The following is a 72,089-nucleotide window of genomic DNA, read 5'->3' as shown; positions in this document are numbered from 1 at the left end:
CCTTTAAGAGACACACTGAAGAACTGTCTCTGTCAGGGAATGACTCAGTTGATTCTACGTAGTTCTCTCCAAAGGGACAAACTGAAGAACCTTTTACGGTTCTAGATTTAGCACGTAGGACTACATTGTACTCCTTTTTTATGATTGTTTTTGTCTTGCAGCTTAGTTCAGATTTAATATTAATTTCAGCTGAAATGTGCTCCATGTTAGAGAGTCACAGTGAACAGATTTGGGTTTTGAGTTGCACGTTTTTGAGCAAACCTTTGACGGAGACGCTAAAGCTAAGGTTTGATGAAGGAATTCTTAGAGTCTCGTTCACACAGTGCACATCACTACACATAAACCTGCACCGTGTGGGAAGTGAAGCTAATATGAGCCGATATTAATCTGGAGCTGCCGTGCCTTTATCTGCACAGAAAGATAAGTAGATAAGTCGCTCTCTTCCTGTGTGTGCAGTGTGAGAGCTTTATCCTGCCGTGCTTTTCAGCCTCACTGTATGAGCACTGCACCACTCGCCCCGTAACCCCCAACACCTCCACCTCCTCCTCCTCCTCCTCACCCGTTACTGATATTGAACCTATAAGACCAGGGGAATAACCTTCTTTTCTTCCCAGCCGGTGTGTTTGCATTCAGCTCTCCTCTCTTAAGTGGCTGGGCGGATGCCTGGACATCCTTGATCCTTTTCACACTGAATTGCAAACGGAGGATTTTCCCGCACTAAGTATCATTAAAGTGCTCCTAGTGGCCGTCGTGCAGGGGGTGTCGGCCCGGATAATGACATTCCTGAAACCCAGAGATGGCTCCTAAAGTCCTATTGAAGGCGAGGCGACAGGAGCAGGTCAGGATCCCTGCTGACTCCTCAGGCCTCGGCTCATCTCATTCACTCCAAAAAAAAAAAAAAAAAAAGTAGAGACGATTTCTGGAAATTTCTCTCTCTCTGTCTTTACATGAAAAAAGCTTTAATGCTGTTTAGTCAATTAAAGAATGACTTAAGTAACTGTAGTTCTTTAATAAAGTGACGTTTTAGTTTAGAGAATTTGTACTTTCAATTAAAATGATTACTAAACTGAAAAATAACACATTTTTAATCCTTACAATTACATGTACTCATCACAAAGCTATTTTTTTTCCCCTTGGCTACCAATTCAGTGCATCACGTTTCTTTACATATAACTTATATTTAATTAACTAGATTTAAAGCATCCAATCAAATCAGTACTAATTTGCATGAACAGGTCTGTGAACCAATCATCTTTGCATAATGATTACTGACAGTTTTTTCCAACTTTAATTTTTTTTTTTTAAAAAACATGATCGCATGAAAAATATCATAAATTCAAATAATTGACGATGATGTCTTTACATGTCATTGGTTTTTTAATTAAGGTGAAAGGAAAAGTTTGAACGCTGACTCCGCCCCTAACCTAAACCTCAACCTTTGTAAAATGTTGCAAAACATGTTCTGATGTCTAATCTTGGTTAAGATTTGGTTCAAAATCTTTCACTCATGTATAAGTTTGACTCATTTCCTCACAAGACATCACACTCAAGTATAGACTTTTCACTCCTCCATCCAAGAGGAATAAAGTGGATGATAATGGAAAACTATTTATATATCAGTGAATGGTGCCTGGGTCAATTTAATAACAATAAACTCGAGCTGGAAATAGACCTTCTGTCAGGTCTCGGGTCTGGACTCGATGGTTACGGGGCGGTTTCCTCGCCTCTGATTGATCACAGGAACGATCGTTTCGGAGGCCAGCTGGATTCAGAGAGCACGCTCGTTTTTTTTTTTTTTTAAGGTGCTGCCGTGGGAGAAAACCACAAATGTTTCTGTCTGTCTGTTATTTTATTTGGAGTCATTTGGAGAGACCGCTGAGGCTCGGCTGAGGCCCGGTGTGAGGAATCACTCATCATCTGTAATACATATGCAAACAAATAAAGCCGAAGAAACTGACAAGCGCTCGATGGCTTTCTCCTCCAACTCCACGCTTCTGGATTTGCTTAAAAAATCTCTGTTTTGGTAAGGATTAAGTATTTATCTAAAGAAAATAGTGAGATGAATCGAGGTAAAACATCAAAATTGTACAACATCAAAAAAAGGGATTGGAGGCAAGGCTTTATGGCTGTTTTTAAAAGTATTGGCCCCCATACATTCTGACTGACTGGTTTAAGGTGTTCCATAAAGCCAAAATTCACAGAGACACACAAAATATTCTGTGAAAGAAAGAAGCACTCACAGAAGCACTCCTTCTTAAAATATCGGCATCTGGTTATCATCTAGAATTAAACTTAGTATATTTATAAATACAATCATATACATAATGCGACTTCCAAAATTTCATCTTTGTTAAAAGAAAATTTATTTGTCTGCTAGGAGATACTGTATAACCTGAGACAAGATGAATTGATGGTTCAAAAGATTTTCTAAACTGATGTTACTGAAGAACCTTTTTGATTGATGGGCCAAAGAGAATTTAAGAAAAATAAATCCCACCATGCTGTAAATGTTACAAATCTTTGTGGTGGAAAATTACAATCCTGTTTTTTTTTTTCTGTAGCAAAAACCAAAAAAAAAAAAACAAAACAAAACAACAACAAAAACTCTACACATAACTACAGAATCACGAATCGAAAGGTTTCTTAGGAGCCAAAAATGGTTCTGAAGACATGAAGATACAGTCAGGAGACCGGGGTGTATATGACGGTGGAAGAGGTGATATGATGAAAATATAATATCACGATACTCTAAAATAATCATTATACACACTCGTATAACTTTAAAACAATAAAAGTGTTACATTTGAAATTAATAAATAAATGATGGTTTTATTTACTGTGTACATGGAAAGGCAAGGAAAATGAAACATCCAATCAGCTGCTTGTTCGCATTCGAAATTTTAAACTGGAGAGTTTTAAAAGGATTAATGATAACATTTTATAACAGTACTAATCATTATATCCATGTAGTTTCATCAGCTCTAGTGTGTGATGTGTAGTTTGTCCGGCAATTTTTACGCTTCAGCGAGTGACTCTGAAAGTTCTGGATTTTGGAGTAAAAAAATTCAGTGAAAAAAAAAACACAAAATAATTTTTACTCCATTTTATCCGATTTCCATTTCCTAGTACTCTTTATAAATCTGTCTCTATTTGCTAAAAACAACAAAGAAAATCTCTACTGGAGGCAAATCCGTGTCTTTTGGGCTGTGCTTAAAAGTATTGGCACTCACAGGTGTACAGCGTTCCTTATTGAAGCTGACGCTCAAAGACTGTTCATAAACTGTTTTTCTGTAATATTATTATTGCTATATTATTATTTCATCATATTGCCCAGCTTTATGATCTGTATAACGTGTAGTTTCTCAGACTCGCTTCATTTTTCATGCTTCGGCAAGAGACTAACAACCAGGAGCTCTGAAACGAATTCTAAATTCAAGAAAATGTGAAAACATTTCCATTTAAATACATTTTACTCCATTTCCATTTTACTAGTATTGTTTATTAATCTCAAAAATCATGAGTACTGATCCAATTAATCCCCTTTCTGTGCATTTTTACCTTTATTTATCCATTATATTTCAACATCATGTATCTTGTATGGAGTCCAACCAATCATATTTCTACAAGGACAATTTGACTTTATTTTAAAGGGGGAAAAAAATAATTTAAAGGGAAATTGTATAAATAAAAAATGAGGTTGATGCGAGAATAAAATTGATGATAAAATAATAAATAAATTTGAAAGTTTTACGAAAGGTGCAAATGTACCTGGTTATTTTGTATTTGCGGCATTTTTATATTCAGGTAATATAAAGTACAAACAGGTTTTTCTGTCTTCTACACCCTTTCCAAATTTCATTTTGTGATGATAGTAAAAATAATTTCGTGTCACTTTTATGATCCTGCTGTCTGAATATGCGAGTTTGAACTTGTCGAGCTTTTGAATGATTCAGAAACGCTTTAAACGCCATTTTTAACGAATATGAGATGTAAAGTGTGATGGATATTTTAACGTCTCTACTAGCTGATAAAGTTGATAATGTGTTCAAACAGGAGGTAGGGGGTAGTTTTGGTGGAAAATAAAATGAAACGCTGTCCACATGTGAGGATAATGGAGTGTTATGAGCGTGTGTGTGCATTCGGATCAGCCACCGTTGGTTATGTGAATGTGGATTGATTTGTACGTTTGTGTCGTGCTCTCTGGGCAAACAGCTGGAGACGAGGCTCAAAAACTGTCTGAGCTCCAACCACCTGCTAGCTCACCTGAAGCCATGTTTCACTCTTTTCATCTCTCTCTCTCTCTCTCTCTCTCTCTCTCATTTTTCCTAGCCATCCACTTAAACACACACACACACACGTCACCCAAATCAAAGAGCTGCTGCATTGTGAGCCGGGACGGTGAAAACTACACCGCTGTCATACTAGTGTGCTTTGGAGGGAACAGCTGCAGGTTGTACACACACACACACACACACACACACACACACACACTGCACTTCACTCTTTGTCACCACTTCTTCTGGCTCCAACTGCCAGAGTGTCAGTGAGAACCCATGAACTGGCATTTCTACTCCAGCCCTGTGGCCTGTGTGTGTGTGTGTGTGTGTGTGTGTGTGTGTACGTGTGTGTGTGTGTGTGTGTGTGTGTGTTGGCAGCACTTGTAAACTCAGTAAATGAAACCAGAAGATGCTGGTGGTTTGGAATGGGACAGGACTCGAGGATCACATGCTAAGTGCGACTGCTAGGGTTCATTAATCCTGACAGGTATTGTATCAGGAGCCAGTGAAGCTTTTGTCGTACACCTACGTTTTGCAAAAAAAAAAAAAACAAAACAGAAAACCCTCATGGGCTCAAAAGCATGGACAGAATACTAGGGTACATTCATTCTGACCTGCATTGTGTTCGGAGACGACCGACATTTTATTTTTATTTATTTATTTTTTGACCATGTGCCCATATAGAAGTTTGTAGAAAATGACAACTTTCTATGTATGCTAGTGCTAATGATAATTTATTAGTTGAAAAATTATTGGAAATCTTTGCTAAAATTTGTGATGAAGACTTATTAACTGTTTATTAACATATCGTACATGTTTATAGCAGATCTATGTATCTATGAATCCAGTGTTTGATGGCTAGTTTAAAAATTCAGTCTGGATCTTCAATTTTGTTCCCAAAATTCCCTTTTTTAAAATTTTTATTTTGCAATTTTGCACTGCAGTCCACTTTGACCAAAAAAAAAAAAAAAACAACTCACAAACAAAATGAATGACATTTTTTTGCGTACAGAATTGAAACGCGTTAGAGAATTGGAAACCATTACCGCTCCTAACACAGGATTAGTGCTGAAGCGACTCGCTAAGACAACAATCAAGCTAGCCGCTGTTTCACCCCTTAACTCTGACTCTAATAAAAAAACAAAACTCAGCACTAGATACATTTTTTGGATTTGAAACGTTAATATCTGTGCCAGAAAGTACGTGTGAGAAAGTGAGCATTGAAAAAAAAAAAAAAAAAGAGTGTACGCTAGCCTTTTCCGTTACACCAGAGACTGAGGTTGAGTTTCTTTGGACTGAGACCTGACAGAGACATTTTTTCCACGCAGTCAACTGAAAGCGTGTACATTTTCTGCCCCTCTGAAAAATGATCGTTGACCACCGTTTTTTTTCCCCCCTCATCCTGCTGGAGAAGCTGATGCAGAAATTTGGAGCTACTCACCACCAGATGGGATAGCCTCCGAGCACCCGAGAGCTGGACAACCACACGCACAGAAGATGTAGATATCCAACAAGGTACAAATCCATGAGGTATGTCTTCTTGTGTGGACGGAAATGTCTATTGATCAGAACATAGGATTTCCAGCGAGGGGACGGAATACGAAGTCCCCTGTAGATCTGGTTAGAAATTTAAAAATAAAATGAGGAATGAAAAAAATCCACTTGATTAATTTGGGTTAATTTATCTTATTATTATTATTATTATTTTTTTAAAAGAAAGTCAGAAGAGGAAAGTGTGTTTGTCTTCCAGTAGTTAGAGGAGTAAATGTCTCACGCACTCACACACGCTCCTACCCGTCGTCTCTATCCCTCCCTCTCTCTGAGCTTCTTCCCTAAGGTACATATCTTTTTCTCTCCCCACTTTTTTTTTCCCCTCAGGATGTCTCATCTACAGGGCCAATATTAGAGAGAGAGAGAGAGAGAGAGAGAGAGAGAGAGAGATGAGCAAGGTTTGGAGATGTCAGCTGGCAAGCCAATCAGAGAGCATGGCCTTAGGTTACGCAAAAAAAAAAAAAAAAAAAAAAAAAAATTATTATTCCTGCCCATCTGTCAATCACCCAGCACCCCCTGGTAATGTAGCAAAGAAAGAAAGAGAAAGAGACTGAAAAAGGGAGGGTGGAAGAATGAAAGGATGGTAACGACTGAGTTTTTACGAAAGGTCTCGTAACAAGTAGGTTTCGATTTCTTTGATTTTCAGAAATGCTCCTAAGGTTATACTAATTAACCTGATTAATTAATCTCATTAGCCTGATTAACCGATCCCAGAGCTCATCCACACCGGGAACTGGGAAGTGCTTGAAAATTTTGATGGTGTCCCCCCCCACCCACGCACCCACCCCAACCAGCACCCCGTATGAGGACGAGCCACACAAAGGGAACACAATAAAGCAATAAAAGGTGGTGGCAGGGCCAGGCATGCGGTGATATATGCCCCAGTGGCCCAAAGGCAGCACATTTTACATAAACGCTATTGTCATTCGGGTGGGCTGACTCGCAGACGGCACGACACAGCACTTAAAAGGCGGCGTTACATTGTGAAACAAGTCTGTGACTCGGGTTTGTCCTCATTAAGCGCAGAGAAGGGAGAAAAAAATGTAGTTTCCACTTGTTATAGACAGGAAGATGTATAACCAGATAATGAGGGCTTGGTTTGAGGGAGGGAGGCAAAGAGGATGCCATCTTCTAGGGTTAAAAAAAATGACAGAGATCATCTGGTTTATAAAACAGGATGTCATAAGATGTCTGTTATAATTATTCAATTAATTATTCAAATAACTCCATTTGTGAGATTTACACATCACATTGGACTTTCTATGACTTTTTTTTTTATATCAGAGCAAAGCACCAGGTTATGTAAAAAATCTTCTCATAAACAAGATGAGGGCTTTCTTTCACAAGTTAAAAAAATAAGTGCTAACCAGAGCTAATAAACCAGAGCTAAATTTTAGGTGTCCCTCAGGGTGACATGCTGAGCTCTCTTTATTTTGAACCCATTAATATTCCTGAAAATCTTTTACAATTCAACCAGTAGAGATAACCAGCCTGAAATATTTAAACTATGCAGGATAATTGGGAAATGACACGGTTCTTCAGTTTGTCCTGAAAGGTTCTATTAGGGGTTAATAAATCAGTAAATTTGGGTTAATATTTAACGACAATATGTTGCTTTTACATTCATAAAGCTTCCTAGCTACATGTTCTGGCATCCCTCAGGGTGACATGCTGGTTCCCCTTTACTGTGAACCCACAATCATGTTTGAAAATCTTTTACAGTTCATCCACAGGAGATGAAAATAGGTAAATAATATAATTAAAAATCTATAACACTAGAGGGTTCCTTACTTTGTCACTCTTAAAGTTTAACCCCTATAACAGAAGGTTCTCAACTTTTCCAAACCCTCGAGGAATCCTTTTTTTAAAAAAAAAATGTGGCAATTACGAAGATCTGAAATACAGGATTTCTTTCAAAAGTTTAAAAAAGTATAACAAAAGCTAAATAATATTAATATTATATTTCACTATACTGTATTGCTTTTACATTCCTAGGCTTCCTAGTTAGCTAATTTCCCTCATAGCTAGATTTTTTGTCGTTCCTCAGGGTGACATTCTAAGTCCTCTGTTTTTTGAACCCTGAATTGTGCTGGAAAATCTTTTACAGTTCAACCAACTTAAAATTTTTGAACTATGCAGGAAAAATTGGTAAATAATATAGTATCAAAACAAGAAACTTAGACTTCTTCAGATTGTTCCTGTCAGGGAAGTGAGAACTCACAAAGTGCAAACTCCTCTGTCCTGAAAATGTTGGGAAAGTGACACTGGAGACTCCTTCCATATATGTGAAAAACTTCTTCTTATAGAAATCTTTACCACATCAATGATTACATGTTTTATTTGTTAAAACAAAAATTAGATTAGATTTAGATTATATGAAATGTTTGCTATACACTCCCATCCCTGTGGCTGATCTATTACTACAGAAATGCTAATGTATTTGAACGATCACATTAATATAAACCTGTGATTTGCCTGGCCAATCAGATTCGAGGCCCTACAATAGAAAGTTTTTCTTACACAGAATTAACTGTCCAAAGAACTGGTGAGGAACTGTTTTTTTTTTTTTTTCAAGAGTGTACCATTACATATATGATTATTAAAATAATGAGGATCTGATTTAATGGATCTTTCATTAAGTCAGCAAAGCGCAGTCTTATCACTGCTGCGATAGCGTAAACATCCTTTCCACTCGTCCTGAAAGAGCACAGAGCCCCTTTAGGTGATATCCTAAATGCAAATCCCAGCTTCCAGGTTTGGATAATTGTTCTGTTCTTCCCTGGTCCACTCTTTGGCTTTAGACTAACCCTCTCTGTGGTTAAGTCTCCAGCAGGGAGCCGGAGGATTTCAGACTCACTCTCTCAGCAGGGAGATGTGCTGTGTGTTGGATCAGGAGAGAGGGAAAGCTCTGACCACAGTCTAGAGGTCACTTTCCCAGTGCCCCACATTCTTCTCCCTATAGCCTTTATTCTTCACATCAAAAGGGCCTGCACTATAGCTGCCTGTGGCTCAGCTTCTGCCATGGGGGGCCATCCATTCGCAGATCTGCCATGGCTGTTGGTGGACACTGCCCTTTCGTGCCCTCATGAGACCATTTTTTTTGTGGTTTCTCTTTTGATCATGGAGGTTTTTAGTCATTTTTGAGTTAGGAGAATAGTTACTCTTTCATGATAACCTGAGAATCTTAAAGCATCAAAGTGCCATAGCGAAACCACATGCCTGAATTCACACGTTGAGCGAAATGATTAAATAGTGTCTCTCTAGTGTCCGCTGGCAAGGATTAACGTCAGAGAGATGCTCCATGGATGTACCAGTTCTTCCTAATGAAAAAATGAGTCATGATTGGAGAAAAGCATGCATGTATCTACTAGAGATGTTCAGGTAGTTTTAACTTTCACAAATTGTGAAGAGGACATCTGTGGACACTGGACAAATACGTACGATACGTAAGGAATAAGTGCTGTTACTCTTCTCACTCAGAAGTTGAATAATTTCCAATAACAACACACCCTGAAGTGTTTTACTCCTCCACAGCAATTTGCTAGCAATTACATTTTTGTGTTCATTAAAGAACATCATATAGTACCTTTTATCCATTTATAGTTCCAGTTAATGTTCCTGTTAACACTTATGTTATAACAGCTACAAACAGTTGTTCACTTTTCTTCTAAAGTTCATTAAACAAAAATGCAGCTTGTCAAACCACAACTCCTCTGTTCTGAAGATTTTGGAAAACTGTTACAAAGCTCTGACACTGGAGACTCCTTCCATAAATGCGAAATAAACATCCATCATACAGGTACATGTGTAAGGTGTTACTATATGAACAATAATATATTAGTACAAGCGCATTAATATAAACCTGTGATTTGCAGTTTCACTACCATCAGAGCTGCTTTTATTGAAAACTAATTAACACCTTCTGACCAATCACAATCCAGAATTCAACAGCGCTGTGGTGTAACCAGCATTAACCACCATGATGTATAACGCTGTATCGTGCATATATACGGTTAAATCTAGAACACTTGTTGAAGGTTAATTATAGTATAGGGTAGTTTTGGTACTAAAATCTGATTGGTTAAGCCTTATTCGAAGCTCGACATACGCACACCTGTGACTGCATCACAAATATTGACTTCTGTATTAATGCACCAGCTTTTAAACTAAGACCATTACACTTAAGCTAATCTTTGCCAGTTATGTTGCTTAGCAACCGAAGATTACTGTTAACAGGCTACAATGCATATTGGAAGAATAGTTTATTATTAATTTATTTTTAATTTATTAAAAATTTATTATTAATAAATTCAATTATTTATTGAACACTTGATTTTATCATATCATTTTAAAAAATATTTTTTAATATTATTTATTGTCGCCATTTTAAAATCACTGTAACGCAATGTATTACTTTCCTGTACAATCCTGATAAAAGTTCATGATAATGTGAAAATTTTAAAGCTTCATACCACTACCACATGCCTGAATTCACACACTGAATGAAATGATTAAATTGTGTCTCTCCAGTGTCTGTTGACAAGGCCGTTTAAAAAGAAGTTCCTAATAGAGACAAAACCCAAAAAAATCTGCTTTCCGTCATGGTGCTGTACATTTCAAATATGTCGAGATCAGCGGTTCGGTCACACGCCGAGCATTCTTGGGATGTGACACCCAGCACCCGGCGGAGGCAGGAAACAGTCTGCAGTCAGCCCTCTCAACAACTTCGAAACTGCACTTCCCAGGTCAAGGCCGTGGGCATGATGAACTGTCTGTAAATGAACCGGCTATTAGAATAGCAGTTTCAGATTTGTGTCCCAGCCTGGGACAAGAACCCTTGAGATTCATTTCTGCAAGGTTGTCGTCTTTATCTGCCTAAATTCCTTTGTAGCACGAAGGAAATGTTGATTCTCATATCAATTGCGCTTAATGAATTGACAGGGAATGGGCACTCCAGCATGGAAATGAGAAGCAGTGGCTGATCTCTCAGGGCCTGTCAATGGGAATAAAGAGACAGGGCTGGAGCTTTGACCCCGAGGGCAGGAGTCCCTCATCCTCCCTCATTTAGCTGTGTTTGCGGACACTCCTGCTTTTTATTAGGCGATGGGTAATACATCACCCTCATCCAGCCCCCACAACATGACAAAGCCATGTCATGGCTTGGATAAGACTTGGATAAGTCTTGTAGCTGCTACGAGTGAAAACATCCACTACTGTTTGTCGAGCCTCAGAAAATCGAAGCTTGTCATAATTCTTACTATCCTTGCCCATTCAAAAAACATGTTTTTTTTTCTTAGTATATAATGAGTTTGAGGAGTTATGCAATGCCTGCGGGGATCTACACTAACATTTGAGTTATCTCTGACAAAGTGTGAGTGTGTCTGTGAGTGTGTGTTTTGGTATCTGCATGCATGCAGGAGGGCAGCGACACACTGAGGACCCCCGCGGTGCGGGTTTCTAAGGCGACCCGAGGAAGGCCGTAACCAGGTCCAGCTCTTTCTCAGGCCTCTCTGTCTCTCTCTCAGGAGCCCCATCAGCTCAGCCACAATGAGTGACATGTCTAGAGCCTCCCTCCCAAAGCCCCTCACACACACACTCAATCCGGACAGTGTGACCGGACATAGGCAACCAATAAAACCTGGATTAGTAGGGCATCCACACACTGCACTACAGCGAGAAAGTTTCTTAACCCGCCTGGCCCGCCCACTCCTCACACATGGCTTTTCTCTCTTTCATTCTCTCAATCTCTCCGTCTTTTGTATTTATCCCGCTCCCCTCCTCTTCCTCTGACCCTCTTTTTCCTTGAAGAATTTCATTATTTGTTATTTCCACATTTGGGATAAAGAAAATCCCATGAATCAGCTTGTTCCTGGAGTTGTATGGGAAGTCTGCTTAATACTCTGGACCTTTAATCCGCCTCTCCCTTTTGGAATCAGTAGCCTCTGATATACTATACAGCGCCTATATAAATATATACATACTTACACTTATTGGCCATTTTATTAGGTCCACCAACATATAGGTGACTTATTTAGGTACACAGTTACTGACCAGGTACCAGGTGTCCACCCTCTTATACCCCATCCGTCTGTAGAAAAAGGACCAACCATATTTTCAAGTCTATCTCTTAAAATCCTGCCCTTGAGTATAAAAGTACCAAAATGGAAACATATCCACAGTCCAGGGCACTTTAGCCAGCACTAATTCTGTGCTGTGATGCTTCTGGAAACCCGAATAAAATACGTCATGCTTGTTGAATGACAACTTTGTCCAAAACCTTAGATAGACCGTAGAGGCATGAAGATGTATTATCTTAAGGTGAGGCTTAAACGTGGCTAGTTTACAAAACTTACAGACATTATCCAAGCTAATATATCTAATAAGAGCTCCACAGTCACTGATAATAAAACCCAGATGAACCTGTGATTGGTTTAGGGGACAACATTATGGTATCAGAGCTTGTTACGCCCAGTACAACTAAACTCATCAAAATATACTTGGATTATGATGTGATCTTGTGGATTTTTATCATAAGAAATTTGAGAATCATAAAATGGCCTGATCATTTGCTAATTTAGATGCTGTGTTAAATAAGAACATAATACCATCCAAAAACCTGACAAAATGTCTAAGGAGTGAATATAAATAAATAAATATGAGAATTCCTTAAAAAAAATGAAATATAATGTACCTGTAAACAGTGTATATTTATATAGTGTGCTAAATAACAACCTAATACTGTCCAAATACTACCTAATACCTGAACAAATAAGTATATTTAAAACATACATAAAAATAATGTTCAGAGTTGAAAAAGTTTTAATAAATAAAATAAATGTAACAAAAATATTTCTTATATTTTTTAAATACAGCTTTATTTAAAAGTATATTGTTTTAAATAATTTGTGCTAGAATGGCTGTAATTCTGAATAAAAATCTTTGCATATTAGAACTTTATTTGCCCGTTAATATACAATAAATTTCCTGATATTGTTGTGATATAAGAATGAGATTTGGTCATATAATATTATTTATTATAATATAATTTTCTGTACAATGTACAGCCTTCATTTGCACATCTCAACTTTGACCCGTATATAACCATATATTTATCTTGGTCTTGTTAATTTTATTGTCTCATATATATATATTGTTTTGTATTTTGTGTTGCATGTAAAGGCTAATTCTCTTTTTACTATTTCTATCTTTCAGAATATCATTTATATATTTATTGTTTTGTTCAACAAATTTAAATAGATTAGATTGTACTATAACATTATGGTGACACAATTAGTCCACACAGTAAGTACTGCAGTCTATCTGCAGACAAAACAACTTTTTGTGTGGTGTTAATTCAGGGGGTCTAAATGAGTTAAATTAGTTAGCACGCCTCCCAAAAGGCTGCAAAAAAGCATTCGGAGCCATTTGCAGGCCCCTGTCCCAGCAACATGTCCTGGAAATGGGGGCATTTGTATAATATCACTGCTTTTGTCTGTACTTTGTAAGCCGGGGACAAAAAAGCCCAGACAAGCCCCTCCTCCTCCTCTTCCCCCCTTCTATCGAACCCCCAAACAAACCTTTTTCATTAGAGCAGCAAACACTTTCTCCTTCAATAGCTGAATGCTCAGCATCAAGCCTTCCATTGGGGAGCGCAGCATCTCCACAGGCCCTGGGCTCTTCAGGCCGCTGCTCTCCTCTCAGGACACACAGCTCGCTTAATTAAACCTCACTTAAGCCGGACAATAAGCTTTCAAGCAGGTCCGGGCTTGGCGGGGCTCTCCGTAGGGCCGGCCCCGGTATTCATGACCCTTGTAAAAAAGCAGAGAGAGAAAGAGAGTGAGAGCGAGAGAGAGAGAGAGTTGGGGGGTATTACGTGCCAGAGACTTTGTTCACACAAGATGAAGAGTCAACAGCCACCCCCTCGCCATCTCTCTCCTAATAACCACCTTTAGAAATACCCCCCCCCCCCCCCCCCCCCCCCCCAGCCCCCCCCCCCCCACCTTTCCACCCTCCCCAAAGCACAATGCCCGTGCTACTCCCCTCCTCTCGCTCTCAGCCACCCTCCGGGACAATGCCCCAGGCCCCACGGTCCTCCCCAACACCCTCAGCCTCCTAACAGACACTTCTTTTATTGAAATTCTTTGGTGTTCTAATCCTCAGCTTCCTCCGTCGGACAACAATAGAGTCTCGGGGCTTCAGCCTTTTCCAGCGGGGCTATCATCAGACGAGGCCTGGGTCACAAAGTCCTCCGCTCCTCTCCTTTTCCTCTCTCCTCCTCGCGCTCACGCTCTCATCTCCTCCCAGCGCACTACACACCTTAGTGAGAACTAGTAAAGAGGATATATGGAGAGGATGTCACAGAACAATTCTGATCTAAAATTAAGGTGTGAAAGCGGCACGTTACTGTGTTTAACTCATTGTTTCAGGGTGTAGTCAAGGAAAGGAAATTGCATGGAAAGTCATCACACTTGCTCGGTCCAGGATGCTTGATTCCCACCTTTCTCAGACATAGATAGCATTCATGGACTTGACTAGTAAACTAGCCTATTTAACATTACCACTAGTACTCGTTAAAGTACTCGTTTTTACTACAGAATACAAAAAATGACCTAGAAACATCTTTACACCATTATCTTCATTAACAATACCAGAATCTGTCAACTTGTATTGCTTGTAGTTAGCATTTGTCACATGACTAGCAAACTTACTTCCGGACATATTGTTTTAAACATTAAAATAATCTTAATAGAAAAGTAATATACTAAAAATGACTTACGGAAATCTCTACACCTTTAGCTTCATTAAAAATCTATAACCTCATATCACTGAATTAGCTAACTTGGATAGCTGGCTAGCTAACTGCTAGTAAACTAGCTCGCATTTGTCACATGACATGAAATGAAACTTTCAGCGCCTTGGTCTTGAATTTCATCAAATTTGTCAAAATATCACCTGATTAACATGAAAATTAGCAACGTTAACTAGCTGACCTATTTAGCTGGCTAGCTAACTGCTAGTACACATACTGGCTCGAATTTGTCACACAACAAATGACACTTTCAATGCATGGGTCTTAAATTTCATTGTCATTTTCTCAGTAATTTATTTATCAGAAGAACAATTTGTCAAAATATAACAGAACCAACACAAATATTAGCTAAGTTAGCTAGCTAGTTTAGCACATAGGTTCTGTGGTTAAAAGTTTTCAGCTACCATGTTATCTGCTAATCTTGGATTTAACAAGTCAAAAGCCATGAATGTAACATTTTAAACTCTAAAATAATATACTAAATATTAATATACTAGAATACTAATATACTAGAATAATATACTAAAGATGACAATAGGAATATCTCTACAGCTTCATCTTCATTAACAATTGCAGACTATATATATAGCCTCGTATCACTAGCGTTAGCTAACGTCTATAGCTGGCTAGCTAACTGCTAGTACACGAACTTACTTGTTTCACATGACATGAAGTGGAACTTTCAGTATCTAGGACTTGATTTTCATCATTTTCATTTTCTCAGTAATATAAATATAGATAACACAACAATGAACACTAATATTAGCTAAATTAGCTAGCTAGTGTAGCTCATATTCGTTTCCAGCTACCGTGTCATTCTCTAATCTCGGATTTAACAAGCCAAAATCTTATTTCATAACATCACAAAATGAGCTTATATACTGTAAAAGTATCGACAGAGACGTAATAAAAAAGTACGACTTCAGCGCCACGTCAACACATTTGACCCAAATGCTAATCTATACAGTATCAGAATCCTCCATATAACAAGAAGTTAGTGACATTTGTATTTTAATGCTGGATTTTAAGTTTTATAGGACAAGATGTTTTCATTTTAGGTGATTTATTAAAATTTATTATGCTAGCAAGCTAATTTCAGTAATAGTGAGGTGTAGCTGTGACTTATGTTTAAGTGATCGTGCTCAACTCAGTGTCTTGTTATGAGAAAATAATGGACAAGAATGAGACAAGTAACAAACCACGCTTCCAGATGAGACGCTGTTAATTGTTAAACTTTTCATGTGTGATTGTTATGAGTAATACATGACATGAAGGTGGCGCTCACTGTGTTATGCCCCGGAATTACATGTGTGAGTTTAATTAAACACATGACATCATGTGATGATTGAAATATAGCCTAATTGTAAAGAAAAAATGAAATGAAAATGTAATGAAAATTCATGTCAGAAATTCACAAAACGCTCACCTTACATGTAAAAGTAAATGAATCGTGTAAATAAAAACATGTGCGCTTCCATGTGAAAAATTATTTCAATCTTAACAACAGACAATTGTCACAATTATTAACACGTGCATAAAATAAATGGAAAAAATACATACATAAATGAATAAAAAACACATGCACTATATATATGGAAAAGATATGAAACGTAACCTGAAGTGTCTAAAAACCATGTGTGTAAATTTCACGTAATTATTCACATGTGATGTTCATGTGACTCTTCTGTAAGAGGTATTAATCCCAGGCTGATGAAGACTCGTCCTTTTCATCCTGAGCTGTAAAAGTGCTTCATGTATTACCATGAAAAAGCAGCAGGACTGCTGTGGTGAGAGCGACATCTTCTGGATGCTTATAGAATAAACCACTGGTCACTTCACACCACAGCCATGATGAATTCTCGATTCTGATTGGTCAGAAGGTGTTGATTAATTTTCTATAGCAGCAGCTATCATTTCTATAGTAACAGCTCATTCATGTACCATGGATGCTCAACATAATCTAAACCTAAAAATAAATGGAACCTAAGTCAATACATGGTGACGTTTTTCTGGAAAGAGATGTTTATTTAACATTTAGGGAAGGAGTCTCCAGTGTCAGCTCTTTGTAACAGTCAGTAAAAGTAACAGTAAAGTAACTGTAACTTTTCCAACATCTTCATGACAGAGTCTTGAAGTGGTATGACTTCAAGAGAAAGAGAGGGAATGGCAGTTTATAGCTGCTAACTTGTTTCATGGATGTTCCACAACATCAAATGTTACTATAAAAGGTTAAAAAAAATAATGTATTGCTCATTCTAATACAATTATTATTTCTATTGTAAGAATTAACAAAGGGACTTGTATGGTGGACGCTCTGTATAAATCATATTGTAATCTGTATTAATCCTGTTGTTATTTAAACAAATAAAAATGTATCATTGTTGATGTGGTGAAGCTTTCTGTAAGGAAAGAGTGAGTGTGTGGCAATTCTAAACTGCAGGCGAAAGTTGAAGAGCCATTTCAACATATGATCCCTCGAGAGAAAAGAAGGACAATCATAATAATAATGGGCTGAGGGTTGAATCTGTGTAGTGAACCTCATTTAAAAATGGTTTCAGATGTTATTAATTATATTTCTGCACCGCAGCTCTACAGTAAGGAGTGAAAACTGAGTGAGTATGAGGCTCTGAACTCATACATGCTGATTATTCGAGCTTTATTATCAGTAAGAGCAGCTGAAGTGACGCTGAACTGTGACTCACATTTCTATTTCGAACAGGCGTGTGGAGTTGATACAACACAGAGCAGAAGCCCTGCTATATAACACTTACCATTTGTCTAAAAACAGATGGATCACTTGACTGAAGTTTGACTGAAATGTTACAATGCTGCAGATATAGTTCCCATCACGTCTAAACCTGCGCTGATAACTTTACATTTAAAGCATGACACACTTCATATTCTGTCTGTTAGCGTTTTGAGTTCAGCTCAAAGCTTCTACAGGTGTGAAGTGAACTGAGAAATATTTGTGGAGTATTATTTTATTAGACCTAGGTTTTGTTGAACAACTTAATCGCCATCATTTATTTATTAACCCAACTTATACTACAGTGCTGTTGAATTCCCTGTTCTGATTGGTCAGAAGGTGTTATCGTTTCTATAGTAACGAGTGACACAGGTGCCTGTATGGCAGACGCTCCACATAAACAGATTAAAACATGTATAGTTGTTGACATTTATGGAAGGAGTCTCCAGTGTCAGCGCTTTGTAACAGAGGTAAAGCTGTAACTATACTTTATTTTTTTTTAATTTCTTCAGGGCAGACGAGTTTATGCTTTATGGTTTTTCAGTAACGTGACAAGCTACATTTTTTTCTTCCTTGTTTAACTACAAGAGAGAGAAATAAGAGAGGTTGGCGAAAGAACGACTGTTTATAACGTAAGTGATAACATGAACTAATTTGCTTTGTAGATGTGAGAAATGAAATGAAATTGATCATTCTTTAGTCTTTTATCTTGATAAATATATTTTTATGAGGGTTTATGATCATACATTTATCATTCATTCATTTCCACCATGTTTCAGATCATCTCTTTTATCAGGAAATAGATTAAAGGTGCATTCAGTAAGATTAGCCAATTTTTTTTAAAGATAAGCTCTCTAACGGCTAAAGGTGCAGTAGGCGATATTTTTTTATTCCTTACTTGTACAAATAACCTGGAAGATATGTAGAACCAATGCATTAAGCTGTGGTCTTATCAAAAGTTTATTAAGTTGCTGAAAAAACAAGTTTGGAAAAGTGATTTCCGGTCCGGAACGCTTGTTTGTGTTTGGAAATGCTTCCTTTGAAAAAAATCATTCAAATGTCTAACCCACTTATTTAAAGGTGCACTGGGTCAGATTAGTCCTTTTCTCTAATAGTTATGTGGGTTGAACATCTGAACAAATCCCACCCATGTTCACGAAGCTCCGCCCCCCAGAGCATCTATAAAATGACTAACGGGAAGCCCATCCAATCACAAACGGGCATTCTGGACTTAAAGTCAGTTTTGAAAATGGGTTTTCTCAGCCACACAACACTTTTGCCCTGAGCTCACGGCTTAAATCATTATTCTATTATCATGTTCTACATGTTTTGCAGGTTATTTGTGCATGTAAGAAATTAAAAAAATTAACTATTGCACCTTTAACTTAATAAATCATCTTATCCTCTTTCGTGTATGAACTGACATCCAATACATATTTCAGCCTAATTTTGTATTCGGGTTCTTCAAAACTTTCTTCATTACTTAACTTTCCTGGTTACCAAGGAAACGAAGAGAAAAGCAGCAATTAATACCTCAATACCTCACCTTATTTAAATATGATCAAAGTATAATAATCAATAATCAAAGTATTATACATATATATATATATATATATATATATATATATATATATATATATATATTTTTTTTTTTTTTTTTTTTTTTTTTTTTTTTCTACCACCACTATTATTCAGGTGTGATAGGTATTTATTTATTTATTTATTTATTTATTACTTTTTTTTTCCAGTGCTGTATGATATATTGGACAATTTTAATTTTAAATCTTTTTTTTTTTTTTTTTTTAATATTATTCATTCTTTATTTTTCTACTGCAGCATCTGTGAGAACTTGCAAGCTTAAGAATTTCATTTCTTATCAGATCTTGTGATGATAAACTTACTGAATCTTGAATTTTTTTCTAATTTTTTTTTAAAAAAAATACAGATTTTCATATTTGAGCATTAAAAGTCTCAGAATGGGGAAAATATGATGGAGACTTAAAATAAAAAAAAGCAAAAAAATAAAAAATAAAAAAAATTCTCCAAGACTGTAAAATGTTTAAAATCTATCCACGTGACTCAAAAATGCTCTAAAATAAAGATGATTAAATTATTAATTGTTGTATAAAATAAGACTACACTTCCCACATGGCTGTTGTGACGTAAGCAGGGGGCGGTGGACGCTGCCATCAAAAACCCAACGCCTCCTCCGGGGATTGGCTCACGTTTGTCCACGTGATTTATCCGAGCCAATTAGAATTGAGTTTTTTTTTTTCCACCCCAAGATCAAATTGCCATTTTTGTAAGCCTGAGCCCAGGAAATGCTGACGCTCAGCTGTGCAGTGGTGCTGTGTTGTCAGCTGCTGCTCGCAGAGGAACTCAGGCACTCACACCTTTTCTCTTTTAATACCACAATCCACTCACTCCATCTTTATTATTATTATTACTGTCACGAGAATAAAGCGTCGCCATGGAAACCGCGTGTGCAGTGAGGACGAAGACGTGACCGGAGACTCTGCAGAATAAACACTGAGTCTGAAATTATAATAACAACAATAAAATAATAATAATAATAATAATAATAATAATGATAAAACTCTGCTGATATGAAATAAGCAGTTTACACTGATCACACACTGATTATTATTATTATTATTATTTTTATTATTATTAATCATCAGTCACCAGAAGTCAGCTTTACTTGTAAGTATTTCTTTATTTCTAATACCTGACTCCATACTGTTTCCATGCCAACTGCCTTTCAGAAGGTTTCCATTTTTAACAGGAGTGTTTACTGTAAAGTTTCAGGAAGAAAGTTTGACAATGCATGACTTTTTGAAGCATTAAAAGATCTAAAGTTTTTAAGCACGTGTTTCTTTCTTTTCTTTTCTTTTAAAAAAATAATTTATTTATAAATAATATTTATAAATCATTTTTTTATTTCTTCTATCCATGTATGCATTATTTATTATTTTATGCTTTGTCTTATTTTTAATATTTTATATAAACCACCTTAAATTATTGTTATTATTGTTTTATGTTTTATTATTATGTATTATTATTTATTATTATTTATTAATGTTATTTATAAATTTAATATTATTTATAAATAATATTTATAAATATTATTTATTATTTTTTTTATTATTATTTTTTGTTTTATTATTATTATTATTATTATTATTATTATTATTAATTGTAGAATGCAGAATAATATTGTTCACGCCCTCTAACACACTCTTTCCCCTAGTTTGCGCGGCTGGTTGTTTATTTTAGCGCTGAACTGCTTTATCACGTGGAAGACTGAACCCAATGTCCTGGTCTTATCTTCAGGTCCACTGAGAATTTAAAGCGCTGGACGACTCTTGCGACATCTCATTTGTTTTACTGCAATCTGTCCCAAGATTAAAACCCGCTCCAGAATATCTATAATAGCTGGAACGCTTACTTTCACCTCACACTCATCTCTTCCGTACAGCAGTTAATTAGAAGTTGCTAAAGAATGCACCTCAGGCCTGTAATGTCTGATGGTAAATTTAATGCTTGTGGCTTACCAGTAGTGTCGGATCTTGGATTCAGACGTGAAAAATGCTTGAGGAATTGTACAATATTTAATTTTCTTTTTAGAGGATTTATTAGGGATGTAGTCAAGACCGCCATCGTCGAGGACAAGACCAGGACAAGCTGAGATCGAGTCGAGATCGAGTCTTAAGGAGGTCAAAGCCAAGTCAAGATCGAGTCCAAAAAAACCGTCGTTACTTCAGCTAGTTAGCTTCATTCCTGCATTAGACTGTTTTCTCGAAGAAGGAATTCTTCTCAGACGCTGTGGTTATGAAAAGAAAAGACAACACGGACATTATTTTTTAACTCTCAGTCAAGTCCAAGACACTACTAAGCAAACCCAATACCAAATCCGAGTACAAACACCAATAAATCCAAGCCAAATCCGAGTACAGAAAACATCCTGAGACCAGACTCAAGTCTAAAACTCGAACGTTTATATTAATTGAGTATAAATGAAAAATGAGTGCTTGTGCTCCTACTAAAAAACTTACATTCGATTCTAATGTTTAATAACCACACTGAAAACATGTAATCAAAGTCATGCAGTAAAGTTGCTTTAATGACAAAAAGAAATCTGAGCTCATAAAAAATTCAAACACCAAATGAGCGTGATGTAGCTGGATTTAATTTAATGCCATAGAAATGAAGTCGTAAGAACATGTATGAACACCTGACCCTTAATCCTTAATCCTAACCTTAAACTTTATAACTTTTGAAGTGAGGCATGACTAACACAGATTCTTTATAAAGTATTTTTTATTTGACATAAATTCATTTAACAATACTTTTAATGGATTTTGTTGTAACTGAGCAGAATAGTTGAGTCTTGTGCTAGGACCCTACAGTAGCAGGTCTATGGAGGTACAGAGCTGCCCCTTGTGGTCAAAATTGGTATAACATACTAGTGGTTAGTATTTGGTTCCCCGTTTTTTTTTACTCTGTCTAAAAAAGGCTAAGGAGGAAAAAAGTCCGCTGCCCCTTGTGGTTGAAGTTGGTATAACACGCTAATTGTTAGCTACGTTTTTTTTTTTATTTTTTTTTTACAGTTTTTCAACAGTGAAAAACTCATTTTTATGCTTTAAAAAGCTACAAAGTTAAAGCTAATGGTGGAGTTTACTTTACTCTGGAACACATTTTATATTTCTCACCTGCGAGAACTAAAAATAAATGATGCAGCCTTTGTATCTTCCTGTCTGTTAATGATAGTGACCTGTATAACCATCTGTGTCCTTCCTGCCTGTCTCATGTGCTGCTCTAGACGTCCTTGCTTTTTTTATCATCACGATGAACGTGGGCACGGCGCACAGCGAGGTGAACCCTAACACACGTGTGATGAACAGCCGGGGCATGTGGCTGTCCTACCTGCTGGGCATCGGCCTCCTGCACATCATCCTGCTCAGCATCCCATTCGTCAGCGTGCCTGTGGTGTGGACACTCACTAACCTCATCCACAACATGGTGAGAGACACACACACACACACACACACACAATTTCAGCATTATGTTGACCTGCAAGGTCTCACTGTCTGCAGTAGTTTAGTGTCAGTGAGACAGTTTGATCATCTGGTCATGTGACCTTTCAGAGCACACACAGAATATTAAATAGTCATGAAATGGCTTCTGAGCTTTGAATTGATTCTGTATGTTGATGTATTTCCCTCCTAAACATGAAGTCAGAGTGATTCCCTGTTGAAGTGCTAGACTGATTTTTCACAACAGCCAATAGCATACGAGATACGCCATGCCACACCCCCTGCCCAATCTAAACAAAGCTGACAGTAGCTTAGCTAACTAGCTACATATGGAGAACAGTGACACGTTTAACAAGAGACTTTTACTTTCTCTCACTGATGGAGAAGGTTTATACTGTAGAGTGAGACACGCCCCCTTGGGGCGGGGCATATCAAATCTAGAGAGCATTTAATTGAAGGATCATAAAAAATTGCACAAATATCAATCATCAAAAAAATTTCCATCATTTTCTCAGAAGTAATGAATTACAAAATTAAAATGAAAATATCTCCAAAGCTATTTTTGTATTTTTTATTCTATATGTAACGTCGTATTGGTGTCCACAAGACAGGAACAAAAAGCACTATTAAAGAATGCTAATTCTTTATTTCAGAGGCGCTTTAGATATTTAAGATATTTAAGATATTCATTTATATATTACAGATATTTACAGATTGTTACTTATATGTACAGAGTGGTTTTGTCTGATATTCTTAAGAAATTTTTAAATTAAACTAAAAGTCTGAAAACCCTCCAGAAAGCTTTATTCTTTATATAAAACATTATATATATAAATATTTCTATATTATTACAGCATGATTCTCAGGACTTACTTACAGTACTTACTGTCTGACAACATTTCAGTATCCATATTGTCATAAAAAGTTAATAAAATTTATTTTAAAATTATTTTTATTTAAGCACCCTGAAAATGAACGAATGTCATTTTTAAGTGAATTATCATAATCTTTCAGTAGTTTTACAGCAGTATTCGATACTAAAATAAAAAAATACATCTTTAGTGACACTGAGATCAAAGAAAAAAATCAAAGCTCAGTTGAAATTTGTATTTTAAATAAAATGAATGTTAGTAAATTATATTAATCAGCCAAATTAGCAAATGTAGAAATTTCTAAATATAACAATGGAGTGCTTTTTTGTGTGATTTTGTCACCTGATTCCGAAGTGGCTAAAATTAGAGCCTTAAAGTGCAGTCCTCATAGGAGTTTCGATAAGATTTCATAAATCATGTCACTGGTGTGATCAAAATATCTATAAAAATTTGGCCAAATGAACAAATGCTGATCTTTAACTCAGATAATTTCACAATGTTGGATTTCGCAGTCAGTGTGTGTAATATAATCATCTTGTAATCATGAAGCCTGAATAATTATCTGTTTAAAACTATAAGTTTTTTTTATTCTTGAATAAAAATGATAAAAACCATTTTTTCTGCTGTTTTAAAATTCCTTTTCGTCCTTCAATTAATTGTACCTGCATCTTGCTTTTATGTTTTTGTTACACAGCCCTGACAAATATCATTTTGGGACAATTATCTGTCATAATGTTTACAATATAAAGTGAAATTGTGAAATATTTTTAAATAAAAATAATATAGCTGTTCATGCAAACTCTTTTAGAAATCACAGGGTTGTGTAGTTCGTTATTGTGGAAGCGCAGAAATAAACTACTGGATTAACATTACAGTTTTACAATTGAGTGCAAAAGTTTACACCCCCCTCCATGCTTTCTGGGTGACAACAAAAAATAGTTTGGTATTTTTTTTTTTAAAAAGAAAATAAAATCAACAGAAAATCCATATGATAATAAATTGTCCTGTTTATTATCAGAATCAGAATCACTTTTATTGCCAAGTGCCGTGGGTTTACATGTACAAGGAATTTGTCTTGGTGTACTCGTGCTTAGTAAGAAATTTTTTTTATACATATTTTTATATTTGCTAAAAGAATAAGAAAACTTAATAAAATACTTTTGTCTTCATTTTGTCTTAGAGACACACACTCCTTTGCACTGTGGTGGGATTATTTTCCTTCGGTACAGCTGATGTTCACATGGAGTAGCTCAGCAGGCTTGTCCTCCACTAAAGACCACCTGTGAAAATTCAGCCATGTTTTTCTTGCTGACTCAGCGTTTTTGGATTTCTGTTGTTAGCTGAACTTTGAGTGTAAATATGCAGTATCTGTGCCGATGGAGTGCCTGAACATGTGCTGAATAAACCTTTGATTTTTAGGCCAAAGGAGGAGATAAGCCTGGATTGTGTGTGTGTGTGTGTGTGTGTGTTTGCAGTGCATGTATCTCCTGCTGCACACGGTAAAGGGGACGCCGTTTGAGACCCCAGACCAGGGCAAGGCTCGGCTTCTCACTCACTGGGAGCAGATGGATTACGGCGTGCAGTTCACCGCCTCGCGCAAGTTCCTCACCATCACACCAATTATACTGTGAGTGTCTTTATTCTCCATCCTCGTTCTCTTCCTCCATCCTTCATCCTCATTCTCCATCTTCCATCATCCTCATCCTCCATCCCCATTCTCATCCTCATCCTCATCCTCCATCTTCCATCATCCTCATCCTCCATCCCCATCCTCATCCTCATCCTCATCCTTCATCCTCCATCTTCCATCATCCTCCATTTCCATCCTCACTCATCCTTCATCTTCCATCCTTCATCCCCATCCTCATCCTCCATTCTCATTCTCCATCTTCCCTTTTCCATTCTCATCCTCATCCTCATCCTTCATCCTCCATCTTCCATCATCCTCCATTTCCATCCTCACTCATCCTTCATCTTCCATCCTTCATCCCCATCCTCATCCTCCATTCTCATTCTCCATCTTCCTTTTTCCATTCTCATCCTCATCCTCATCCTCATCCTTCATCCTCCATCTTCCATCATCCTCCATTTCCATCCTCACTCATCCTTCATCTTCCATCCTTCATCCCCATCCTCATCCTCCATTCTCATTCTCCATCTTCCCTTTTCCATTCTCATCCTCATCCTCATCCTTCATCCTCCATCTTCCATCATCCTCATCCTCCATCCCCATCCTCATCCTCCATCTTCCATCATCCTCCATTTCCATCCTCACTCATCCTTCATCTTCCATCCTTCATCCCCATCCTCATCCTCCATTCTCATTCTCCATCTTCCCTTTTCCATTCTCATCCTCATCCTCATCCTTCATCCTCCATCTTCCATCATCCTCCATTTCCATCCTCACTCATCCTTCATCTTCCATCCTCATCCTCCATCCCCATTCTCATCCTCCATCTTCCATCATCCTCATCCTCCATCCCCATTCTCATCCTCATCCTCCATCTTCCATCATCCTCCATTTCCATCCTCACTCATCCTTCATCTTCCATCCTCATCCTCCATCCCCATTCTCATCCTCCATCCTCAATCTCATCCTCATCCTCCATCTTCCATCATCCTCCATTTCCATCCTCACTCATCCTTCATCTTCCATCCTTCATCCCCATCCTCATCCTCATCCTCCATTCTCATTCTCCATCTTCCCTTTTCCATTCTCGTCCTCATCTTTTATTCTCCTCATCCATCATCCTCCGTCCTCATCCATCATCCTCCGTCCTCATCCTCCATCCTCAATCTCATCCTCATCCTCCATCTTCCATCATCATCCTCCATTTCCATCCTCCATCCTTACTCATCCTTCATCTTCCATCCTTCATTCCCATCTTCATCCTTATCCTCCTTCTTCCCTTTTCCATCCTCATCCATCATCCTCCATCCCCATCCCCATCCACATCCTCCATCCTCATTCTCCATCTTCCCTTTTCCATCCTCATCCACATCTTTTATTCTCCTCTCAGCTTTCTGAGAAACACACATGTTTTCTCTCCCGTGATGCTGATTATTCAGGCTGCCTTTGCTACATGAACTCCTTAGTAAGTGTGGAAGTGCTGATTTAGACTTCCTGTGACGAGAGCAGCTTTATTTAGGAACAGACGAGCAGCTCCGCTCTTCTCCTCGTCCTCTCTTTCACTCATCTACCTTCATGTATTGCTGCATATAATTAGACACCACATGAACCTGGATGAAGATAAAACACTACTGCTGTCCACTTTATTCTTTATGGAGGTAATACAGTATATGCAACATTAATAGAATAGTCCAGTGTTTCACTTCAGCATGGAGAGAAATGAGCAGAACCTGAATTTACTAATTATTTACTGAATTTACTATTATTACATAATTATGAATTTATAATAAAAAACATGAGTATGGTGATGTCACTGAATGTGAGAATCTTAAGATATCTGAATGTATGTTGTTACTATCCTTTGTACACGTTTCTGGTCACAAGCTTCAGGATCTTAAAGGTTGCAATCTGATTGGCTGTCTGTGTTTCAAATTTTTCAATACCACGAGACGTGATATAGTCACTGGATTGGAAAAAGTTCAGAGCATCATGTATTTAAACGTTATATAAGAGTTTGGTTTGAATCAGTAAGGTTAAACGTCTACTGCAATGCAGGCGCAGGCGAACTCGAAACATCTGTTTAGTAACCATGACAACTGCAGTTAGGATCTCATGTAAGACAATAGCTATATAAAGAATGAAATACTTGGGTGTGTGCTGTTGTGGGAAAATAATTAATAATGGTGGTGTGATTAGCACTGGGCGATAAGATGATATATTACAGATATATCATGATAAATTGTGTTAAGATATATTTTTGAGATATTGCATTGCAGATATTTGAGATATTTATTTATTTACTTATTTACATTTTTAAAAATAGCATTTATAAAGTCTGATTAGAAGCAGCTGATTTGATGTAAAAATGTACTGACAATTTGTTAAATGTATTTTTATTTATTTTAGAAATTTATTCAAATTATTAGAATGTACTAATTTTGTAAATATTTGTATTATTATTTTATATATTTATTATTATTTTTTAAAAATATTTTTAGACATGGTAGACAAGTAAAAGGTTTCATAATTTGCACTTTTTTGCTGGCAGTTGGTTACCAAGCCAAAGTCATGGTACATGTTGCGTATCATAAAAATGCCTTCAAGTATCATGATATGAACATTTTGTCATATCTTCCTCACCCATTAGTGTGATGTGGCCCGACATGCAGCGTCGTTACTGTAACCGTAAAAGGTATAAGAGGAATACAACCCTTCAGGGTGTTGTGTTGCTTCACATTAGGTGCATTTCCCATACCAGCATGCTCCTAATGTGTTTTACTCTTCAATTAATATCATCTTTAGAGTTATGACAGTCCCCAGAAGGAAATGTTCCTGTTCTGCTCAGTTATTATATCAGAGTAAAGTGATACACCATTCAGAATAGCGCACAGTGTCGTGCTGTGTTGGGTTCGATCTCTGTTATTCCTCTCATGTTTCTGTCTTCCTGATATCTGATGTCTTTTTCTCCTTTGCTCTGTCCTCTGTCCTCTGTAGGTACTTCCTCACCAGCTTCTACACCAAGTACGACCGGGTCCACTTCGTCATCAACACGGTGTCTCTGCTCACCGTACTCATCCCCAAGCTTCCTCAGCTGCACGGAGTCCGGCTCTTCGGGATTAACAAGTACTGAAGATACTTTCCTCTCGCTCCCTGAGCCCTGCGCTCTCGAGTCGAATCCGTCTTCGATTCAGAGGTTTTTGATGAAACACAGCAGGCTTGAGATGTTGAGAAATGAAAGAAAGAGCAACTTTGGCACGAGTCACTTAACATCATGTTAACCGGTCACTTGTGTTTTAACGTAATCGGTTTCGAAGACTGATTGTGAGTGAGAGCTTGTGGAGGTGCCAGGCATCAATTTGACCAGGATACAGTACAAAAAAAATTGATGGAGTTTTTTTTTTCTTTCTTTTTTTCCCTGGACCCGAGTCTGTTTACGCTCAGAATTCTGTATGTTTTCGAACCCAGGTGCTGTCCTGAAAACTTATCAAAGCACAGGAACATTAGTGTTACGGTACCATGAGCCCAATAATCCAAGCACAAGATCAAATACCATATCTGTGTGGAGAAACAAGAAAGAGAGGAAAAATAGTTCAAGTCTAATTCCTTCCCTTCATGGACTTTACATAGCAGTCATGTCGTGGATGTCTGTGTGATTAGCTTTTAGCTTTTCTAATTCCCTCTCAGTCAAGTAGGTTACTTTAACTGAAATAACAGTGTTTGATTTTGCATTTTATTTTCTTCCTCATATTTCTAGTGTCCTGCTATGTCGTCTATTATTTGCGTATTTGTTCAAAGCATGACAAGGGGCTACTCTTAATTTTTAATGTTGTTTCATTTTTAATATTTTATTCTGTCCATCAATACACCACACTTTAGGAAACAGTCCACGATGCATCAGTGGATTATTTAATCCCGATTCTACACTCCTGCCTCAGAAACTTTGGGGGATTTTATCTCCTTGATTTTAGGTTAAGCTCAACGTTGTGACGTATTGTAAAGTCAGAGGTGTCCGTGCTTTGTAAAGCCACGATTGGTCGTACGGATCAGGGCAGCGTCACACTCTCTAACAAAAACTAGAGCACCATATTCCAGGAACAACTCACTGTAAAATATTTTTAGTAACCAGGACAAATACAGTTAGGTTCAATCATTTAGGACAATAGCTATGTAAGGAATAACACACAAGGGGCTGTGTTGTTATAGGAAAATAATCCACGATGTGTTGGTGTGATGCGGCCCAACGCAAAGCGGAGTTCCTGTTACCACCTTGAAGTCGATTATTTTCCTAAAACAATTCCTATACTACAGCGATTTGCCAATGATTACAATTTTTAATGTATTAATAAGTCAAACATCCTACTTTTTATCCATTTATAGTTACCTCTAATGTTATGGAATGTCCACAAAACAAGTTTGTCACTTGCATTATAGTAGCTATAAACAGTCGTTCCCTCACCAGCTTCTCTTTTTTTTTTTCTCTCTCTTGAAGTTAATAAGACAAAAAAAAACGCAGCTCGTCTGTTACCTGTTACAAAGTGTAAACTCGTCTGTCTGAACACTTTCCTGTAGTGGAATTTTACAGACGGTTACAAAGTGCTGATGCTGGAATCTCCTTCTATAATAAAAGTTTCCTAATAGAAATCCTAATCACATGAACAATTAAACTTTTTTCTTCGTTAAGTAACAACACATTTTTAAAATCTGTTTATTAGACTTAGATTATGTGGAGTGTCCATCACTCAAGTCCTTGTGAGTTGTTACTATAGAAACGATCATGGATTGGAACATCAATTAATCTTCTCAGTCGAGAACTCAGAAGTGCTGTGGTATAATACAAAACAATTCCTGTGTTTCTATCTTAACTCCAGACAGAAAAAGAAGATTAGAGAAGCTACTCGCCAAAATCCCCTAAAAAAGTGTCCTAACTTCAGGACAACCCATTATGATGGCCTATCTTCTATAATGTTTTCATTTATAACTTTAGCAGAAGGATGAGTGCTTTCTCTGCTTTGTGTTAGCACAACATTAGCTTGCTAGCGTGCCATGATTGGTTAATCACCGTTCAGGGGCGGGGTTTAGTATTGAAGAGTATGGTCGTTGAAAATCTGACCCTAAATCATCTTTTAAGCACATCTAACTCAGTAAATGAGTATTTGCCATTGATCATATCGACTTGCTGGGATTTCAGCGTGTGTGAAAGCAATCAGCTCCCAGGGGTTGGGCTTCGAATAGAACTGTGAATGCGATTGGCTGAAATGGTCACGTTACTTCCTGTTTCAGATTTCACAGTGTTGAAGGAATTCATAGTGTGGTCTGAAACAGAGAAGGCATTTAAAATAAACACATTTTAGAATAAAAATATTATTTTAATATATAAGCGCAAAAAAACAAACAAAAAAGTTGATAAATGAAATATTAATTACTTATTAGTTAGTTACTTATTTAGTGTTAAACATGTAGTTTAAAACAAGTAAAAATCATTTCGGTAGAATAACTTTTTTAATTTTACAAAAATGATTAAAACGGCATAGCAGATCTGCACCTTTAAACTTATTTTAAATAATGCCAGAAATTGTGAATGTAGATGAGTATAATAACCCAAATAGCCCAGTATCACTGACACTAACACCAGCTAGCCGGCTAGTTAACTGCTAGTAAACTAGCTCACGTTTTTTCACAAGTCCACACGAGTGGGATTTCTGAGTCTTCATTTGCGTCATTTTCTCAGTGATTTATCGAACAGCAGCCATTTGTTGTTATAACAAATAAAACTTTGTTCATCACTAACATTGGCTAAGATGGCTTGCTAGCTAGCTAAACACAAAATGTCAGAAACACATAAGGCAGCGGCGTAAGCCAGTTGGCTTATTGTTACGACCTGGTCTAGGGCAGGCAATAATGCAGAGATGGCGATCCACAGCTAAATCTCATTTTGCTAAACTGTGTGCACAAAGTAACGTATGGAATTCTGCAATCAAGCCACGGTTCAGATGGAATACAAGAAAGCATACTGCGATTATGAGCCCAGAATCAGTCCTGGGTGTGGACGTGAGCATTCAGGCCACAGAAGGCAGCATTTTAGGAAAAACATCAATTCAGACATGACTTAATGCCACGCTGCCTCCAAACACAGCCCAAGAAGGAAGCACTGTTTACATATAGACAAAATTCTGCGAGTACCACATTGTCATTTCCTGTTCTTGGGTGTGATTAGCATAAAGCTGTAGAGTTTAATTAGTGACATCACAGACTGATCACATATCTAGCCCAGCCCCCCAGATCAGTTTTAACCCAGTGTGTAGAGAAAGTCTGATTTAACAAAATAAGAAAATTAGTAGCAGATTTGATCTATATAATCTATCTAATCAGCATCAGTATCCAAGAGTTAATAATTTAAACATTATGGTTTTTAATTCATGGTTAAGAATAATAACGCTCCCAGAATCAATAGTGAGTCTTGTAGGTAAACAGCATTTCCTACGCATTTGGTTAAAGCGGTGTATGTAATCTGCTTAACGCTGTTCTGTCTGCTCTGGCAGCACACATCCCGTTTTAGCAGTAAGACAGAGAAACACAGTATTTGTGAACAGGCATGGAGGTGGGGGTTATTTTTAGATTCTGGCTCGAGTCGTATCATTGGCCAGTTTCTCTTACTATAAATAGAGATGCTTTTTTTGTCCTGTTAAAGCAGAAACGGTGAATTTACCCAAACCAGGCTCTCGGTTTCAACTCTTTCGTTTCAGACCGTGCATTACAGCAAGCTCAGTAACGGGATGTAGTGAGTTTAATGGTGGGGTTAGTGGTGCTGTCTGATAGTGACGTGACCACTACCTTTAACACAAACATGTGCAAGGAAGGGAGAGAGAGAGAGGGAGAGAGAGAGAGAGAGAGAGAGAGAGCAAAATCAGTGTATTTATAGTTATGTTAGGCTGCTTTAAGCTAAATTCATAATAAGAAATCACATAAGAATAAGCTAGAATATGGCAAAAACTGAAAATCCTAATAGCAGAGTGAAATATGTACATGTCCATACATTTTCATATGTGAAAGAAATCAGTGTTATATGACCATCATTATTTCAGTAATGGACTTAAATTAAAATTCCACTGTTTGTACTCATAGGACATTTTCAGCACAGTGTTTTAAAATGAACTGCACAGAGAACATGGAAATGTCTTAAATATCTCACAGCAAACATTTCTAATATTTCTCATTATGAGATTATTATATACCGAATTATTTATACATAAACAATAAAACACTGCAGGAAGAGCTGCTACAGGAAATAATTCACCCTAACAGCACATCCTGAAATGGTTTATTTGTCATTTATAGCACAACAGTTTGCCAACAATTACATCATGCGTGCGTTTTACCCATTTATAGTTACATTTAATGTGTTTCTGTTCTGACTTAGCAGCTATAAACCGTCGTTTCCTCACCAGCCTCTCTTTTTCTCTCTGTTGAAGTTAATAAACACAGCTTTCCATTTTACTGAGAAACCACAAAGTGTAAACTCGTCTGTCCTGGAGATGTCGAAAAAGTTACAGCCTTACCTCTGACTGTAACAAAGCGCTGACACTGGAGACTCCTTCCATAAATGTTAAATAAATTACACACATTTTTTCAACCATTTATGTGAAGTCCCTGAAAATTCACTGTTACTATAGAAACAATAACATATCAGTATAAAATGTGATTTGTACCTGAGCTACTGTCAGTGCTGCTGTTATAGAAAATTAATCAATACCCTCTGACCAATCACAATCCAGAATTCAACAGTGCTGTGGTGTACACTATAGAAACATTATCTTATTCTACTGGTAAATCATTTTGCTTTTAGAAATAAACTTGAAATAATCAGAATTCTAATGTAATGTCATGTAATATAATGAAGTAAAAGAAATATAAAAAAAATCATTATATGCATTATTTCTTATATAATAATCTCATATGAGAAATGTCTGGGAAATTTGCTATATTGAAGACATTGTTCACTTACGTATTTTACAGCGTGTTTTTAAAAATCAGTGATGAAACAACGAAACAAGGCTGAGGTCGAGACATAGAGCTGCCTCGTCCTCAGCAAATCGGAAGTATAAAAACAGTAAAAAAAAATATATATATATATATATAATTTTTATACTAAAAAACTCCTCGTGTTATTTTATACATTTCAAGAATATTTGTCATCACTAAAATTTATTTTTAGATGTCATCACTAAAAATTAGGCATAAAATTGGTACTTATTAGATTTATTTAGTATTAGTATTTTGCTTATATTAGCTTACGTGTGTTTTTCTGCCAGAATTTAGGATCTGCAAATTATATACACACCGCACTTGCAGAACATAACAATTTGAAGTGAGTCCCATGAGCATCCTATCTATAGAGTTTATACAGTGTGGTGTGAAGAAAAAAAAAACAGTTCTGTGGGTAGAAACTCCTTGTTGATAAAAGAGGTCAGAGGAAAATGGCTAGATTGGTTCCAGCTGCCAGGAAGCATATAATAACTCATATAGTCGCTCTTTACAACCATGATGAGCAGAAAAGCATCTCAGCATGCACAAAACATCAGACCTTGAGGTGGATGAGCTACAACAGCAGAAGACCACATCAGGTTCCACTCCTGTCAGCCACGAATAGGAATCTGAGGCTATCATGGGTACAGACTCACTCACACTGGACAGCTGAAGACTGGAAAAAGACCACGTGATATTTCTTTTCAGTCTTCAGCTCTCCAGTTTGGGTGAGTGTGTGCCCTTTCATATCCTCTGAACAGCTCTTAGATTATCTCAACATCGGCTATATGTATTTTATCTGATTTTGGTGATAATTTTCTTTTTACAACCCACATTTAATTTGTTAACTTCCTGGAATTATAATTTATATATAGATAAATTATAAAATAGGCATACATTTTCATTTTTTCCCCATTCAAAAACTATTGGGGGTGAATACTTTCGCACTCAGCTATGGTCCTGTGGAACTGAGTGTTAAATAAATGGAGCGTTATGTTCATATACTTTTGTAGATGTATTTATCATGTTTTAAAGAATGTAAGCTACAGGAGAACAATTGGGATTTTTACTGCTTCAGTTATACTGTGTATTCTAACATCTTTCACACGCACGCACACACACACACACACACACACACACGCACATACACAGAAGATTATTCACATTAACAGCGCAGGTGAGAGCCAGACTGATGTCACACAGACCATTTCCATGGAATTGTGTTTCATTTACACAGAGAGGGAAGGAAAGAGAGAGGGGTGTGTGTGTGTGTGTGGTGGATTCTCCATTTCCTGATATCCTTGTGGATTTTGGAGAGAATCAGGAGTGAAATCTGAACCAGACACTGGTGCCTTTATGACTGTGGGACGCTTACGACTCCAGTGCAGCATTCCATTCTGACATATATCATGGATATAATGGTCCTATTTTAAACACAAAGCGCTCGGCCTGGCCCAAAGCACAACGTCCATGATTGCTGTGAAATATACATCACTTCCTGTGGAATTTTCTCCCTGCAGGTGCTGTTTTATACTGAGCCCCTAAAGGGGCAAGATGAGATTTTTTTTTTTTTTTTTAAATATTTTTGCATTCCCTCGCAATACATTTTGCATTCCCATCTCTGTAAAACCCTTCCTGTATCCAGCTCATTGACAATTGAAGGTATATCACTTCATTTCTCACTCATAGACCATATTCTCCACTTACAATACATCTATCTGTACGTGTAAAGCTGTCTGCTGTCCTGTAACTGATCACGAATAATAAAATTATGTATACCATAACAATGTAATGCATAAAGAGACTAAAGCAAGGATTGCACAGGAATGCAAAACTTATTGTGAGAAAATGCAAAAAAAAAAAATATATATATATGTAAAGAAATCTCATTGTGACCCTTTAAGGGCTGGATAGCTTCAGACCATTTCAGGAAATTTCCGTCTTTATATTTTGTTCTGTGTTGCACAAATTTACTGTTAATTACTGTATTGTGAAAAGCAAGAAATGAACTGAAGCACATAAATGTTGGTTTTTGATATTATAGAGATAATTAAACACTTAGAATAAAAGTTCTGTCTGCTATAATCACTTCCTGAATAATTCTGAATTCATGCTTAAGCAGGAGTTGAACAGAGAGTTGCAAGAGTTGTGCTTCTCTGGAACTATTCTGCGATTTATACTACTTCTATATTTGTATAAGTGAAGAATGCGCACAATGAAGAATGCACACTTCTTCACCTATAAAAAATGTATTAGCAATAAACACATGCTGTGGTATAAGAGCAATAAAACACTTCAGGACATTCTGTTATGGGAAAATAATCAACATCAGGGATGTAACTGTAACTCCACTACATCACACCACCCTGTCATTGATTATTTTCCTATAACAGCGTGTGTTTATTGCCAACACATTTTTTTTATTTATTAAAGAAGGACACATCATACATTTCATCTGTTTATAGCTACTTTTAAAAGTTAGTTCCTGTTATCACTTTTGTTATAGCAGCTATAAACAACGTCGTTCCCTCACTAGCTTCTCATGATGTTAATGAGACAAACAGTTGGAGCTTGTCACATTAATGAGGAACTTTACATAACTGTCACGTAACTGAGGAACTTTACTTGGTCACTGCATGTTCATGGTGTGCAAAAAGTACAAATGAAGAAAGCCCTTGGGTCCAAACTTTTCACTCTTTTTCCCTGAATATGTTGACCACTGAATCCAGAATGCACCACAGAGGGAGTGACGATATTTCTCAAGCTGTAACTCATTAAAAATTACTTGCAGGAGAATTTATACAAGAAATGTGTTGTTCAAGAAACTCCAGTTAATTCAGAAAAACATGTCTATCCTACTTTCACTCCTGAGTTTATGTACATTTCCTAATAAGGACACTGACTAATCTGAACCTTGGCTGATCTTCTTCAAATCGTATAATTTCTGATGAGTTCCTGTGATTTTATATACGGGTTACGCTGTCAATTTTTATCCCTTATTATTTTCAGTTACGCATATTAATGAGTTGATAAGAAAATCTAAAACAAATCCATAAATTAAGACAAATAAGACTAGCCATTCGCCTAGGATAAAAAGTAATGGCACCCTATAAAAGGAGGAAGAGCTAGTATGTGTGTGTGTGTGGTAGCTGATGCGCTGCAGTGGCTGAGCTGCATTACTGGAAGATTTAGTGCACATAATACTTAGGAGGCGCTCTTTCACTTAGTCATTTACAGCCGTCTGTGAACTTTGCCTTTTATGTAGTTTTGTGGGCATCTCTAAGCGGAAATTTATGGCTGATTGCCATTTATCAACATAATCGTATGAGTTCAAGGAAAATCAGTGAAAATGTGTAAATCTGCCAGGAATATTTTTTGTTTTACACACAATTTGACTGATAGACATTTGGTTGTGTGCATTAAATGTCACGATGTATCACATTTGATTACCGGTACGCACATGCCTAATTGTGAGCCCATGAATACAGTTGCCGTGATTATGGAAAGTACATTTACAAGGCAGTAGTCATATTTGAGCTTTTATGTCTGCTTATGATTCTCAGAATAGTGAAGCACAGTGTAATGACACATTAAGGAAAATATTCCAGTTTCCGTCCTCTCTGTAATATTTCCAAATAGACGATCTACAGAGCTTGTAGACAAAATACTGTAACGCAACATGCACAGAGCTCCTGCAGGAGTAAAATTTCCACCAGCTGACTAGGACCTAGTGTGAGATAGTGGGTGAAAGGCAAATGTTTGTGCAATGACGTGTTCTTCAGCATCAGTGAGTGTAATATGATCACAGAGCCATTACCCAAAGCCTCAGTCTCGTGAAACATTGAGTGAGAGCGAGATCTCAGGTGCCTGCTGTCTTTCACACATTATCACACACAGCACTGGATTTCTCACTCCATTATATACAGGATTAACTAACTCCAGCGTTAGTTTTTAAACCCTCCAGCTAATCTGATTTCAACCTGTCTGTGTGTGTGTGTGTGTGTGTGTGTGGTTATGACAGAAGAGAATTTCAACGTTTCCCTTGGAGTTCAAGTTGAGAAACAATGGCGTATTCCTTGAAATGTGTAAATGTTGGTCCAAAAGCCAAAAATATGGAAGAAAGCAGTGACAGTTTCAGAAAGTTTTAGCAAGATTTAGTAACGCAACACAATTATTAACACAAAGGAAAATGGTTCAGTCCCAAGAACCACTTCATGTTTTACTAATCAATATTCTAATTACCCTGTGTCATGAACTTGAGCACTTGGAGAAAATATTATGCAAGTTATTAAATTTTGTACAAACAGTGTTCCAAACACTTCTCGTTGATTTGAATTACTTAACATGTCTTTACACATTTTTCTTTTTTTTGCTCCTGAAGGTGTGCAAGATTTTTAAGAAGCCAGGTTGGTCTGTATTGATAAGTCCATATGTAAGTCCAAACTATATTCGCATTTAATTATAACTGCTGCTTTTATCTATTTTTTTTCACCTGTATGTCGATGCTATTGCGGACTAGTGAACACGTGATCAAAGCACAAGGGACTTTTTATATTATTATTATTATTATTATTATTATTATTATTATTAAATGACATGAGGAAAATGCCTCATGCTAAAAAAAAAAATTGGCAGTAAGTAATTTAATCACAAAATGACTCATAAGTTGTAAACGGTATGAAATATGGAAATATATACTCTAATAATTCTAGCAAACTTAACAACACGTGCTGTAGATTAGATTAGCATACTCTCACGTTACACTCACAGGAAACTTTGTGAATCACACAACTGCAATGTCTTTAATACTAAAATGTGTAGTATGATTGGATGGAATGAGTAGAAAGAGAATAAAATGGTAACTGATTGATGAAGTCCAGCTTTTCTTTTTTTTTTTAGGTTTAGTTCCTGTAATGAGGTGTTGAGACACTAGGGGTCAGTACAGTCATAGCGCTCTCTCTCTCTCTCTTTTTCTCTCTCTCTCTCTCTCTCTCTCTCTGTGTGTGTGTGCGTGTGTGTGTGTGTGTGTGTGTGTGTTTCAAACACTCCTATGGGTTTAGTTCTGCGTTAAAGGTTACTCTGTACGGGACGTTCCCTGTACGAAGCTGAATTGTGTGAAAGGGTTTTGATCTGAAGCCAGTCTGTCGTTCTGTATAATCTGTGTCCAATCGTATAAAAGAAAAACCCAGATCCCTCAGACTGGACTTTTATTTTTCAATACTATTAAAGTGGTGAGGTCACCAGGTGAAGTGGACCGTTTAAGATTAGTCCCAGCTATTTAAATGTCAGCAGAAATAGCTTTGTGGTTTCAGCAATAAAACATTTAAACCATCCTGAATGAATCTCCTGTTTATAAACTTGAACAAAAATGTAACTGTAATTTTATATAGTACACAGGAATTTTCTGCAGTAATTTAATGTACTAATGTTATACAGTAATTTTATATACTAATTTTATGTGGTAATATTATATAGTAATTTAATACACTAATTATATATAGTAATTTTGTATTGTAATTTAATATACTAATTTTATATAGTAATTATATTGTAATTTCATATACTAATTTTATATATCAATTTTGAACAGTAATTTAATACCCAAATTTGAGATTTTTTTACTTTTATATTGTGTTTTTAATAGCAATTTTATATTATAATTTTGTATAGTAATTTAATGTACCAATTTTATACAGTAATTTTATGTTGTAATTTCATACAGTAATGTTATATAGTATTTTGTACAGTAATTTAATACACACATTTTATAGTAATATTACACTGTAAGGCTGTTCAACATGGCTGCCAGTGAGTATGGCTCACATTTTACACTTTATTATCAACATATAATCAACAATAACACAGTATATAAATCTTACATTCATAGTGCATTAAGTCTGTCTTATGTAGCATGCATAATGCATATTTTATGATGCCTGGCATGAGCCTATATCAATACTCATACATAGTTCTTTATTTAAGCATCAGTATGTGACTGTTGTATCTGTTCATAAGCGCAGTGTAGGCAATGCAAGTTATAATGCATTATAACATACACCTTTGGGTTCTCAAATTGCATTTATATGCATTTAAGTATATAACATGAGAGAACACTATGCCAGGTTTTTCTTATAAATGACAATGAAATTTCTTCTTAATACATAACACCTTATGAAGTACTATAAGCGCACTTTAGAGGGAAAAAACAACAACAGGAAGAATTTTCTAATGCTCTATCTATATGCAATACTTGAGAGAAACTCTCTCAGGAACTTTTTTTTGCTCCAGTAAAACTCTTCATATGTTTAAAGTTCTTATGAGCAGATATTATAACTCATTATGTCACTCATTTGACATTACACAGTGGAAGTCAGAGGTTTACATACCTTAGCCAAATACATTTAAACTCAGTTTTTCACAATTCCTGACATTTAATCGTAGAAAGCATTCCCTATGTTAGGTCTGTTAGGATCATGACTTTTTTAAGAATGTGAAATGTCAGAATAATGGTGGAGAGAATGATCTATTTCAGCTTTTAGTTCTTTCATTACATTCCCAGTGGGTCAGAAGTTTACAGGTTTGTAGGCCTCTTTGCTCGCATACGCTTTTTCAGTTCTGCCCACAAATTTTCTATTGGATTGAGGTCAGGGCTTTGTGATGGCCACTCCAATACCTTGACTTTGTTATCCTTAAGCCATTTTGCCACAACTTTGGAGGTATGCTTGGGGTCATTGTCCATTTGGACGACCCATTTTTGACCAAGCTTTAACTTCCTGTCCGATGTCTTAAGATGTTGCTTCAATATATCCACATAATTTTCCTTCCTTCTATTTTGTGTACCAGTCCCTCCTGCAGCAGACATGATGCTGCCATCTCCATGCTTCACGGTTGGGACGGTGTTCTTCGGATTGCAAGCCTCACCCTTTTTTTCTCCAAACATAATGATGGTCATTATGGCCAGTCAGGTCAATTTTTTTTTTATCAGACCAGAGGACATTTCTCCAAAAAATAAGATCTTCGTCCTAATGTGCATCTTCCTTTCAGGTTATGTCGATATAGAACTTTTTTTCCTGAGATTTTGGCTGATTTCTTTTGATTCTCCCATGATGCCAAGCAAAGAGGCACTGAGTCTGAAGGTAGGCCTTAAAGTACATCCTCAGGTACACTTCCAATAGACCCCAATTAGCCAAGTAGCCTATAATTGGGTAATTGCCTAAAGGCTTGACACAATTTTCTGGAATTTTCCAAGCTGTTTTGAGGCACAATTAACTTATGTATATCCAAAGTGTACATACACTATGTCTGAAGTGATATAGTCAATTAAAAGTGAAACAATCTCTCTCTAAACAATTGTTGGGGAAAATTTCTCATGCACAAAGTAGACTTGCCAAAATGATAGTTTGCTAATAAGAAATCTGTGGAGAGGTTAAAAATGAGTTTTAATGACTTCAACCTAACTGTATGTAAACTTCTGACTTCATCTGTAGTCACACTGTGTACTCATGCCTTATACATTTATAAATATGCATGTAGCTATAGCTACTTTATGAGCATTTATACTTAAATGTGCCTATTCCAGGCTTTGTAAGGATTTGTGTATTATATACAGTATAAAGCACATTATAACTGCTTTATAACCCTTTATGAATTCATAATGCATTACGAATACGGTATTTATAGGATGTAGAGGTGGGTGATATGACAAAAACGATCATATCATAACACTTGGAGATGTTTTCTATTTAAAATATATGAAAAACGTTTATGTCTACAAAAAAATGAAAACTAAAAAAGATCAAAATTAATAAAGGAATCATTTTAATAAAAGAGTTTGTCATTGCTATTAAAATTGTCAGAAAAAGTTATCAGGATACGTGTGATATTTCAGAAAAGTGTATTGTGACATAATTTATGCCAGTATCAGTACTATATTATCATGTGCTAAGTGTGACCTAATCAACATACTTAGTAAGTGCATTTAAATTTTTATACAATAGCGTTCACATGCTCATCTATTTGATGTTACAGTGAATATAAACTAATGACCTGTAGCAAAAATCTTTTACTTAAAACATTCTTTACAGAAAACATATCTCCAAGCACAATGTATTTAGTGATTAAAAGAAGTAAAAAAGTGTAAAAGTGTAGTGTTTGTGCTGAATCGAACAGATAAATGTAAAGCGAGCATTGATCGAGCTGTAATTGTGTTGTAATTAGCCCGCATCAGCAGTGTGTCTCCGAGGCAGCAGGGGGCTCCATACACCAGACTTTTACACTAATCTGAAGCGACATCTGCTTTCTATAAATAGCGCTCGCTTCTAGGTAAAGACTGCTGGCCTGATTTTCTTCTTTTTTCCAAGCTTTAGTTTGCTCTGTTCCTTCAGCACTGGCTTTAACTGCAATACTGTGTCCTTTAGCTGGTCTGAAAAACTTAAAAACCTGGAACAGTATGGACGTTTCGGATATATATTTTTTTTGAGGAGGGTAAAAAGTATGTTTTCAAAGCAAATATAGACACATTGTACAGTTACTAACCTTCAAACAAATCAAGGAACAGGTACAGTGTAATAGAAAAGACATAGGGACAGCCGAGTGCAAAAGTTTACGCCCCCTGTGGTTTCTGGGTGGAGCAATAATTTATCAACAACCTGGTGATTATAGTAAACAGATCATTCTGTAGTCATTAGATGATTTAAGTGAAGTGACTTTTTTCTGAAAGGGTCTTATAACTGAATGATTTTTTAAATTTCAATACGTAACATTTTATGATGTGCTACTAAGTGCTCTTCAAACCTTTTCAAAATTTCTCTTCAAAATTTTGTTTTTGAGAAAAAAGGAGAAAAATAAACATTCTACATATTGCAATCCAGACACATATCTAATGCATGACTGGCGGCTGAGTGCAAAAGTTTGGAGCCCCTATGATTTCTCAAAGAAGAATAAATAATAATAAATAAAAATAAAAAAATACAACAACAGAAACAATCCAAATTATAAAGGAAAATCAGGAAAAAAAATCTGAGGAAACTGTGTCTCAAAATGAAATGTCCTGAGGGTGTACAAACTTTTGTATTTATCTATAAGCTATGAGTGTTTAAACTGAGCTCTGTGTTTGATATCAACAATTTCAGATGAAAAAAACATCTTTTGTCTTATATGTTTGTCTTTATTGCTCAGTTTTTGGGCTTTAATTATGATAACCAACTCAGCAACCTCTTTCTCTCTTTTCCTTTTAGTGGATGTGTCAAGCTGCAAACATCAACTCAGTCAGCTGTACTGACCTGCAGCTGAGATTCGTGTGTGTGTGTGTGTGTGTATGTAGGCAGAAAAAAGTGAACATCATGAGTTTTAAAACTGTACCTCTTCTTGCAGAAGTGAAATCTCTGATTTTATTCGCATTTAGAAGCAGGACGTTACATAAGGCCCTCTTTGAAAGTTTAGGAAGTGAAATATAAATGCATGGCGGCGTCTTAAAGCTCTTGGTACTTTCGCAGAAAAAGTGAAAGTGGCAGCAGGAGGGATTACATTTCCACACATTTGAATAACTCAACAAATGAGGACTATGTGCGGAGTGTGTGTGCCCCCGGTGCGAGGGGCCGGACGCAGCAGTCACTCGTCCCACGGGCTGGGGGCAGATGTCCTGAACGGCGAGGTTGTACAGGGTCGTGATTATAAATAGCACGACCCCCTGATGTTAAAGATGAGAGATGGATCTCTCCAGGAAGTTGGTGTTATTGGGGATAACTGCGGGTTTGTAGGATGTAGAACAGGGGTAACAGCAAAATCAACATGTCAGTATGGTGTCATTGTGGAGAGAAAAAAAAGGGGAGATTTTTGACTCTTTATAGCTGTTTATGGCACACATAAAAATTGGCACGCTCTATGAACATGCTCTGTCCTAAAACGCAACATCTAGTACTCGCATAAGCATTTCTTTAGGAGAAAAAATATTGGCACCCCTCATTAATATAACAAAATAGTCATTATAAAACACGTGACTGAGTTATTTTGAACATAAACATATAGGGACACTGTATAGTTTTATTGGTAACACTTTTTTCTAGGTCATGTGTATAATGAACTATGAATACATACATATCATAACACATTAGGCACATTGTTATAATTATTTATGAACACACATCATGAACACTTTGTATAGAAATCGTCAGGAAAATGCAGTAACATGTTCCATGAAAGCCATATGTATAATGACCTATGAATACATTCATTACCTGTTATAATGCATTCATAAGGCATTATTTACATTGTTATAATTATATATGAAAAGGCATTATAGTTTATAGCAATGTTTATAATGCATTTATAAATTGTTAACAGAATGCATTATAAGCAGGGTTTATAACGCATTATGTCAACACTGAAGAAAAGCTTCGCAAATGTCCAGACCTTAATTTCTTTGCTATTGGCGATTTAATGCTTATAATGCATTATCACGTTCTAAATGACTTGCATAAATGATTATAACAAAGCGTATATATATTGGCACCCCTACCATTAATATACATTGAAGCCTCTATTGGCGAGGATAAGCTCACCTCCTGCAATGTCTAACAAGATTGCAGACACATGTTTAGGATCTTTACCCAAACATTTCCAGTTCCTTTGTTTTGTATCGTGTGGTTAGTGAAGGCAGGACACACGTGTGTAAACTCAACGCATGCTTTATTAAGGACATTCCATGAATCGTTGTCAGAGTTCCAAGCAAAGGTCAGAAGCGCAGGCAGACAGCAACAAACTAGACGGGGAAAACTGGCGAGGGTCAAAACCAAGAAATAACACACATGGGAACAGAAACTAGAAAACAAAGCTTGGAGTTAGTGCTAGAAATGTACAATAAAATTTCTCAAAGGTATTACAACATGTCAGGTTATAAATAGACAAACTAATCAAGAGCGAAACACAGAACACATGGACACTAATAGGGAACACACCAGTGACAGGAGACAGGGTTAGAACAGAGAGAAAAGCATGCAGCAATGTTGTTGTTGCACTCAGAACCACACTGTGCATAATTCCTGACAGTATGTCCTTAGGCTTGTTTACTTCATAAGGTTCAAACACAGACACTAAGATAGCTGTTGCAAAACACTGACTTTTCTGTGTCGAACTGGGTTTTTTTGGCGGCTTTATCTAGAGACAAGTCTTAACATCCTGGCAGAGGCCCATAGTGGTGTGTGTCAAAATCAAATACTTGATTTAGGTGTTTTTTTTTTTTTTAATTGGGTTTATTCTCTATTATTTTGAGGGAACTTTATTAATTCAGTTTTTCTTTTCACTTTCTGGTGGAAGTCAGGTTGGGAAGTTCAGTCCAGACTTCTTCACAGATTCCATCACCTCCTGGAAGATTCCCTGATGTTCCCAAGCTGACTGTGAGATATAATCTCTCCAGTGGGTTCCAGATTCAGCACCAGTGACTGATCCAGCACTAGCAGGAGACGACCAGGAGGCATCCAGCCACATTACCTGGCTCATATCAATTCAGAAGAGCAGTGGTTCTACTCTGAGGCTCTCCCGGACTCCTCACCCTATAGCAGAGAGTGAGTCCAAGAACCATACTCACCACTTTATTCTTTCAGTGTCACTACACACAGCTCGTGATTACAGGTGAGGATAGAAACGTAGACTGACAGAGAGCTTGGTCCACACCCTGAGCTCCTGCTTCACCACCGCTGTAACAATGCTGACTGATCCAACTCTCTTTTTCCATCACTCATGAATTAGATCCAAGGGTAGCATTTCTTTTGCAGAAAAATGGTTTGGCATTACTGTGTTTGGATAAATAAAACTACACAGCATTCTTATATATTTAAACTTCAAAATACTTGTTGCACATTTTCTTTTTATATATTCAATTTTGCTCATTTTCCACAAAGGGTGCCAATAATTCTGTAACTATCTGGAAAAGGAACTACAAAGAGTGTGGAAGGTTAAAATGGTTAAAATCGAGGTTGCAGAAATGTCAGTTGTAATGTTATCCTGTAAATATAATTATATATATATATATATATATATATATATATATATATATATATATATATATAAACAAATGAAACACACTCTTTAGACTACTAGGCCTGAGTATGAAAGACAGAAGAGGGAGAGTCAGAAATGTATTAAATTAACATTTAAATCTGTATATTTCATATAAATACCTGAGCGTTGGTTTTTGCGTAACATTTGAATTCCTTGAATCTTTGTGTTTTATTGGTTCATGACTCGGCGCAGGATCCCATTAGTCCTCCTGTAGAGTGTGATAGAGTCGAGAGATCACGTTACTTCCTCTGCTGCAGACGGTGATGAATTAATTTAATATCAGCTTGATGAAAAGTGTTGCCTCTGCCACGCGCCTCGAGGGTTGAATTTAATAATATGCTATCGACAGGGTTTTATCATATTCATATCCTGCAGTTGATGTTTGGATTGTGTTATTATGACGACCATGTTATAACCTAAAGGAGTGCTTTAAATATATCGCTTACATGCAGTGGGGAAAAAGGGAAATTATTAGACTCTTTGTAAGCACAGTGATAACATTTGCATGAACAGAGTAATTAGCAGATTACGATCTTACTGAAGTGTATTTAGAGGTTTGTCACACTGTTAGGAAACTGTTTGTCATTAATTTGCTCCACAGCTCTTATTAGATGCTGTGGTCAACACACACACAGGGATGGTTCTTTTGTTCTGACATGTCCTGGCAATGTCGTTACACACCTCTCTGGTAATTAAGCAACAGTCTAGCTCCTTTAACACACCACATGAGCTGTGTGTGTGTGTGTGTGTGATTACATTGATTTCCGATGCTTTTAGTAGCTTGGGATGAGAAACAACTCCAGACTCTTTGCCGTGGCACCCCAGTGTGTGTTTGTGGGTCAGCACTAACACCTGCCTGACCTCCGGGTCCAGAAAAATCCCACACTGACCCCAGCTCAATGCACGATCAATTACCCTCCAGAGGCATAAACAACTATTTATTACCCACATTCCTGCACCAGCCCAAATGCCAAAGTCAGGTCGTGGTGGTTAATCTTACTTTTATAACTTTGTGTGTGTGTGTGAGATTCAGGTCATATTGAATGTCAAGTGTATTACTTTTCCACAGCTATAGGCTAAAATACTGTATTCACGTCATTAAAAGATGTACATGCTGTATATCTCAGGGGACCTCCAGCGGTGTGGAACATCAATCTTAGCACAATGTATTGGGTCGCCAACTTGCGTGCAAAAGATACACTAATATTTACATGGGGAATGTTGCACATATTCAGAGACGGGTTGAGAGACGGCTGTTCATTCAGAATATTAAAATCACCTGCGTGAAGTTCTGAGGTTGCCAGATATTTCTTGAGTGGAAGTGTCTGAAGGCTTTTTCACCACATTTAAACGCAAGCACTTGCCTTTAAACCTGGAAGAAAATTAGAGATAGATAGTTTTTTTGTCCTTGCTGTTGAATGTAGAACAAAAAATAAAGAAGACTAATATAATAATATATGAATAAGACAACGGCAAGCATTGAAATAAATCTAATAGGAGTCTGATATAATGCTAATATATTGCTGCATGAATAGTCCTAGTTGTAATGATCACATTAATCCATGCAAATGTGGTTTAATTTTATTTAATTAAGATAAATAAATACGGATATACAATAGGTAAAGAAAGAAAGAGAGAAAGAAAGAAAAAGAGAGAAAGAGTAGAGAAAGAAAAACACAAATAAACAAAAGAGGTGGGTGGGTAGGTAAATAAATAAACAAACAAATAGATTAAAAATCAATAAATAAACAGGAAGATAAATAAATAGCAACATAGGTAGATAAATAAACAAATAAGTAAATAAAAAAAATAAACCAGAAGATTAATTAATAGTGATGTAAGTAGACAAATAAATAAGTAAATAAATAGGTAGATAAATAAATAATTGAGTATGTAAACAAACAAACAAATTAAACAAACAAATAAGTAAATAAATGCAAATAAATGGATTTGATGCACAAAATGTTACTAGTTATTAACAGTAATCATTTATTTAGTGTCATCTGAGGTCTGAATACAGACAAATGCACAATTTCAGTATTAAATCCTCACCAAGATTATTAACAGTGCTTATCCACAGCAAGACTAGGACGTAATATCATCTTTAGCAGTGAATTTTGACTTCATATGCTTTAGCTCATGGTGTAAATCTCCATTGTGCAGTTTTCTAGTCCACAGTGAGAAGGGACTGGTCTCAAGGTGAGATGAGAGGTGAGTGAAGCAGCACTAAACACCATGTTGCCCCGTACACACCGACCTCATCCGTTTCTCTAACACACACCTGTGCGGTGTGGTCATTTTTTATTGGGGCTAACTCTGTGTGCTGCCCCGCATGTCTCTGTCTGATCAGGGTGAAGAACAGGAATATATGATCTCACGGAGCAGAAAAAAAGATGTATGTGCCTGTGAAAGTCACCCAGGATGAAGCCACTGCAGTGATGAATTATAGAGGACAGTGCAGGAGATTTACGGCGTCTCAGGGGAACGGGAACATCATTCGCTCACTGAATGCGTGGAATTATTCAGTGTGTTTTTGCTCCATCCACGTGCTCTGCTGTTCACCTGATTTCACCCACACAGTCCTGTTTAACTCCTGCTTTGATTCAGGCTCAGCCCACTCCGACATCAGCTCCTACAACCTATTTCTTATTTCCTGTTTTCGTCGTCCATGCTGCACAAGATGATGGTCCATTGAGAATCTCACTGTGCATGAAAGACAAAAATCTGTCTCTTTATGCCAGAGAGGATTCTCTCTGCTTGGCTCTGCCTCACTGTCCTGCTCTCCACACAGCAATTAAACTCATTTGTGAGCTTTTTAAAGAGGGTAAAGTTTTAAAGAAGCACGAAGCTCTACCAAAGCATCCAGACCACATTATAGTCCTCGTGGAAGCCTCAATACTAGTGCAGAAACTTCATCCTATCCATCTCGGCTCTTCAAGCAGATGCAACGTCCTACATCTGCTGTAAGGAACATTGAGCATTGAAGGTTTTAATGCAGTATTTAAGTGTAAAGTATTAATGTCTGATAACTAGTATGGCCAAAGAAGCTGATGTGAAATATTTACATACGTACAATATACGCAATCTTAGAGCTTTTACACCATTCTAAAAGCTAGCCTAATGCTGGAGTAGACAAAGTAAGATGAGTTTTTGTTACTGTAATGTACCTGATAACAATAAGAGCAAAGACCTTCACCCTTTAAAAAAAGCTCCCTGTAGCTCTCTAAAGAGTCTTTCAAAGCCTTAATGGATCAATATAATGTACAGTAGAACTCTACATCAGCAGGGTTTCCAATTCAGTAAGTAGAAATTCTTTAGAAAACTAAAAGCATCCATTGATGAAGATTTGGGCCTGTGAGAGATTTCACATATAAAGCATTTAGTCCTGGTGTGTTTTCTGCTTTGGTGCAGTTCTTTATGCATGTGAGAACACACTCAGCTATAACACACTCAGCCATCACACTCAGCTATATCACACTTAGCCGTAACACACTCGGCCATCACACTCAGATGTAACACACTCAGCCATCACACTCAGCTATATCACACTTAGCCGTAACACACTCGGCCATCACACTCAGATGTAACACACTCAGCCATCACACACTCAGCCATAACACTCAGCTGTAACACACTCAGCCATCACACACTCAGCCATAACACACGTAGCCATAACACACTCAGCCATCACACTCAGCTATATCACACTTAGCCATAACACACTCGGCCATCACACTCAGCTGTAACACACTCAGCCATCACACACTCAGCCATCACACTCAGCTGTAACACACTCAGCTGTAACACACTCAGCCATCACACTCAGCTGTAACACACTCAGCCATCACACTCAGCTGTAACACACTCAGCCATCACACTCAGCCATCACACACTCAGCCATCACACACTCAGCCATAACACACTTAGCCATAACACACTCAGCCATCACACTCAGCTATATCACACTCAGCCATCACACACTCAGCCATAACACACGTAGCTATAACACACTCAGCCATCACACTCAGCTGTAACACACTCAACCATAACACACTTAGCCATAACACTCAACCATAACACACTTAGCCATAACACTCAACCATAACACACTTAGCCATAACACACTCAGCCATCACACACTCAGCCATCACACTTAGCCATAACACACTCAGCCATCACACACTCAGCCATCTCACTCAGCCATAACACATTTTATGAGTTTTTCATTTTAAACTCTTTACACTCTTTGTGTACAGATTTGTTTTGTTTTCTGCAATCACAGATTTCTGCAAAACAAATCTTCATCAGAGACCCTGAGCTGCCAGTCATTCTCTCCATTTCTCTCCGTCTCTATCTCTCCGTGGGAATAAACAGTGGGCAGAGAGCATGCTCGCCCTTCTGCTCTCCCAGCATGCATCACTCTGACAGCCAGTAGAGGGAATTTACAGACATATCCTATCGAGTGGAAGGAATCGATGATGCGCTGGTGAAGGTCTGTGCCTTTCTCCCACATACAGTATATGTGTCATCAGAACACTCGCTCTGGATTTGTGGTGGAGGAAAGCAAGTCTCCCTGTTCTACATTTTTAATTATCTCCTGCACCTTTAGGGATGTCATGAGCAAAATCTAAACTTGAGTAGGCAACTTTAAAGGAAAATGTAGGTATTATGCCTAAATCCTACTTGATTTAGACAGTGGAAGTAGCTAATCAAAGTTTGAGTTAAAAAGTACAATACTTAATACTATTTTATGTAAAATACAAGATGTAAATCTCCTCCAAATCACCGCTACTGTAATTTCAATTAAACTATTTTCTGATTTCTATCAATTCTCATATCTCTGTTGTTCAGTGTCTTTAAAAAAATTCTACACAAAATTCTAAAAAAAAATTAAATTTTTAAAAATTGTTCCCAATTTTTTTTTTAATTAAAGCTTAATTAATTTACTTCTTAAAAAAATAAGGATTTTTTTTAACCTCCAAAATCAGCTGTATCATGTAATAGTCCTTAAGTGCATACGTTTTGTATGTCAGGAATATTGCTGTATTTTAGACCTGAATGTGAAACTTTTTTTCAAAAGTATTTTTATTTACAAACACAGCTATAATGTTTTATCCTTTTTAACTCGTGGTATTCCTACCATGTGTTTATTTTTTAATATGTGATATTTAAAAGAAGTGGAAGTTAATATGACATAATTTTAAGTAAAGAATCTGGATACATTTTATAGGATATATAATATATAAATATAAGGTGATAAAGGGTTAACTCAACTCTGAAGAAAACTAGATAAGATGATGTACATTATAGTTCTAAACGGGTAAATTTAGTGCATTGACCACACATGCGAACCTTATTAGGAAAATAGGACTGAATTGTCTGAGATAACTCTACACTCCTGTGTTGGCTGGAAAGCCTAGATCTATAAATGCTCAAATCTCTGATTCTTTCTGACTTGCGGGCAAAGCTGAATGATTGAATCTTACCCTTTAAAAGCTTTCAGGGATTTTTTTCACAATACCTTATTTTTTACTTTTGGTTCAGACTAATATGAAAGCTGATACTCCAACCGCATGGCTTTTAATCGAGCGAGTCTGGAGTGAGACGGAAAAAGAGAGCTCAATCCTGGTGTTTGAGTCCAGCATCTGTAACTCTATGAGTGTCCTAACTATCTCTGTCCTCCTCGAGCTTTTGATGAGTTTCTGACGATGTGTGCTGAGAAGAGATTGCTTCATGAATGTAATGTGAAATGAGTAGATCCTCATGAGGAGGACGCAGAGGAACATACAAGCAAAATTAAAAAAATAATGTGGGCAATGGTGATAAACAATATATGTCCTTATAATGCAGGTCTGATCCTGATCTGTAATGCAGGTCTGATCGTGATCTGCATAGTGCTGCCACAATCTGATTTATCATCTTGGGGCTAATTTAGTGAAAATGGATTGACATGGAGTTACTATGGAGCATGAGAAAGCAAAGAGAACTGAGAGTTATGCAATTCCCCTCAGGGTATTCAATTTTACAGGCAGATTGAATATCTTCTGATGTGTGATGCAAATTCTCTGACCTGATTTATATCTCTTTGCAAAGCTTTTGTTCTTGTTAGTTTAAAGAAAAATCTTAAAATAGATATAACTCTAACTGTCACTTACAATTGAGCAGTGACTATACAGTACACAGGAGATACAGTGAGATATAATCTCTTCAGCGTATCCTGGATCTGCTCTAGGGATGTCCCTGTCCCTGATACAATAAATGTCATCACAGAGCAACTTTAGGCATGAAAGAAATCTGACTACACAGCGACTGGAAGGAGCTGCAGATCAATCAGGAGGGAGAGATTGAGTATCAGATTCAGAAGTAAGCAATTTATACTATATGGCCAAAGGTTTGTAGACACCTGAACATCACATTCATATGTGCTTGTTGAACATCCCATTTCAGATTTATTCCCCTTTTGCTGTTATAATAAGCTCCACTCTTCTGGGAAGCTTTCCACTAGATTTTGGAGCGTGGTTGTGGGGGTTTGTGTTCATTCAGCTACAAGAGCATTAGTGAGATCAGGCGCTGATGTTGCATGAGGAGGTCTGGGGTTCAGTCGGTGTTCCAGTTCATCCCAAAGGTGTTCAGTGGGGTTGAGGTCAGGGCTCTGTGCAGGACACTCGAGTTCTTCACCTCCAACCTTCATACACCATGTCTTCATGGAGCTCGCTTTGTGCACAGGGGCATTGTCATGCTGGAACAGGTTTGGGCCTCTTAGTTCCAGTGAAGGGAAATTGTAATGTTACAGCACACAAAGACTTTCTATACAATTGTGTGCTTCCAACTTTGTGGCAACAGTTTGGGGAAGAACCACATTTGTGTGTGATGGTCAGGTATCCACAAACCTTCAGCCATATAGTGTACTTGTTCAGTATTGTGGTTGTACGCTAGTGAATGATAGCTGATAGTCAGTTGATTTGCGGATTTTGTATCGTTAGCCAGTTGTGAAGTTAGCTAGAGAACTCTGATAGATGGCTAATGACTAACGGGGTGTTTTGTGTTTCACAGTTTGTTTGTGTGTTTTTGTATTTCAACTGCTGAACATTCAACAACTTGTTAGTTGCAATTGTTCAATGCAATCCCAGCCACTCGGAATATTTGGTAGAATGCTATATGTTTTGTTTTTGTCCCATTTCGATTTTGTTGTTCTGTGTGCTTGTCTATGTGTTTGTCTTGTTGTCATGTTGTAATTCTTAATAAAATGTTGTTCATGATAGATAGATAGATAGATATAAGGGGTATAATGCAATACTACTATTTCTATCTGTATCTGTTTTAGTGCTCCAAATATACGTATCTGTACTTGGATTTAAGCAAAACTGGGCGTGGTCTAAACCTGATGGGGTGTATTTTTGTTCAAACTTGTTCACAATATTTTCTAATGAAGGATCTTTAACATCTATCTGGATTTGTGTCTGTTCAGAACACATGATCTGTCCTTTACGAATAATGTATTTGTATTCAGTAACATCTCAGATTGATTCAAACTCAATTCTGCAAAAAATGATTAAATTCTTATGCCAGCATGTGTCTATGTTAAAACCCATTTGTGTAGCTGCTCATCGGGGAAGGTCAGTTGATCAGGATGATTCATGTGAACCAAAGCTTTAGCGCCATGTAGTACTCAGGCTGTGAGATATCTGATGGCATCCCACCTGGGAAGATGAAACGAAGGGGGAATCAGAGCGAGATGAAGTGCCCATGGGATGATCCATCGTCTGCAGTCGATCAGAAATGGACACTATAACTGCATGGGCAATCCTATTAGTATGTTTATTGCTGGCAAAAGGGCAAAATCCACATGAGTACAGGAGCCATTGTGCTTGGAGGTGCACTGGAGTCATGCCCCAGGCAAGACACAACCTTTATATGCTTTTTCCCTGCTTTTATGGTTTCCATATTCCTGGTTCTCATAGCACTTTAAAGTAGACTGAATAGAGCCCCTGATTGTTGGATTTCTGGAAGGACTAGTGCATCACAAGGTCAAAGCAATCTCTCCTGTGTCTGTCTTCTCCAGGATCAACCTATTCATTTTAGGTCTCAGTATTCAGTACATTTTATATCTCTATGAAAACTATTAACTATCAAATAGTTCGAACTGTAGAGGGCCTTAACAAGCCTCTGCCTTAAAATCAAAATATTATATTAACCTTGAATAAATATGCATGACCAGCCACTAATGCAAAGAATTTTTTTCATTTTTCAGACTGACAGATTCTCTGTGTTAAATCAGGATAGTTAAAACACATATACAAAAAGAATATCTATAAAGCTTCATAGGAGTGTAAAACAGCAATCAATGTTAAGCCCTATTCAGACTGGATTAGTTTACTTATTGGATTTAATTATTACCTGAGTATTACCTTTTTTTCCCGTCCAGATCCATCATGCGAGTAATGTTTTACAAACTGAGCGTGCACATGTCTGGAAACATTACGCTGTATTTTACCTTCTACTAAAAGATCTGTAGAAATAACCCCAGTATGATACTATAACACCATGTATATCTGGTCCAAAATGACATGTTGGTGAAGATTCCACTGTATCCTGTGGTGGAAAAAAGGTTTTGTCCTTTTTATTCAGTCTAAAGACACTCTTAAAGTGCTCTTAAAACTCTCTTTTCTACCGTCTCCTGCCGAAACCAAGAATTGTTTAAAAGGGCGTGTGAGAGAAGTGCTCTGCAGTGGTCAGTAGGTTTTCCTCCACAGGTCTTCATGATTTCCATAAAAGTGTTACTCTGGAAATGACAAGCTGCATTTTTTCTTATTAACTTCAACAGAGAGTGAGAGAAAAAAAAGGAGTCTGGTGAGGGAACAAATGTTCAAACTGTTATAAGTGGTAAAAATGGCAAAACAGTGGTAACTTATTTTGCAGACATTCCACAATATTAAATGTAATTATAAATGCATTTAAATTATTACTTGTTGTTCTTTAATAAACAAAAAATTGTTGTTGGCAAATTTCTGTGGTATAGGCCAACCTGATGCTACTTGGTTATAATCTGACAGAAAAATTTATCAAGAATTTTATTAAGGAATCAGATTGACGTTGGCTAAAATGTTATCCATGTATTATTAAAGCTTAGCACTAAAAGACAGGAAGTGTTATTCAGCTAAACTAACACATTCACATGGTGTAACTCTAGAAGATCATTATGGCTTGGCGTCCTGTCAGTGGCTAAATGATGCTAAGCAGTGGTCTAGCCTGCAATGACCAGACACATCTATATATCTCAAACACACTCTGAGCATTTATACTTGAGAGAAATTGATGACATACAAATCTCATGATGCTTTTAACTTTGTTGTTAGAAAGTTACTGACCAGCCGGATGGCATAAACTCATTTGTTAACTGAGCAAAACTAGCTAGCTAAAACATGTCTGCTAAAGGTAAGAATGTGATCTAGCTATCCAGCATTAGCTAGCTATTTGCTAGATGTAGATTTTAGGCAAGGTACTGTACGTAGGTTATATAATACAAATTAGTCATTTTAACTAACTATCAAGCTAAGCCTGTTAAATTCTTAGTGATCATGCTAACTCCAATGATATGATAGTTAGCTACTTAGCTGAGATGAAATGGGTGCTGCAAAGACATTGATCCTTGGACCAATTATCCCTCCTAATTGTCTTTACCTACAAAATAAATGCTTTTCTCACTCAGGAGTCTATTAGAGGAATAAAATACTGTGGAATGCTGCTATAGGTAAATAATCAACTTTGGGGTGGTAACAGTAACTCCACTTGGAGCCGGCTGAATCACACTAGCAATGTCATTAATTATTTTCTATAAGAGCACACCACCAAGTGTTCCTTACTTAATGATTGGTCATTGTTGCGCCTCAACTTTCAAGGATACCTGGAATAATAATAATAATAATAATAATGATAATAATAATGTTATTATTATATTAATAATTAATTATTATTATTAACCTTTCTGTTTGCAACCAAGTATGACCACAATACATTTAACCTTACAATACAGTACAAGAATATAGAAATTAAATACACACATGATAAGTCTATGAAATAAAACAGAACACAAATTGACTTGCTTTTGTAGTGTCTAGAAATCATTAGGCCTTCTCTCAAAGCTTAGAAGACCCACAAGGTTTGCCTCTGGGCTCTTCAAGTTTATCACACAATCGGTTTTAATTTTTTCCAAACCAGTTACTCTGCTTCTTCCAGCTGTTACTGTTTTTCCATATAATATATTCCCTGTCGAATGTTTTTCAAACACATGTTCACATTTCTCCTTGAAACGTCTTACTGTATCTCCCATATACTCCTTTAATATGCACTCCATCTAATCAGCTGTGTGCACCACTCCCCTATTCCTCCCTCCATCCCTTCTTCACTTTTATTTATTAATTCTCTCCCTTAGGACAAACCACCTTTGCATGTCCTGTCCTTGAGAAAGACAGAGCTGCAAAGTACCTAACTAAGCCCTGCACTCTATGCTCTAATATCAGTCACAATTCATATTTAATGCTTTTAACGAACACCGGACCACTCTGCTCTCCTTCTCCCATCTCCTCTCTCCCTTCTCATGGATGTCCAATGGGAACAGAAGAGTTTCCTGAACCCAAAACTGGCCTCAGCATTTCAATACCCTCGTTTTCTCTGCGGCTCTTGAAAGCACGAAGTGCTTCGGTGGTGCACAGTGGGGAGAACTGGATGTGGTTTTGTGCGTTGGGATGATTACTAATGGTCGAGCGAGTGGGAAAGAGTGGCTCGGGGTGTGCACATGTGTCACGGTGAGGTCAGAATGTGCATACTGAGGGTGGGTGAAATGTATATGAGCATCTACCATCTCAATCGCAGAGTCGAGCATTGATTTAAAAGGCCGAGCCAGATGCAACTTAGGCATTACAAAAGACACAAACAGCTTACAGGAAAAAGGTTTTGCATCCTGGCTCTTTATTATTCATCAGGTTCTTGTCTGATGTGATCGTTAATCTCCTTAATGCACATCTCAATCTCCTGTCTGTCAATGCTGGAAGAATGCTTTATGGCTTCACAGATATGCATTGGTTGATGACTAGGTAGGTATGCACTTCATACACAGCACCACTTTATCTAAAGTAACTCCAGACTATGCCTAAAGTCTGGGTCTAGTTACAGATTATGAGGATGAAATAATTAAAGACGACTAGGACTTGACATGACTTGAAGTCGCTAAAAACTTGACTTGAACTTTGTGGTGTTGAGACTTGATTTGAACTTCAGGGTATGTGACTTCAGACTCTTATTGAAATTGAGGGTATGTGACTTGAACTTCAGTTTGAACTTCAGGGTAAGTGATCTGAGACTTGACTTGGATTTGAAGGTATGTGACTTGAAACTAAACTTGAAGATAAGTGACTTAACGCATGACTTGGATGAGGGTAATGACTTGAGGCTTGACTTGGATAAATTAATTGAGATGTGTTGGCCTTTAGGGCAAGTGGCTTTTGACTACTCAGAGTGGGGGATAAGTGACTTGTGACTCTGTTTGCAATTGGACTGGGGGATAAGTGACTTGAGATTCTATTAGAAGCTTGTGGTAAGTGACATGAGACTTGATTTGAACTTGAGGTTATGTGACATTAACTTTTGATTTGAGCTTCAGAGCTAGTCATTTGAGACACAGCTGGGATTTTAGGGCATGTGACTTGAAATTCAAGTGACTTAAAGCTCGACTTGGATTGAGGATTAGTGATTGGAGGCTTGACTTGGACTTTAGGGTAAATTACCTGTGATGTGACTTGGACTACAGGTTGACTTGAGATGCTACATGGACTGGCGGAAAAATGACTTGATCTTCGATTTGGTCTTCAAGGTAAATGACATGAGACTTGACTTGTACTTGAGGGTGACTTGAGCCTTGACATAGACTTAAGTGACTTGACATTTAAAGAGTGACTTGAGATTCAATTTGGACCTCAGTGTAAGTGATTTGAGACTCAAACTTAATGGTAAGTGGCTTAGAATTTGACTTGGACTTGAGGGTGAGTGACTTAAACTTCAAATTGGACTTCAGGGTAAGTGACATGAAATTTTTCTTGAAATTGAGGGTATGTAACTTAACATTTAACTGGACTTGAGATTAAGTAGCCAACTACAACATTGTTTATCAGTAATGAAAACACTGAATAAATTTCATAACGACTGTAGACCTTCAAAAGATTGATTTGAGTCTGCCTTCCAGATATGTGTCTGATTCATTTGAATGACACCATAAAAAAAATTCAGTGCCCTCGTTAAAGGTTCCTTAAATGAGCCATACTTGACATATTTGCCAATATGTTATGCTAAAGGTATGATCAATCACCATGGCACAAGCTGTTGTTATGTTACAATCATTAGTAGAGCCTTGGAGTTATTTACTTAAACATATGTAAATCTCTATTGGAATTCCCAGATCATTTGCTAATAAGGCCCTCTGCGGCAGTGAAAAAAGGCCCATCATCCCACACGGACGAGGTCTGATTCCTCAGTGGTGAGTGAGGTTGTATTAGTGAGATACAAGTCGAGACTTTAAATTAATCCAAAACTGACACCAAAAAAATCTGAGAAATGTCATAAATGTTGTATAAGATGCCGGTATGAGCTTACACATGTATATTTCATCCTGAGTACTAGACAGTTCTTAATTATCCAAACCCGTCTGCTCCAAAAACCACTGCAGTGATTTGACTTCACAGGAGTAAGATTTTAAAGTTTCTCTCTAGGCGTTCACTTCTCCATGTGACCGAAGTCTTTGATGTGTTTTGCATTTTTAAAATGCCTTTTTTAAAAGTAACTCACCAAAGAGGATCAGAATTTTGTTTGGATTTTTTAAGATAGCTACTGTATAAAAGATAAGCCTTCGAAGAGAACTGTAACCTTCACAAATTATTATTTAATGCCAGGAGTGATGTAGGAGCATGACTAATGTGGGAATCCTTCGATCTTTACCGGCAGATCGACGCAAACATTGCTGTTCTCCTCCAGATGCCATTAAGCTGATTACATGTATTTCTCCATTCTCTTTTTGCTGCCACTGTCCTGATCTGGTCCCTCTAATGTGGCCTTTTCCTCCAGCTGTTGCTTTGATATTGGCTTCATGAAATGTGCATATACTCACTAATCTGCCGCTGTGCTGCTGGCATTGCTCTCTCTCTCTCTCTCTCTCTCTCTCTCTCCTCCAGTGCTTTAATCCTGGTCTACCTCTCCTGTTTTTTTCACTCTCTGCTTTTTTCAGTAATGAAACAGGAACAGGTTGATGTGCCTTTTCTCCGGCAGAGCTCGTTCCCAGCCCACTCCCACTGTTTACTGTCTGATTAAATTTCCGTTCCCTCTTCCACACATAAATCCACCTTGATATTTACCTCAGTTCAGCTGCGTCCATCGAGTCATCCACGTCCTCTTTCTGCTACCGCTTATTTCCCTTCGGCGTGAAAAACCCCTCGGTGTGAAAACATATCAAAGCAGCTGCACTGCTTTATTGATCTTATAATTACGTTGGTTCGGTGCTGAGGCTGCTGAAGAAACTAGCTGTTGGCTACCAAGAAATGGGATTAATTCATTCTGATCGAAATGATAAGCAGCTGTGTGTGTGTGTGTGTGTGTGTGTGTGTGCATGTGTGTGTGTATTGTGTCCATGTTTCTCAGTATCAGAGTGAATTTGAGTAAATTAATGATCATTATCTTCCTACTTATAATGTCATTTACTGTATACACAGTGCTGTTGAATGCTTCATTCTGATTGGTCAGAAGGTGTTGATTAATTTTCTAGAACAGCAGCTCTGACAGTAGTGCAGCTGCAAGTCACAGGTTTATATTAATGCGCTCTTCTAATGCTATCGTTTATATAGTTCACATTGACTTGTATATCGGACACGTAAACTGATTAAAATGTGTGTAATCATTGATATGATGACGTTTTCTGTGAGGAGACGTTTATTTAACATTTATGGAAGGAGTCTCCAGTGTCAGTGCTCTGTAACAGCCGGAGGTAAAGCTGTAACTTTAGGTCTTCTGGCATCTTCAGGATAGAAGAGTTTACACTTTGCTTTTTTTTGTCTTATTAACTTCAAGTGAGAGAATAAAGAGTTTCTGGTGATGGAGCGATAGTTTATAACTGCTAGAGCATAAGTAATAACAGGGACTAACTCATTTCACAGACATTAAATGTAACTATAAATTGATAAAAGGTGCCATGTTTTGTTCTTTAATATATAAAACACTGCAATCGTTGACAAATCGCTGTGGTATAAGAGAACTTAAATACTTCAGTGGCGTGAAGTGTTTATTAAAGTGGCGCCAGTTATAATGCTTTAAATTCCCCTACGCAATTGCTTTGACATTTCAATGCATGTAGAGTGAAACTGATAACATTAGGAAGAGGAAAGCAACCAAAGATTTTCTGCAATTACGCTTTTTTCAAGGGCACAAACACAACAGACTTTATAACGATGTGATCAGCTCCTTGAAATGAAAGATCTTGCCCATTTTTTCTAGCGTTTGTGTTGGGAAAATGAGCAAAATGCACCTCTATACAACTTAAACAAGCAAATAAATAACGGAGAAAGTCTTTCTGTGCAGAAATCCCTCAGTGATTATGGCAGGGTGTGCAGCAGTAGCAACACACATGGCAGCACACATTAAAAAGCCTTGACTGGAGGATCCTCAGCTGGATGTTGAGCACAGATCTATTTCCACATCCTTTAAAGGCTCGGTAAAAAAACCTGCATCTCACCCACACTAACGATCCATCCTACTGTATATATTTTTTTATATACAAGTTATTTTTCTCCAAATCGTAGTCACAACAATGCAATCACTGGCTCCAACCAGCTCCGTAGTAAAAGATGGCTCTGTAAATGTAGCTCCGTGCCTGCCAGGCTCGCTGCACCACTTTATCGTGAAGAGTACTGCTGTGTAATCAGCGCTTAGGTAATTTATCATCCTTATCTTTTTCCTAGGAGTACCTCTACGTTCAATCTTCCTCACTGATCTTAATCGGTTTACATTCTCAGAACAGGCTGCTTCTTTTTACACTCCTTTCACATTCTTTATTGTGTCTTTGTGTACAATTTAATCTTTTGCGTAAATTCTACATTGCACACGAGCTCCTACTCAATTTCTCACCACCTTTATAAGGAACTCTTCTTTTCCCCCAGTCCCGTCTTCGCTCATATTTCAGAGTTATGAAGCTATAAACAACTTCATCATGTCTGTGGACTACAGTACTTAATAACGGACTTATCTCCATGTTTGGTTCACTCTGAAGGATGTTACAGGATGTTTTTTTAAAATAAGGTTAAGATGTGAGTGAGAGTAGGAGTGTCTAATTAAATCATTGTTGTAGTGTAATTTCTTCACTTTGTACATAATGCTTAATCATCATAAAGACTTCATGCTACAGCAGAGGACCATGTTTTTCTTTTGTTTTGGTTTTTTTGGATTTATTATTTTTGCCCTTTATCAGGGACTGTCAATTATTGGGTCAAAGATATTTTTTCCTAAATTTTATTTTATTTTGTTTTATTTTATTTTTCATGCTGAAGACTGAAGTTCATTTTCCAGCTTTTTTTGACATGCATAAATATTATATGATATAATCCAATTATAATTGCAGTACTTGTGATCTCATCAAGGTCTTTACAGGAAAAATGACATAATAAAGAAAATATAAAGTTTTACAGCGTAAAACATCAGTACAACACAAAACCACCAAGTCTAAAGAATATGAAAAAAAAAACAGCGTACAAGTAGAAATTCTTTGCATAAAAGAAGTAAAAAATTGAAATGTAATAGATTTCTTTCTTTCTTTCTTTCTTTCTTTCTTATGTTTTGAAAGAAGCTCTTTCAAACGGAACATAAATACCTCTTTGACCCAGTGTAAACCTACATAAACATTTATATAGTCTTATTTCAGTAGCTTTGTGTCCAGGTGACATAACACCTGAGTGAAGTCACAGGTTATTGTTGACATTATATTGTGTTATGATGTTTTCTGGGCTAAAGTCTGCCAAGACATTATGATAACTGACATTGTAGCTTTAAGCAGTAATAAGAGACACTTTTACTAAAGGCAGTGTAGCAGTGTTGATGAGTTCAGGCGACTCTGCAGAGATTCCTGAAGTGGTATCTCTGTTCAAATTCTCCAGTTTAACACTTACGTGACATGTTATGTCATCTCGTAACCGTTATGTGACATAGCAGAATTGCACTGAGCTACAAAGTCAGCTGTCATGACATTTTAATATGCCACGTTATTGGCATATCATGATATCATTAACACAGCTAGAACCTACTGGAATAAGGCTTAAGGTTGTAGGTTATGTCAGCTGCTACAAATGATACAAGTAGGTTTATTTTTTTTCCACTTTATTTGATGCAGGATGTTAAAAATGCACTTCTACATTTAATAGATGTATCAAGTGTTTGCTTCAACAAAGAAAAAAAAGAAACCTTTGTTGTCATTTAAAAAAACTGAAAAAAAAACCAACACAGCATAGTTTGTTTTTATTATACATACAATAAGGAGCTAGGAAATACAAAGTTTTTTTAATTTTTTTTTTTTTTGAAATCGTTAAAAGGCAGAGCTACAGGAAGGCCTTTACATTTTTTGTCGTTTTGACTGATTGTTAAGGATGACTGTTCTGGCATGAGACCAACTGCAGTTCAGGCTTAAAGTCTAATCATGATGGAAAAAATATTCCCCTAATGAGGAGCCGGTCATCAAACAAAATCTCGCTCTTGCTCTGTCTGTACCTCTCTTCGCCTTCCTTCCTGTCTTTGTAGCTCTCTGCGCCTCCCTGAACCCGAGCTCGTTGCTGGAGCTGAATGAAATGGAGCGAGTGATGAATTAATCAGAACCGGGGAGGCTACAGAGGGAGAGACATTACAGAGAGAGAAAGGAATTAAGAGTGGATCGAGTCGGGGGTCGGTGCCACGGATGCGTCGGGAAGTCTTTCATTTTAAAGAGGGAGGACAAGCAGTGGTGATGTAGAGGAGGAAGGAGACAAAATCAAGAATATTTTCTGGTTTTGATTTGGGGAGATATCTCAGCCCGTGATCTTAGAGAGCAGGATTACGGTGATGTACTGCGTCTGTGCCATGTGTTTATCATCACAGGCTGGCCGTAAGATTACATAATTTGATCCAGCACAGCTAGAGCCCGGGTTCTGGCTCTGGGACAAACTTTAGGTTAGGACATGTATGGAAAACGAAGAGCGTTTTTTGTTTGCTGCCAGATTAAACAGAGAGGCAGAGATTCTCAGGTCAGCTGTCCACACACGACTAATTTCAACTTCACTCACACATGCATTTCAGGTGACTAATATTAAAACTGTAAAAACTTTTCAAGAGATGCGTTTAAAATGACAAAGAACACACAGAGTCTTACCCAGAGTATGTAAAGTACTAATAACAATATACCACTATGAGCTGTATAAGTAGTCCCTTAAGACCTACAAGCCACCAGGGGAGCTTAAGAAATGTAGGAGCATTTAAATATATATATAGTATTTCTGATTAACTGATATGCATCCACCCTGCACAATTTGTGCCGCACATGCACACCGCTGTTGAGCACACTTTTTTTAAAGCTTGTGTCCCGACTGTGTTTTATATTTCACGACATTACAGCACAATCTATGACATTTCAAACTCATACACTTTATGTAAAAGTGTATTAAACATTAAAGGTCATTGAATGGCATCAATTACACAGCAAATTCTCTTTTAGTAACTGAAATATTTCATTGCTTTAAATAAACTTTTTTTTTGATGGAAATTAGATAGCTTAATTAGTAGGTTTGATATGTTGTATTTCCATAACATGAAGACTGGAGAGCACCCAGTTTGGAAATAATATTCCATTAGGGCTAGATGGAAAATTCCCCTAATCAGTTCATCTTTAATGTATTTTTCATGGAAGCAAAATAGAGGACATTTGGACTATCATATGCAATACTATTCATAATAACGAACATTATGTCTTTTATGTTATGACAAAAGTTTGTATTGCGGCGTTTGCGTCTAGTTTGGCATTTTTGTGTATGTGTGATACAGATTGGGCAGCACCATGGCTACCTGATTCACATCCGCTGCCCAATTTGCACTGTGCACATTTCTCTCTGGTTGTCTTTAAAAGCTCACAAAAGTGTAACTAAAACCAAGCCTAAAATTGGCTTATCCTATTGACAGATAGTTTTCTTTTTTCTAGAAATAAGAGCTTGAAATAAGCAAAATTATCTGTCAGCATAACAAGACCATTTCACGTTTGAAATCAGTAAAAATATTTAGAAATAGTTTTAATAATCTTATATTTGTTTAAAAGCAATCTAACAAACAAATATTAGTTGAATTTGCTTGTATTCAATATATTTTTACTTGCTATCAATTGTTCGAAATAAAGAAAATCCTTATTGTCCTCTGAAGAGGAAGGATGAGGACAGTTTTTTTCTGTTTTTGTAAAAACACATTTCCTTGAAAAACAAAACATACTTTCACTCTTTAAATTTTCATTTAGACCTTCCAAGTAATGATTACAAGAAATACTCACAGATCATCATAATAACTGTTTTTTTTTTAAAACATCCAATAAAACACACACCAGTCTCTATCAGCTTTTGTCATATTTTTCTCACTCTTTGTGCATTAAATTTACAGTGACGTGCACAAGTATTCACACCCCTTGCTTCCTGGCCACTTGGTTGCTTCTCTGACTAATCCCCTCTTTACATGGTCACTGATGTTGTGTGATTATCCTCCGCTAGACAGAGTCTATTTTTTAATAATGAATAAATGCCACTCTGAGTGATATTGAAGTATGGGATATATAAAAAAAAAACAAAACAAAAAAAACCCCAAAACCTGATTGCTACTTTTCCAGAACCAGTCTCAGACTTGTTTTGATAGCTCCTTGATCTTCATGATGCTGTTTGTTTAGGTATGTTCTCTGACAAAGTCAGAAATACACTGATCAGCAGTAACCACCTGCTTAATATTGCGTAGGTCCCCCTTGTGCCATCAAAACAGCTCTGACCCGTCGAGGCATGGACTCCACAAGACCTCTGAAGGTGTGCTGTGGTATCTGGCACCAAGACGTTAGCAGCAGATCCTTTAAGTCCTGTAAGTTGCGAGGTGGAGGCCTCCATGGATCGGACTTGTTTGTCCAGCACATTCCACAGATCCTCGATCGGATTGAGATCTGGGGAATTTGGAGGCCAAGTCAACGCCTCGAACTCTTTATCATGTTCCTCAAACTATTCCTGAATAGTTGCCATGAAGGGGTGTACTTGGTCTGCAACACTGTTTAGGTAGGTGGTACGTGTCAAGTAACATCCACATGAATGCCAGGACCCAAGGTTTCCCAGCAGAACATTGCCCAGAGCATCACACTGCCTCCGCTGGCTTGCCTTCTTCCCATAGTGCATCCCAGTGCCATCTCTTCCACAGGTAAGCGACACACATGCACCCGCCTGTCCACATGATGTAAAAAAAAAAACATGATTCATCAGACCAGGCCACCTTCTTCCATTGCTCCATGGTCCAGTTCTGATGCCCACTGTAGGCACTTTTGGTGGTGGACAGGGGTCAGCATGGGCACTCTGACTGGTCTGTGTCTACGCAGCAAGCTGTGATGCACTGTGTGTTCTCACCCCTTTCTATCATAGCATTAACTTTTTCAGAAATTTGCGCTACAGTAGCTCTTCTGTGGGATCGGACCAGACGGGCTAGCCTTCGCTCCCCAAGCACATCAGTGAGCCTTGGGTGCTCATGACCCTGTCACCAGTTCACTGGTTGTCCTTCCTTGAGCCACTTTTGGTAGGTACTAACCACTGCATACCGGGAACACCTCACAAGACCTGCTGTTTTGGAGATGCTCTGACCCAGTCGTCTCTCAGATCCTTACACTTGCTCATTTTTCCTGCTTCCAGCACATCAACTTCAAGAACTGACTATTCACTTGCTGTCTAATATATCCCACTCCTTGACAGATGCCGTTGTAACGACATAATCAATGTTATTCACTTCATATGTCAGTGGTTTTTCAGTTACTATGTAATTAATTGGGGAAAAAAATCAGACTTATAAAATGATTTAATATTTAAAGCTTTTAATTTACAAAATTGAATTTTCAGACTTTTTAAGTACCTCTTTAAGAAATCAAGGCCTGCCTATGCAGTATTCTGAAACAAATATTAGCTTTAATCTTAATAACAGATTACGGATTGATAAAAAGTGTAAATCACAGTGGCTCAGCTCTCACGTCAGACTTATTGATGCTACTTTCTGCCCCAGACGTATTAATAACAATCTGCTTGTGGGAATGTGCTTTCTTTCACCCCCTGTGAAACCTTCTGCGCTTTAAATCAGCTCATTTATCTTTTTATTCATCTTCATATGTAACAAAATATCTTTGCTTTTCTCACTATTACATTCTCCTTCTGCAGATTGAATGATAAAATTGACTCTACGTGTGTAATGTAAGCTCACTGGTGCTTTTGTTGACTGTAAGGAACATTTCTGGCTCATTTCATTTTCTCACAAGACATATTGCTCTCCCCCCTTTCCTTTATTTTCTAAATTTTTGTCTTGCTTTCTGTGTTTTCTTTTAGTCAATCACGAAAAGCTGAGTCCATCGGCTCACAAGCATACACTGATAGTAGGAGTAGGACCTTTATGCTAATTGCTAGACACACTGCTACGTGTTTTTTATTGATTGCAGCATACCATACGCCCTAAATGTCAGCTAAAATTATTTCTTGAATTTTGTGTGGGGGAAAAAACCAAGCTTCCCTGTGGCATATTCAACCTTTACCTTAGATCTCAGCAACATTTTTCTCTCAGCATTGTGCTTTGAGCTTTATCTGGTCACCTACACATTCAGAAAAAATTAAAAAAGAAAAAAAAAGGTGTTATCAAACTCCTTTTCCATTTAAATTTAATGAACAAATCAGAATTGTACTCGAGTGAAATTTACATAAATGTGTAGATTCCAGTAGACAACTGTTTACGAGTAAATTATAATAATAATATTATTATTTTTTCCCCAACATTAAATTTTTAACAGTTTGCCACACGAGTAAAACTTAGTGTCTGTACTTTTTCTTATGACTCGATTTGATCCATTTACATCACCCGAGTTTCTTCACCTTCATGCAAATGATTCATGAGATCAGGTTCTTTATTTGGTTAAATAAAGAATAACACACTTAGTGGTGTGCTGTTATGGGAAAATAATTAGCGATGTGGTGGTGTGATGAAGCAGAATTGCTGTTATCCCACCAAAGTTGTTTCTTTTCTGATAACAGCACATCCTGAAGTGTTTTATTCCTCTTATATCACTTATATAATTATAACAATTACAATTAGTTCTTTTCTGTAGGGAGACTTTTATTTAACATTTATTTAACAAGTTTTCAGGACAGAGGAGTTTACTGTTTGTGGTTTCTTGGTAATACGACAAGCTGCATTTAACTTTAAGAGAGAGAAAAGGAGAGGATGGTGATGGAATGACTGTTTACAGCTGCTATAATGCAAATGATAACAGGAACGAACTTGTTTCACGAATGTTCCACAACATTAGATGTAACTATAAATTCGTAAAAAGTATGTCATTCTTTAATAAATTGAGAAATTGTAATTGTTGCAAAATTGCTGTAGTTTAAGAGTAATAAAACACTTTAGGATATGCTATCAGGATCGTAACATTAAATCTGCTTCATCACATCACTCCGTCATTGATTATTTTCCTATAACAGTGTACTCTAAAGTGTTTTATTCCTTACTTAGGAACCATGATGTGATTTACTGAAGCCTAAAGCAGCTTGTATATCAGGATTCTCCAAATTGTGTCTCAGAATTGTAAAATAATGCAAAGCTTTCTTGAAATTATGACGCCTGTGGTAAAGCTGGTTTCATATTCGGATTTCTCTGAAGCAGAATGCTTGGAGACTCTGTGAAAAGGTTATTGTTTAATTTTCCTAATGAACTCAACACACACTCACGGCTAATGTTTTATTTTGAGCTTCTGTTTTGAACAGTTATTTGTTACTCGTTTTATTGAATTCTGGAAAACAATCAAAAGTGACAAAATTTGGATTTTGATCAAAATTGAGTTTTTCTGCCAGTAGTGTACACTGATAACTCTACTTAGTGTACTACTCTAACTCTACTCTACTCTACTAAGAAAACATTAAATTTAGGTTACTTTCTAATCTTGCCTTGGCATCTGCCTGCAAAGATCATGGTGTGTTAGAAGCCAGTTTAAATCCTTGCTAGCTAAAAGTGATTTCCTCACAATTTGATCAGGTTGCTGGATAACTACATGCTGTTGTGAAACATACATAAACCTAAACAATTCACGTTGTGATCTGTCAAAATGTCTGCGAAGCTCCTGCGCTGTCACATCATTATTAAAACAGAGAAGAGTGCTTACATACTTAAAATATCTTTAATAAAAAAATCTGACAGAACAAAAGTGAGTGAATAAATCAGTGATTATTTCCTTACTGGAGTGAAGAGACAGCGATGAGGCTCGGGTTTAAACACCGAGAGTGATGCGATAAAGACTGATGTGGATGAGGATGATCATTAAAATGAGAATTTATTTCCTGTTGCAAAATCATAATTCTTTATAATTTTGTCAGCAATGCTGTTTTTCCATCAGTAGATGGAAAAACAGCATTGCTGACAAAATCGTAAAAAATTATGATTTCATTAAAATAAATTCTCAAATAAATTCTCATTTTGATGATCATCCTCATCCACATCAGTCTCTGTCGCATCTTCCAGGTAAAATGTGAATTTATTTCCTGTTGCAAGATCATAATTCTTTACAATTTTATCAGCGATGCTGTTTTTTCCAATGGTTATAAATGTAGAGGAGGGTGCAGGGTCTTTCAGTGGAATTGGAATGAATTGTTTTTTATTTAATTGTTTAATTGTTTTTTTTTTTTTTAATTTAAATGCTGGAACTTCATTTGTGGTTGAGATACGTGCAAAAGAGAAGCAAGGAAAGTCTGTAGTTTTGACCATGTGGAGGGTTTTCATGGGCTGCCACACATATTGTTGTCAAATGAACAGGAAATGAAACGAAAGCCCAAAACTACAACAAGAACTAATCCGAATAATTTGCAGAAAATCCGATAGCACGAGCGGAACTGCTGTTCACAAGACGCAAACATTCCCTAAGCATGTGCATGACATCGGTTTAATCAACAAGTCTCACGTGGAATCAATCATCTGGACTGCAGCTGGACTCGTGACATCATCCTGTCTGTTTGAGAATAAAGATGTCATTTTCCGTATAGAGGAAATGCAGCAGACCAGAGCGAGATGCTATCAGGAGCCAGGAGGTGATTATACTGTGTGCGCGCCCGTGTGTGTGTGTGGGGGGGACACTGTGTAATCTGATTAGTCATGCACACAAATGAAGACACTCTGATACGAGTTGGCAAAGGTCATTACATCACACTTTGTCACCTAGAGAGATTTTCTTTTGCTGATGATCATGTGACACATCACTGCCCTCAAAAAATTGAAAACAAAAATAAAAGCAGCTCTTTTTTCACAGCTCAGGCTTACAAAGTGATTTCTTTGTGCGAGGTTTAAGGTGAGACAAACAGCTTCTGTCAAGTAGCTTCTTTAAAATACCAAAGACACAATTCTTCGTTTTTTTTGACAATCTTTCGTTTGTTGACAATCATGTGACACATCTCTGCTGTCAGAAGACTGAAGGCAAGGATGAAAGCAGCTCTTCTTCATCGACAGCTCAAGAATGTGATGATTAGACTCCAGCATCGGTTTCCTTATAATCTCTGACATCATGTGGAGAAAATAACAGTGAAGCGTGTGCTAAATTGTAGTGACCTTCACATTATAGAGGCCACTTCAAACTTGCCCTTTCCTTTCCGCCGCGTATATCTCAATCTCTCGCTCTAAAAAAAAGTCTGATTGATTATCAGTATTTCTGTAATGTTCAGATAAAGATAAACGTTGTTCGAGTTCCAGCGTTCAAATTATTTTAAAAAATCATTGTAAAATTTAATTTTTCAGAATTCAGCTTTCTGAGATTTAAGGCAAATACAATACTTTTTTTTTTTTTGTCGACAAGAAAAGCAGCCTTCTGTTTTTGTTCACCTAAAAAGAATTGCATAATTTATCAATCGAGATCAGACAGGAAACTGCACATGATATTAAACAGCAGCAAAAGAGTGTACTTTTATACACTGCATTTTTTATGATTTCTTCAGTTTTCATCTTTTTCTTTCAAATTAGTTTTTAAAATTTCTTCTGTTTTTTTTTTTATTTCAAATTATTTTTTTTATGATTTCTGTTTTTATTTTTATTATTAAATTTGGTTTTCTTTTACAAACTTTTTGTATTTTTTTCCCTTTCAAACTCTCTTTTTATGACTTAATCTGTTTTATATCCTTTCACATCCTATTATTATTATGATTTCTTCTATTTTTTTATTTTCTTTTATCTTTCACGCTTAATTTTCAAGATTTTTAAAATTGTTTCTTTCTTTTCAGCTCTATTTTTAAAGATTTTTCCTCTTTTGTTTTTTGTTTACTGTCATTCTTGTGTTTTAATTGTACAAATTCTATTTTTGATTTCTTCTGTTTTAATTTTTTTCTTTCAAACTCTATTTTTATTATTTCTTACATTTTTGTTTTGTTTCGTTCCCTCACCAGCCTTTCTATTTTCTCTCTCTTAGTTAAAAAGACGAAAATATAATATCGCTTGTCAAGTTACTGAGAAACCGTCAAGCGTAAACTCCTTTGTCCCAAAACATTCACATGTCAGAAAACTTACTGACTGTTACAAAGTGCTGACACTGGAGACTCCTTTCAGAAATGTTACATAATCGTGTCCTTATAGAAAATGTCACCATATCAACAATTACACACATTTTTCTTTTCTTAAATAACAGCACATGTAAAATAGTAGTACTGGTAGTGGTGGTAGTTGTAGTGGTAGTATTACTACTACTAGTAGTAGTAGTGGTGGTGGTGGTGGTAGCATTGGTAGTAGTAGTACTACTAGTAGTAGTGGTGGTAGTAGTTGTAGTAGTACTACTACTAGTAGTAGTGATGGTGGTAGCACTGGTAGTACTAGTAGTAGTAGTGGTGGTAGTAGTGGAAGTAGTGGTGGTCGTAGTAGTGGTAGTACTTGTAGTAGCCATGGTGGTGGTGGTAGTAGTGGTGGTGTTGGTGGTATTAGGGGTAGTAGTGGTGAGGGTAGTGGTAGTACTAGTACTAGTAGTGGTGGTAGTAGTGGTGGTCGTAGTAGTGTAGTCTTACTAGTAGTCGTGGTGGTGGTCTTGGTAGTAGTGGTGAGGGTAGTGGAAGTACTAGTAGTAGTAGTGGTTGTAGAAGTGGTAGTAGTGGTGGTCGTAGTAGTGGTAGTCCTACTAGTAGTCGTGGTGGTATTAGGGGTAGTAGTGGTGAGGGTAGTAGTGGTGTTGGTAGTAGTAGTAGTGTTGGTGGTATTAGGGGTAGTAGTGGTGAGGGTAGTAGTGGTGTTGGTAGTAGTAGTAGTCGTGGTGGTATTAGGGGTAGTAGTGGTGAGGGTAGTAGTGGTGTTGGTAGTAGTAGTAGTGTTGGTGGTATTAGGGGTAGTAGTGGTGAGGGTAGTGGTAGCGGTGGTGGTAGTAGTCATAGTAATATTAGTGGTAGTAGTAGTGATACTAGTAATATTAGTGGTAGTGCCAAATCAGTACAGGGATGAGATGAACTGAGTCCACAGAGATCTTAAACCTCTGAGTAATGAAAGTTTGACATGCCACAGTGGACTCAGGAGAGTCTGAGTCAAGCTTTATAGCCTGTCCACTCCGTCGCCGTCTGTCCTGTCTTTAGATCTTACACTAATGAGGCACAGATTTTTCTTTCCCAGCATGATATACAGTACACTAAATGCCTCCTTTCTCTCCACTCTCATTCCCTGTCCTGTCCTGTCCTGTCCTGGCTGCCATGGTCAGCAGGGGGATCTGTCTGCCCTGGAGCTGCACTCATCTTTAATGTATACACTGCTGTCCAGTGTGTGTGCGCACTGAGCTCAAAGCTCCATTAGTCCATTCTGGCTTGGCCTGGTTCCTGTTATTATATGTATTCTAGCAGCCCAAATGAAGCAAGAACTCATATGGACGAGCTCATGGGCTTATCATACACTGTAATTTCCAGTAATTTCTCTTAAGTCTGACAGACGGCGTTCTCTAGCATAGAATGCTTCAGTTATGCTGTTTTTCTTGGAGTGTATGCATGTGTATGTGCGTGTGTGCGTGTGTGTGTGTGCCGAGCCAAGGTCAGTGCAGGACTACACTAATGGATGGGCTTGTGCTTGAAAGTCCATCTCCTCCCCACCCAGCCACCCCTGCCCCCGCCCTTGTGTCTCTGATGCACCATTTTCCCAAATGGGAAATTGCAGCAATACTGCATCAATACAGAAAAGCACTGTACTGTAAGTAACACACTTCATTTGAATTCCATCAAGCTGCAGCCTTTCATGTAATACACTCCTTGCTGAGCTACACTCTACCTGACCTACACTCTATATTTTGTTTACCATAATCACTGCTTCAGTGCACTGAAGATAAAAATAAATCTTAAGATTCCTAATTAAAAAAAAGCTGTATGTGCAGTTTGTGAGCAAGTTGCAGGTGTACTAATGATTGCGTAAATGATGTCACAAGTAAAGTCGGTGGAGGAAAAAAAATATGTGTGGCGAAAACCTTTGAAAAAGCCGTCGGATGGCTCTGTGGCTGAATTAACAAATGGTGGTTAACAACAATTAACAAATGGTGGTTAACAACATAAAAAATGGTGGTTAAAACATTCAGCCTGATTACAGATTTCTAAAACCTTGCTAGCTAAGTGTGATTTCCTCACACAGTGGACAATCAAGTTGTTAGATAGTCACAAGACATTGTGAAAGGGACTTATGCTGCATTCGACTTAGATCAGAAGTGAGAAGTCGGAGCTTGGAATTAGTTTTTTTTTTTTAATCTCAGTGCATTCGAGCTACAGTGTGAGAAAAAACATGGATGTCTCTATGTT

The 72,089-nt window shown here is 37.2% G+C and overlaps 2 protein-coding genes across 2 annotated transcripts in view; one reads left to right on the top strand and one right to left on the bottom strand.

Moving 5' to 3' along the window:
- Positions 1 to 6,157, bottom strand: part of wnt3 (wingless-type MMTV integration site family, member 3) — a 34,924-nt gene extending 28,767 nt beyond the window's left edge. The window contains exon 1 of the mRNA XM_053238738.1: positions 5,719 to 6,157. Within this exon, the coding sequence (XP_053094713.1) occupies positions 5,719 to 5,804 (86 nt within the window). The 5' untranslated portion in view covers positions 5,805 to 6,157. The remainder of the gene's footprint in view (positions 1 to 5,718) is intronic.
- A 13,529-nt stretch (positions 6,158 to 19,686) lies between these two features.
- On the top strand, positions 19,687 to 35,774 carry ormdl3 (ORMDL sphingolipid biosynthesis regulator 3). Its single transcript, XM_026914612.3, has 4 exons — positions 19,687 to 20,086; positions 22,206 to 22,405; positions 24,767 to 24,918; positions 27,916 to 35,774. Exons 2-4 carry the CDS (start codon positions 22,232 to 22,234, stop codon positions 28,049 to 28,051), a joined length of 462 nt encoding a protein of 153 aa, XP_026770413.1. The 5' UTR covers positions 19,687 to 20,086; positions 22,206 to 22,231; the 3' UTR covers positions 28,052 to 35,774.
- Positions 35,775 to 72,089: the final 36,315 nt, after the last annotated feature.

Source organism: Pangasianodon hypophthalmus, chromosome 12 (assembly GCF_027358585.1).
Source record: "Pangasianodon hypophthalmus isolate fPanHyp1 chromosome 12, fPanHyp1.pri, whole genome shotgun sequence".
NCBI lineage: Eukaryota > Metazoa > Chordata > Actinopteri > Siluriformes > Pangasiidae > Pangasianodon > Pangasianodon hypophthalmus.
The sequence above is the reverse complement of the archived record's forward strand: the minus strand, read 5'-3'. Positions and strand labels throughout refer to the sequence as shown.

Excerpts from the sequence above, each read along its gene's own strand:
- ormdl3 (XM_026914612.3), top strand. The coding sequence starts at position 22,232 with ATGAACGTGGGCACGGCGCACAGCGAGGTGAACCCTAACACACGTGTG. Across the intron at positions 22,406-24,766 it reads CTAACCTCATCCACAACATG|TGCATGTATCTCCTGCTGCA; the intron begins GTGAGAGACACA and ends GTGTGTTTGCAG. Across the intron at positions 24,919-27,915 it reads ACCATCACACCAATTATACT|GTACTTCCTCACCAGCTTCT; the intron begins GTGAGTGTCTTT and ends TGTCCTCTGTAG.